Below are 72,089 nucleotides of genomic sequence, written 5' to 3'. Positions count from 1 at the left end.
TCAATAGCAGCCTTGTTATTACAATGAAGTTTCATAGCACCTTTGTGTTTAAACCCAAGATCTCTCAACAATTTTTCCAACCACAACAACTCACATACACCATGAGACATACCACGAAACTCAGCTTCTGCACTTGACCTAGCCACCACTTTTTGTTTCTTGCTTCTCCAAGTAACTAAATTACCACCCACAAACATAAAGTATCCATATGTAGATCGCCGATCAGTGATAGAACCAGCCCAATCTGCATCTGTATACCCTTCGACATTCAAATGATCATTCTTGGAGAAAACCAGGCCTCTGCCAGGAGCCATCTTCAAGTACCTCAAAATACGAGTTACTGCATCCATATGAGCTTCACTAGGTGATTGCATAAACTGACTTACCACACTAACTGCATAAGCAATGTCAGGGCGAGTGTGAGACAAATAAATTAATCTCCCCACAAGCCTCTGATACCGTTCCTTATGAGTTGGAACCTGATCTGGAAATAAGCCCAGACGATGATTCTGCTCAATCGGAGTATCAACAGGTTTGCAATCTAACATACCTGTTTCAGCTAACAAATCAAGAACATACTTCCTTTGAGATAGAAAAATATCATGCTTGGATCGTGCAACCTCGATTCCAAGAAAATACTTCAATTCACCCAATTCTTTCATCTCAAACTCAGTAGCTAGGTACTTTTGAAGGTGCTGTATCTCCTTTTGATCATCACCAGTCACTATCATGTCATCAACATAAATAATCAATGCAGTTAGCTTACCATTTTGTCGCTTTAGAAACAAAGTATGATCTGAATGACTCTGGATATACCCAAACTTCTTCATTGAACTTGTAAACCTCCCAAACCATGCTCTAGGAGATTGTTTCAAACCATACAAGGCCTTTCGTAACCTGCATACAATACCTTTTCCAGGAGATGTTCCAATACTAGGTGGGAGATCCATATACACTTCCTCCTTAAGATCACCATGAAGGAAAACATTCTTAACATCAAACTGCAACAGAGGCCAATCCTGGTTTGCTGCTAAGGACAGAAGAACACGCACAGTATTAAGTTTGGCAACAGGAGCAAAGGTCTCCTGATAGTCCACTCCATAGGTTTGAGTATAACCCTTAGCAACTAATCTGGCTTTATACCGATCAATAGAACCATCTGCTTTGTGCTTAATAGTAAACACCCATCTACATCCAACGGCTTTCTTCCCGTTTGGTAACGGAACCAAATCCCAAGTAGAATTCTTTTCCAAAGCTTCCATCTCAACTTTCATATCATTAACCCACTTAGGGTCAGACAAAGCATCTTGCAATTTTGTTGGAATTGATACACTAGATAGCTGACATATGTAAGATGCATATGGTTGGGACAAACGATGAGAAGACACATAATTGTTGATAGGATATTTGGCTTTGGCATGCATATCAGGCTCATATTGTACTTTAGGTTTTCCACGATTAGCTCGTGGAGGCAACTGATAAGCAGAAGAATCGTCAGAATTTACCTCATGTATGCCACCATCTCGTACCAAACAGTTAGAAGAATCATCACTGGACGAACCATCATCATGCAACTCGTTAGACATATCAGCAGCAGGCAACCGATCATCAGAAGGTAATTCATCAGATATATCAGCAGCAGGCAACCGATCATCATCTGTAGCCGACTGATTAGTATCACGCAAAATAATAGGTTCTGTTCCCAACTCTGTCTGTAACACATCATCCATATTATCTCTTCGAATCTGCACTTCACTCCCCCTCTCCCCCTGAAGTGGAGAGTCGGAAGAGGGCTTCACAAAATACGAAACTTCCTCATGGAAGGTGACATCCATGGTAATATAAGTTTTTTGAGTCGGAGGATGATAACAATTATAGCCTTTTTGATTGTTAGCATACCCAATAAAGACACACCGGAGAGCACATGCATCAAGTTTACTCCGCTGATGAGAGTAGACATGCACATACGCAATACACCCAAACACTTTCGGAGGAAGCTTTGAGACAGAAACAAGAGAAACATGTTGTTGTAGCACATCAAACGGTGTCTGAAAATCAAGAACCCGACTTGGAACACGGTTGATCAAATACACAGCAGCCAAAACAGCATGACCCCACAAATGATTAGGAACACATTTATCTAACATCAAGGAGCGAGCAACCTCCATTATTTGACGATTCTTCCGTTCGGACACACCATTTTGTTGGGGTGTAAACGGAGTAGTCGTCTGGTGAATAATACTATGATCACGGAAAAAACATGTCAAAGTGTGATTCACATATTCTCCTCCGTTATCAGACCTGAAGACCTTAACTTTGGTCTGAAACTGAGTAGATACCATTGTACAAAATTCTTGAAGAAGTAACGGAACATCACTCTTATTTTTCATCAAGAACACCCAAGTTACCCGAGTACAATCATCAATAAAAGTAACAAACCAACGGAATCCATTAGAAGTAACTTTTGCAGGACCCCACACATCAGAATGTATCAAATCAAATGGTAAAGTAGCTTTAGAATCACTTACAGGAAAGGAAGCACGATGACTCTTAGCCATGACACATGTTTCACACTTGAACTCTGAATCACTACAAGTGCGAAACAAAGAAGGAAATAGATGCTTCATATAACTGAATGATGGATGTCCCAATCGTCGATGCCACAACCAAATTTGATGTCTGTTATCCACTTTAGCACTTAAAACTTGATGATTATTTGAACCGGAAACAACAGTATCCTCCATAGTCAAGATGTACAAACCCCCTATCCTTTTACCATAACCAATTATCTTCTGAGTTTGAATATCTTGAAAATAACAATACGTAGGATAGAAGTGAGCAGAACAATATAAAGTATCAAGAAATTTTCCTACCGACAAAAGATTGCATTTAACATCAGGAACAAGTAAAGCACGGACCAGTGATAAGGTTGGAGTTAAAGAGATAGTGCCTTCACCCTTCACAGGGGAAAGTGCTCCATTTGCACTAGTAATATACGGATCATGAACATAATCACATAACTCATCAAACACTCTAGGATCACTCGTCACATGATCAGTGGCCCCAGTATCAATTATCCATTTATTTGTGTCCACCAAGATGCATAACAACACTATGATTATATTGAGCCATTGAACAAAATCACGAACAATAAAGGCACAAAAGATACGCAGCGGAATGAAAACAATTTACCAGAGTACTGTAGCAATCACTGTTCACGGCACTGTAGCAATACTATTCACGACACTGTAGCAATCACTGTTCACGCACTGTAGAAGACCACTGTTCACGGCACTGTAGCACGACACTTTTTTTTTTTTTTCCCACGGAGGAAATCACGAAAAATGTGGGCACAAAATTTAAAGCACACAAGTCACCAAGAGCGAACTGCTCTGATGCCATATTGAACTAAACATGGTAAATACCAATATTAAACTAAACATGGTAAATACCAAAAATATATGATAATATTTGAGAATTTCTTATATATTCATTAATCTCCAAAGTGGAGTATATATAGGAATTACAATTGGTATTACATATGTACTTCACCAATGTGGGACAATAAACTACTATTTACATTTTAACTAATGTATAACTCGCAACACGCCTAACACGTGAAACTTACTTTAATCCATAAATTGATGTATGGTTGATATGCAGGGCTAGTTGTCTTTCTTTTGTTTTCCTACTTTGACTGGATTTCGATCCGCCACAAAGCCAACCGATAAAAATGTGGGGAGTTGTTAATTGTTGTTGTCTTACGTATTGTGACACATCCCGATCCGGAAAGTTTACGTGTCCATTTGAATTGTGATGTGCTAGGTTCATGAGTGGGTCTTTTTGTTTTACAAATATTATATAAATATATTTTTCTCGATAACTACTTTTACATACCATGTTGTGACATGTCATGTTTAGCTTACAGTTAGATTTTCATACACTTTACGTTTATTATATTTATTGTGTGCATAAACCTGTGGCATGACATCTTTATATCATATTTGTTCATTATTACATGATTGCATCAGTGTCTTTTATTATACTGGTCCGGGGGTGAACGAGCCCACATGTAATTCACATTGCACCATTCACATTCACTTGTGGATCCAGAGTAGGTGCCAGCTTGTTCCCCCTTATGGTAGTGGTAGATATCCCTTAGGGTGTTGATAGACATGTATGTGAGGTGACTAACGCAGCTTCACATGCTCATTACCAAATGAAGGCACACAAGCCATGTATCTACTTTCTACATGACTTATGTGGCTTCATTTGGTAATGAGCATGAATTTTTCTGTGATAGTAATTTGAGATATTTCGTAGTAACTCCCTATATTCTTTAACTCATTTGTGATGCTGGTTCCCAACTACCTATTATTAATTATCTTATTACTTTGAGAAACTATATACTTGTTTTACAGTTATGGGTTATAGGTTTTCATAAAACTTTTTTTTATGAGCAGTGCTACACTTACTATTTATTTGTACCATCATTTATACAATTTCTCTAACGGAAGTATAACACACAAACATACGTAGGTTTCATCTCTATTAGAGAAGTGGTACAAATAATGATATAAACAGATGGTAAGAATATTATTTTTGTTATTTTATAGGTCCACTCGTCCTTTTTTTATCCTCTCTAGGACATAGAGATTGAGTTCATGGGAGTACAAGGATTCAGTGGAAGTAGCTAACTGTACTACGGTCAAAGTAGATTATCTATGTAATAATAATCATCTTTTATAGATGAGACTACTTTTTATTTTCTACGCTATGCTCTGAATTTCATATTTTGTAATAAGGGTTTCCACCCAATTACATTGTGCGTTTTGCTTTGTTTAATTTTTAATATTATATATTATTCACACTTTTATATGTCAACCATATTTTATGGCTTCGTTACTTTCTAGATGTCAGCTAACACATCACGATTCAGATGTACATATGGACATTCCGAGTCGGGATGTGTCATATTAACTTGTACAAAACGGATGAATAATTAGATGCATTTCAAAAGAATGTACTATCGTCTTTTCTTTTGTAAGGACTATACTGTATTTTACCTAATCACTGTGATTAGAAAAACATCTAGTTGTATTTAGGAGTTTCTAATTAATGCATTAGCTAGTGACAATATAACCAGGAATTTCTGCATAAAGCATTAGATGATGGTGGTTATCATCTAACATGTTGTTCTGCCAAAAAAAAAAAAATTCTGTACACTTTATGGCTTGGAACAAATATTACATTGTTTTTGGAATTTCCGTTCTCTAATATTATTTCATCCTTATAATTCTTTTTAGAGTCCCTATATATAGTCCCTTAGAATTAGGGGTGTACTATCCACACATCCCAAATTACTTCTCACACCCCTTGTTAATCTCTGTCCGTTGATCTTCTTTAATTCATCCGATCCGACGACCGGAAATTAGAAGGGTGTGTGAGAAGTAAAATGAGGTGTGTGGATATTACATCCCTAGAATTAAACCACATTTTGTGGTTACCAACTAATACTACGGTCTAGCGTTATTCTGTTTCACTTGTAAGTGAAAAGTCTTAGATTCGACTCATATGAATAATATGATGACATATTATCTTTATGTTGAGTTAGATATTTAACTAATGATTGACGCATTATGTGACTTAACTCAATCTCTTAATTCTATTGAGTAAAATATTGTTTTTTGACAAGTAATGATAGATTGGCATTTCATTAATCATTTCACGCAATACATAGGTGTCAATTGATAATACTCCGATGACCAAAAAAATGATTTGAAGGTGAATTTATTCAAATAAGACAATAATAGTAAACTCCTAAACGATTACCACGATGTACGATCACATGTCATCCATACAAAACTATCACAAGATGATAGATAGACTTATATCGGCAACTACAAAATGTCACTGTCGAATAACGAGACCACATAAAGTTATTGTAGAAGCAACCCACGTAAAATTACCGTAAGTAAACGAGACCACATAACACATTGCTCAATCCGAAAACCATATGCAGCCATCATTGCAGCGCGGCCACAACACTTGCGAGGCGAGACGAAAAAACTAAACTAAGCTAAACCAAACCAAATCAAACTACTCCGAGAACGGAACCACATGTCGGCTAATTCCGATGGAGGGTTAGGAAACACTATCAAAAGCCACCTGCAATGACACAAAACGGGTCTGCACCATCAACGATTCAAAACGACACAACAGAGTTGCAAACATTGAAACTCAGGCCGGAGATTCCAGATCTGAAATCTGCAAGCGGCAGAGTGGCAAAATCAGTCGGCCTAGGTGGTGCAACCTCCAGCTTAGCATGCCCAAGACTGTGCAACACCAATGTATGCTCGACGCAGGGGTGCTGCAACAGATGTCGGCGCATCCACAGAAAACGTCTATGATAGTATCACAACTCCGAATCAAATAGACGGAAGTGGCTCTAACCCACCAACAGTCCCAATCCAAATCCTAAATCCGAATCAAACCCAGTTCAAGAAGAGGCCTTGAGAAGTGCATGACCCAAATGGGAAAGAGACCCGAAGCCATGGGATAGCAATGCACAAAACGGTGGGAGAGGAAAAAAGGGGGATGGGGGAACGAAACGTGTTGAGATGCAGAGAGAAGGAAAAATGGGCGGTAGAGCAGAAGGGATGTGAAGGAAGTCGAAGGGAAGAAAGGAAGGAAAGAGAAGCTAGGAGAAGATAAGGATGGGCTGCCATCGACCCCAAATCATGGCAAGGAGTCGGCGACTAAGGCGATTGCAGGTTGAGAGGGGCGAGGGTTTTTTTTTTATTTTTTGAGCGAAAGGATATTGTTAATAAGTTACGGGTTTGAATCTACGCCGTCATGTAATGACACAATACCTTTTTATCACTGTGGTAAATGGCGCGAGGGTTTTATGTGAAAGGCGAGAGGGAAATGCGTAAAATATTGTTATACAAAAAAATAAAAGTAAAAACCGTGCTTTGCTGTCTGAGCGTTTGACTTGGTCATCGATAATGCATGCATAAAAATAGTAATCATAATTCATAAACACCTTTTTACATACTAAATAAGGGCTCATTTGGATGTGCTTTTAAAATATCTGAAAGTGCTTTTAGAGAAAATATTTTTGGGTTCTAAAAGCACTTGTTTTCTACAAGAAGCATCAGTTATATGTTTTTTCCATGAAACACGTGCTCCCCAAAGCGTGTCTTCCATGCGGACAACCAAACCTGAAAATGTCTCACCTCCTTAAATGTCGATGAACACATCGTCTAGCAGGATGATGTTACTGCAATTATTCGTGCGAAACTCCATAGGACAAAGGTAAAGGCCACCGATTAGAAATTACAGTAAGTGATAGCCAAGTGGCCGATCCACCCCTTCTTAACAATAAGATCCATATTGCTTGTCACGCCCAATCCTAACATACGTCCAGGATCGACACGCGACGTCACCAAATACTCGTATATCTAACATACTTTGCCTCTTGGATACGAATAAAGCATCACTCAAGGTCCAAACTGCGTAGTAATTTCCATATATTTTATGGCTGCATCTAACCTTCTCGTTAGACTGCTTACGTACCCTCGACAAGGATCAAACCATTCGTAGTTCGTCACTCATTACCCATCTACATTTACCATAATACATTCAAGCCGAAAGATATAACATTCCTCAATCAATCATTAGAACTTGACAAGTATGGAAGTACTAGATTCAAGGCTACATAACAATCCAATATGACAATCAAGGTTTCCATTCCACCCTTCAACATAATATCATAATCCAATCATGTAACATATCAAGGATCAACCAAGCACAATATTTTTCTCTAGTCACATTCATTAACTATTCTGATCGTATTAATAGCAACTATATCCAACGTCATTCCACAATCCCATCAATTAATCAATTCATGAATCAAAGATGCACGATTGTAACTTTTAACTATATTAATCAACCAATGAGATAACATACCATTTCACCAATTCAATTAGAGAACTCTGTATAATTCTCTACTTAGGTTATGAGTAATAACATGGTAATTCTAATTTGTATTCACAAGATCCATCGTGGGTAATTCCCATTCACACGAATCTAGGATTCTAAGATAACCTTATGGAAAGGAGTAAGAGCGAGGATTCTGGACTACTTAACGAAATCAAAATATCAAACGGTTTCTCATAATTTACCCAGACCTGTCGCATGTGAAATAAGTGCCTACATCATGGAAATGGTGCATCGAGCAACCAACAATCCGGATAAGCTGCGAAGCTCGTGTGAGCAACAATAATACAAAGTATGTAATAATAATGATGAAACTAACCATCAATCACATTTTATAAACTTTGAATATAAATCATTCATAAGAAATTAATGCCAAACCTTTGCAAACTTTGAAGGAGTCACATAGACATCCAACGACTTTTCTAAATCAGACTCAAAGTTCTTGAAGCCAAAATTCACGGATACACTCTAAACTAGAGCTCGGTAGACGTCGTTCGGCTGAAGCCTATGCAAGTAACCTAATAGGAAATGGCCCCCCAACACAGATTAACCAAGCAGGGTCAAGATAACTAACCAAGCAGGGTCATCGATGTACCAATGCTACATAGTGCTATCAAACCAACACACAACTTACCTCCTACCTCCACACTTATGATTTACAACATGAGCACATACACCATCTATTTCTGTATTTCCCATCTAGGTTCCAAAGCATTGTTTCAAATTATTACTACAAGCATCCATCACCTCGATCAACTCCTATTCTCAAGTACATGCAATTACTAAATGCATCACTTCTGACTCTAGTCTTAATTAGATTACTTGGAACTACTAATTCACACTATAAGATCCAAGTACTATTTTGGTTAACTTGAATTAACATGATCAAAATAAATGTAACATTTGAATGAAAACACTTAAGAGACAATAGGTGAAGATGCTACTTACAAATATAGATGTACCTGTATATAAAAGCTTTGGCAGTTGGTGCATATATATATCCAGGGATATAAGTAAGTTCCTTTGAATATGCATACATAGATATATGTATATGATAAATAAGGAAACAAATTCATTCCTTAATTAATTTATACATACATATAAGGATTCGTTCAACTTCAGACATAAGCAGAAAGGTCAGATAATGCTAAACCAATGAGAAGGAATCAATATGCTCATCAACAATGGCTATTCACTGTCATCACAAGGACAAAATATGGACCACGTTTAACTAAATGTATACTAACAACTCTAGCAAAATTGTACCAAATATGAAGAGAAACAATTTCACATTATGGGACAATATAATTGTCGATTCCCCATCATCAACATTACATTAATGCATTCACTAACTTTAAAGCAACAAAGGCAACGTGATAAATGGGTAATTTTCAAATAAGACTATACATACATAATGTTAACCATCAACATTGCATAAATTGGATGTCACACACCGGGAATTTTGACTTTTCTAAAAAATGCTCAAATTTTACATAAAGATCACAACAAGTAAAGTAAACTTTATACCTATAGCCAAGTCTAATTTGGCCGGGAAGGCTCTCAAATTGGCTCGTACCCGTCGAAAACCCTAAGGTGGGTGTTCTTCAATTCGGCTTCCTTGGTGTTCCAACGCCCCTACAACTGATTGGGTCTTGTTCTTGGGTCTAAGAGAAGTTGATTAAGGGTGGTGGTGGGTGGTGAGACTTGCCGAAACGGCGGAATCGCCGTCAAAACTCCTTGGTTAACCCGCACGGTTTTTGGACCTAAAAACCCTCAATTTTGGGTGGGAATGGAGGATGGGAGATGATAGAAGAGGTTGCAGGTGAGAGATAGTTGAACTTCGCTTGAAAAAATGGTAGAAGTGGTTGGAAACCACTCCGGGTTGGCGCGGGTAAAGGTCCACGGTTGGACCTTCTTTTCTTCATTTTCTCGTGGCTTTCTTTCTTTTCCTTTTTTTTTCAGCCACCCCCGTGGCTTTCTTTCTCTCTCTCTCTCTCTTTTTTTTCTTTTTTTCGCAACAACTTCAAACGTCCGTAACTATACCGTTATAACTCGGACTCGCAAACGGCTTTCGCCTATTCGTTTGTAGTTTCGAGACCTATTCAAAAACATTACTTGTGACCTCAAAAGGTCAACGAATTTTAAATAATTATTTTCCAAACTTCACTCTTCATAACTAGTTTAATTAAAATCTAAATCCAAATAATTTAAAATAAATTCTCGATAAATAATATAAAATCTCAATAGTACAAATATGTAGATTATAACAGTAAAATCCGGGAACGAGATTTCACATTGCTCCTTCTTCAACTGCCTATAATATAGGTAGAGGCCTTCAAGCTTAGACCTTCGTCAAATTAAATCTATACGATCATACAAAACCTTGAGTGGTTATTCAATCAACCCAACTTCTCTTTAGCAAAACCTTTAGCTATTCAGCTACAATCTCAAAGCCTTCCTTTGAAGCAAACATTGCCTATGATCCCTGAGATCTAAATTTTTTACAGCTCTGACCCTGTGGTATGATTCGGTTGAGATGTAATTCCAACCACCCTGATCACCTCTTTGATGGAATGTTTTCCGTTTGAGTCCAGTTAGATACCAGTGATATCAGCTAACTACTAATTAACATGGCCTAAATCTTGTTGGATTTTACTACTTTACATTTTCAAGTCTATTTTCTTTTTAAGTCATGTAGCTCGGCTCATCAACCTAGATTTACTTTTTTAAATGTTTGTAATCTTGACTTCATCATGAAATGATCACATTCAATTTCTTGTTTTAATTTCTATTATAATTTCGTTTAGGCTAAATAACCAAAATGGTCCCTGAGATATGCATAACAAATCACTTTGGTTCCTAAGATAGAAAATCAATAGAAATGGTCCCTGAGATTGTCCACCATCTATCATTTTGGTCATTCCATTAAAAACTCTTTGGGCAATTTTCAAATCTTTGTAACTCAATTGTTTCTTAACCAAATTCGACCCATGATATATCAAAATGAAGATAGGAAAGTGTAGAACAAGATTTTACCTATTGGAAATGTAGAACAAGTTTTTCCGGCCAAACCACGACGAATTAGCCGTCAATAAAGGTACAATTCTCTTTGTCTCATTGAGAATTATGATTTTTGTTTTTAATCACTCGATTTCGTTGAGTATTGAATAAGTTATGAACGTTTAAAGTTTACCCAGTTTCCGACGAGTTTTCTAGTTTTTACGCAGACCAGTCAACTTTGAGGCTATTTTCCGGCCATCTCCGGTAACCATTGAGCTTCCAAATAGGTATAATCTTGCTCTACACTTTCCTATCTTCATTTTGATATATTAAAGGTTGAATTTGGTTAAGAAACGATTGAATTATGAAACTTTGAAAATTGCCGAGAATGACCAAAATGATGGATTGTGGACAATCTTAGGGACCATTTCTATTAATTTTCAATATCAGGGACCAAAGTGATGTGTTATGCATATCTCAGGGACCATTTTGGCTATTTAGCCCTTCGTTTACTTTCTAGGCAAATAGTAGCAAAATCACACTAAATTGTAACTCCTTATTCACTTGTGACACAAAAAGAACTTAACCAAACCAGCGTTCCACTCGGTGCACAATCATTTGGTTAAGATGTCACATCCCGGGCTCGACTCCACCGTAGCACGATATTGTCCGCTTTGGGCCCCGACCATGTCCTCACGGTTTTGTTTCTGGGAATTCAGACAAGAACTTCCCAGTGTGTCACCCATCCTGGGAATGCTCTAGCCCATTCTCGCTTAACTTCAGAGTTCCTACGGAAACCAAAGCCAATGAACTCCCAAAAAGCCTCATGCTAGGTAGAGATGAGAATATACATATAAGGCTTACATGATTCACTCATCTGGAAGATGTGGGATGTCACATAAGAAGTCAGTTTTATGCGCAACTCTCACACTCAAACACATTCAGTCTGTTGGCAACCTTCAATAATGGCACACCTATTTTCTTTTTCTCTTGAGCTATCCCATGGCACTGAGACCAGAAGCCATACTCGGGACAAATACATGTCGAATCCAGTTTAAGCTCTGTCCAAGTTTCGACATCAAAAGAATGTTTTACTGTCTCCTCTCACCTTTCTCGATCTCTCACTTTCTATCTGTCTCTCTCTGATTCTTTAGAAGCCATCTCTCTGTTGTATCAATTCAAGAATAATTTATGAACTAAAAAAAGCTGGACGTCTCAGATATGGAGACGAGCAAACTTAATCGAAGTCTCTGAACAGCAACATGCCTTATTTCAAACTCTTAAACTCAAACTCATCTCCACATTTATGAAGTGGTAAATCAATTACAATTTGGAATATCTTCGTGATTTTCTTGAACACTTTATGAGAAAAAAGATAGAATTGAATGGAGCATAATATCCCTTCTTTTTTTTTATTGGCAACGATAGAAGGAGCATAATTAATATTCTTAAGAAAATGGAATGCACCCGTGACTAATTTTAACACAAAAAGAAATATGCCACATTGCTACATGGGGCATAGTCTATGTGACGCATTAAAAAATTTGAAAAACACAGCAGTACATTTGCACACCCTAAGTACTTTTAGGTGGGTATTTGTGCAAACTCCCATTTCATAGTAAATATTATATAACCTTATTTAGTTTAATACAAGATCCTAATCAAATCTTGCATGCCGACGGAAACTGATTCTCTTGACCCAATTCAAATCATTTCGTTTGGTAAACATGAGCAGGCAAACGTGGCTTTGCATATGCAAGCAGTGGCTTCGCGAGTAAGAGATCGTTAGTTGACTCGGTGAGTTCGATGCTTGACTCAGTGGGTGGCACGTGCCATGTAAACCCATGAAGAAGCCTAGCAAACAGCATTACGGTCATGGCAGTGCCGAGTGTACTTGCTACGCAGCCCCGCATCCCCGTGCTGAACGAAATGAACCGCAACTCCGACTCGGTGAGCACAACCCCTGACCCGTCGTCCTTGAGGTGCCGCTCCGGCTTGAACTTGCGAGGCTCGTCCCAAACTTTAGGGTTGCGGCCGAGTCCGACTCGGCTGAGAATCACGTGGCTACCCTTGGGGATGAAGTAATCTCCGACGGTTGTGTCGGCCATAGACACGTGAGGCACATTGAACGGTGCCACCGGGTGGAGGCGGAAGGCTTCTCTGGCGCAGGACTTTACGAAGTTGAGCTTTGACAAATCCGACTCTTGAACTTGTCTGTTCTTTCCGATCACAGCATCAAGTTCTTGTGTTGCTTTCTCAAAGAGTTCAGGTTGATTTATCATCTCTGCAATTGCCCATTCAGCAGCATTTGAGGGATTGTCCACTGCTGCCATTATTAGTTCCTGTATCCACACAACAAATATACATGTTAATTTCTTGATCATTAATTGGTACTTACTAAGAAAAACTGGCAGAAGATGCATATCATTTCAGTTTAGTCGTATGGAGGAAAAAGAAAAGAAATTATATTATGTGTTGAGAATGAATTTCACGTTGATGGAAGGAAAGACCTTGCATGATGAAACATGCATTTGAGATTACACATGAATTAGCAACAACACTTACAACATTAGAGTATTGGGTAATGCTAGGAGACTAAATTTGTACACAAAATATTGTAAACTAAATGATGATATGAAAGTTAATGATTGAATTATTACTTAAGTGTTGATGAACGCGCTTATCCCCTATTAGTAACATATCATTTAGTTTACAAATTTTGTCTGCTTAGCATTATCCTATAGTATTACACAACGATTTTTGTGTTTATTGTACTGTTATTGACGCGTTTGCGATTCATTTACATTCTTAGCAATATTTATCTATACATGCATTTACACCTAGAACATGCACGTAATACATATGAAAATATAATAATTGAGAGAGATAGTAAGAGAGAGACTAACATTGACTTGAGCTTTGATTTCTTCCAGAGACAGTAAGGGTTCGCCATTCTTATCTTTCAGAGAGATAAGAATGTCAAGCAAGTCGTGTGCCTCCTTGTTATTGCCAAGTTTCTGATGTTCACGAACCCTCTCTTCGATTAAGGGGTCTTGGTATTTTCTTGTATCTCTTATGGCATCCTTGATAATCTTCTCATGGCCGTCCAAGTCAAGCCCTCTCAAGCATGGAATGTAATCGGATGCAGAAAATGAATAGATGTAGTTAAGCATTGTAAATACATTTTCTAAATACTTTTGTTCCTCCAAACAAGGCCCACCATCCTCCATTTCCTCCCCAAAGTACCTCTTGTTGAGAACCATTTTCTTAATCACATTTGCACAATAATGTTGAGTGGCAAATCTCAAATTTACAATGCCACCGCCTTCATTGTTGTTGCACTGGTTGTACACATACTTGACGATGTGATCAGCCTCTTCAACCCTTTTGTCCGTGAGCCACTTGTGCCTCATTGGAGTAAGCAATTCGCTCGTTATTACCTTCCTCATTTTCTTCCATTGTTCTCCGAAGGGCACCATAACCGCAGTTTTGTACCCCTTGGTGATAAGAAAAGTGGAAATGCTAAGTGGACGCGATGCGAAGATTGCGTCTTGCTTCTTTAAGATTTCGCGGCTGAGTTGAGGGCAAGTGATGGGAATCACATTCGTGTTCCCAAGACGGATGCATGCAATTTCGGTGTTCATTTCGTCCATCATCTCGTGTATCCACCGGAATGTGGGCTTGTTAGCCAGCAATTCGGGGAGGTTGCCGACAATAGGCCATGGTTTTAGGCATTTTGGAGTGGGAGGAAGTGGATAGTCTGGCTTGAATACTTTGCTATTGTTTTTATTATGGCTTTGATGCCAAAAACGTTTGATCAGAAAACGAATGAAGGTGACTAGCAAACACAAAGAGAGAAAGCCAACGTTGGCTTCCATCACTGCACTATAGGAAAGAGTTTAGACTCTTGGTTTTTTCTTGTTTTCTGTTTTTGAGGTAGGAATGGTAGTGAATTAAAAAGTTCGCGGAGCCTATAAGTATATATAGGCATGTAGAAATGTTACTGGAAACAAAAACACGTGAAATCTAAAATATGGGTAGTACGCCTACACGTTTCGGCGGTGTTTTGTTGAGTACCAGACCGACCGGTTGTCCCTTGTGGTTTGTTTTTCTTTGACTGTTTGAAAATTCGACCGGCCACAAAACCAAACAACAAAAATATGGTGAATCTTGTCATTGTCACATTAGGGTTATCTAGTGAGCAACCAATTCAAGATTCAATGTATATATGTGAGATTCTCCTAACATTTAGGAATTTCTAATCAATGCATTAGCTAGTTATCATCTAATTTTTGGTCCAAACAAAAGAAGATAATAGTATCTAATGTGTTGTTGGTTCCTTCAACAAATATGTGAGAATTCAAGTAATTCTCTTAAATGTGAACCATCTTGTGCATTCACTTAACTCATCTGATCCATATAACTTATAAGACTTAATTTGAATTAAATTGCACTTTTTTCAATACACGTGATATTGGAAGAGAAGGGATTCGAGCTTGACACTTCAAATGCAAGTAAGAGTGCTCTTAACCAACTAAGCTATAAACTCATTGTAAATAAACTATTAAAAACAAGACATTAGTCAATGGTTGTTCAACTACAAAGTATCACTTCAAAGTTTGTGATCTCTAGACTGTTGTATGATATCAGGCCATTATGCAGTCTGAGGAGAGCCGCTTTGTAAGGATAAGATACGCTCCTGCATCAGTTTCTTTCAATAATAAAAAGAAGCTTATAAAGTGTGGGATCGATGCCAATCATACCCATCTTACAAAATAAATACATTAACAGTTCAAAAGTTAAAAAGTTAATTGAGCTTTTTTTTTTTGTTGGACACTTTGTTTCTTTCACACTCTACTTTTCATCTTGATTCTATTGCATTTTTATTTGTAACTTGTAAAGTTTTTCATAGTAATTTGAGTGAGTATGATATATATATATATATATATATATGAATTATGTAATTTGAGTTTGATATTTATAATAGGAAAAATTAGTATCCGGTCCCTAGTTTTTACTGTTCATTGACTAACACCTTATTAGTTCTCAAATTTTGATTCAAGTCCCTAGCATTAATGTGATAATGAATTTACATGTTTATTATATAATTTTTTTAATATAAAAATTAGTAATTAATTTAGGGTTTAATACTCACACCTCTATTAAACTTCTAATTAATTTTCAATTCAAACATTTCCAAAATAATAAAAAATTAAATTAAGTTTGTACCTATTAGTTTTTTTTTTTATATATAAAAAGATTCTCAATTTTTTAATCTTAAATGTACCCATTCATATAATTTTTCAATTTTTTTAATCTTAAATGTACCCATTCTCAAATATATCAATTTGTTATATGTAAAATGTACCCTTTTTTAATATAAAATCCATTCAAATATTTTAATCCATGTTTAAACTTATATGGGTACATTCTTTTTCGTTGATTTGAGAATGTATCCATGTTTTGGTACAATAACTTTTTTTGTTAATTTTGGTTAATGTACCCATACATATATGTACACACACACACAATATAATAGAGAGAATAATTTATATTTTATTATTTTTAATCCCATAATTATGGGTTTTATTTAAAATCTCATTAATATAAACAATTACAAATTTCAATTTTTAATTTTTAATTAAAAAAATATAGTAACTTACATTATTACATTAATATCAGGGACTTCAATCAAAAACTAAAAACTAACAAGGTTTCAATCAAAGGATATTGATAGCTAGGGACCGCATCCAAAGTGTCCCTTTATAATATTAGTGCTAGTGTGAGCTCAATATATTGATATCACATTCATTAATTAAATACACACTCATGGGTTTAATATATTGAACTCATGAGTCCAATACATTAGTATTATGCTTAAATTTTCTAATCCATTGTGAGAGTGTGATCCTTGTATGAGTTTACACATCATCAAATTCATTAATTATATTTGACTTTACACAAATAAAACTCATTGACTAGATTCCATATAAGCAAATTCATTAATTATATTTGACTTTGCACATTTAAAAATTTCTATGCCCAAAACACCCATACTTGAATGTTTGATGTACACAATTAGTTCCATACAGATTGTAAGGGAGAATTAATGATTTTACGAAAAAATAATAATAATAAATTTATTGCCTAATATATAATAACAACAAAACATGCCTAATATATGTAATAATACATGCTTAGTTAAGTCAACAAATTATATTTTACATATACATGTAGGTAAATTATTTCACACACATATATATAACAAGAAAAAAGCCTGGTATACGTAAAAATTCATGCAAAATAATTTACCTACAAAAAAATGTTATTTGATTCAGTGCACCTACCATTCGAATTTTAAAATGTTAGATTGCTTAAAAAAACAAAATAATTTCCCCACTATATGTAAAATACATGCAAAATAATTTCCCCACTATATGTAAAATACATGCAAAATAATTTATCTACAAATAAAGCAAACCCAATGTATGCAAAATAATGTACCTACATAAAAAATTATTATTATTTTATTCAATACTATTTTACCTTTATTTTGTACATATAATAATAAAACGTGCCCAATATATGTGATAATACTTACAAAATAAAATACCTACAAAATATATGTTATTTGCTCATCATAAATTTACATATAGGTAGATTAATTAGTATAATATGTTTGATCATATATAAAATACCTACAAAATATATGTTATTTGCTCATCATAAATTTACATATAGGTAGATTAATTAGTATAATATGTTTGATCATATATGTAGTACTCTGCATACATACATACATACATACATACATACATACATATATATATATATATATAGGTAAACTATATATATGGAGCTTATGGTAGTATTATATACATTTGAACGTATATATGTATATATATATATATGTGTGTGTGTTAGGGGTAATAATATGCAATAAATTATTTGTTCATTGTAAATATGAAACTTTAACGAAAAGCTCCTAGTACTGTTTATTTTAATGAAAAATCACATTTTTATACTAAAAAGTCAATTATAGTACTATTCACTTTACCATTGATTTTGTCTTTATCGTTAAAACTCAAAGTTTTCAAGCTCTTTTTATTAGTTTTCTTTTGTAAATAAGGTGAGTAATAATATTTATTAATTTATTTTGAATATTATGGTACAAGTTGTAAATATTTTGTATTAATAGGTCAATTACTTTCTTACATGACAATCACTTTTAAATTTGGGTTTTATTTGGATGTTTATAATTAGGTAGGTTTTTATATAAGAACTAAGAGTTGCAATAATTTATATCTAAAGAACCCTTTAATATATTGATATCACAAACACTTTTTCTGATCTACTATGAAAGGTCTTACTGTTAACTATGATCAATCTCACACAATAAAGAAGAATAAGAATGTAACAGACTTAGAGAGAGAGAGAGAGAGAGAGAAAGAGAAAGAAGAAGTTAGAGAGAAGATGAATATTTCTGAACTGTTTTCTTAACCTTCAAGTAATACAGTGTTGAGGTATTTATAGTTTTAGACTTACACAGCTAACTTCCTTAACTAACTTCTTCTCTAATCTAATTACAAGTGTCAACATCTTAAACACCAATATCTCTATCCTATCATCCCCCCGCAAACACATGATTCGATGCTCGAATCATGAGATTGGTACAATGAGTACGAAACAGAGGAGAACTCAACCCTTTAGTCAAAATATCAGCAAACTGCTCTTTAGACGACACAAACTGAACAGAAAGTTGTTTCTTGGCAACACGTTCTCGCACAAAATGAACATCAACCTCAATGTGCTTAGTGCGTTGATGTTGAACCGGATTAAAAGCCAAAGCAATGGCGGACAAATTATCACAAAATAAAACCGGAGGTGATGACAGAGGAACCTGCAGAAAGACCAACAGTTGCTGAATCCAGTCTAATTCAGCGGAAGTAAAGGACAAGGCTCGATATTCCGCCTCCGTGGATGAGCGAGAAACTGTTAATTGTTTCTTTGAGGACCAAGAGATAGGATTGTTGCCTAAAAACACAGCCATGCCAGTGGTAGAACGCCTGTCATTCGGGTCACCTGCCCAATCAGCATCACTGAATGCTTTCAATTGCAGTGGGCCGTGGGAATAACAGAGACCATGATGAATGGTACCCTTGAGATACCGCAAAATGCGTTTGACAGCAGTGAAATGAGCAATCATAGGCTGTTGCATGAATTGACATACTTGATGGACAGAAAATGCTATATCCGGCCTTGTAAATGTAAGATACTGCAGTGCACCTACTACACTCCTGTACAACGTTGGATTGTTATAAGGAGCACCATCATCTTTGAGAAGTCGATTATAGGGCAAACAAGGAGTTTCACATGACTTGGACTCAAGCATCTCAGTTTTAGTAAGAAGATCCAAAATATATTTGGATTGAGACAAACATAAGCCATGTGCAGTGCGAGAGATTTGAATGCCCAGAAAGAAATTCAGATCCCCCAGATCCTTGATATCAAAGTCCTTGGTTAAAGCACTAATAACCTGTTGCATAGCTGCAGCTGCATTCCCTGTGATAATGATATCGTCCACATAAAGCAGCAAAATGACAATACCAGATTCAACTGTCTTGACAAACAGGGAGGAGTCAGAATAAGTATGTTTAAAACCCAAAAGAGGCAAAAACTTGGTAAATCTGTCATTCCAAGCTCGAGGGGCTTGCTTAAGTCCATAAAGGGACTTGTGCAACTTGCAAACAAGATGAGAAGTAGCACCATCAACAAAACCAGGAGGTTGGGTCATATACACCTCTTCATCCAAAATGCCATGTAAAAAGGCATTCTTGACATCGAGTTGCCTAAGGGGCCAATTAAATTGAGCTGCCAAAGCCAATACTAGTCGAACCGTGGTAGGTTTAACCACAGGACTGAAGGTTTCCCCATAATCAAGACCCGGTTCTTGACTGAACCCTTTAGCAACAAGCCTAGCTTTATGCCGAGCAATAGTGCCATCAGAATGCTTCTTGATCTTGAATATCCATTTGCACCCGACCAAGTTCAAGTAATACAGTGTTGAGGTATTTATAGTTTTAGACTTACACAGCTAACTTCCTTAACTAACTTCTTCTCTAATCTAATTACAAGTGTCAACATCTTAAACACCAATATCTCTATCCTATCACTTACACCGTAATGATTTCCAATAACACATGTTTAAATAGGTTTAAGTATGCTTCTGGTATATTAGCAATATATACTAGAACTTTTTCAACTGTTTTTCGAGAAAAAAAAAATCAATTATATCCCAGAATATTATTCTTTTATAGTATAAAAAAGGGTATGATTGGTATGATAATTTGTTGCACTTTCTCTCCGGCTCCAAGTTGCAGAAGGATATGCCAAGTGGCTGTGGTTCCTGCCTTGTAAAATACTATCCAACAACAGTCAACTTTTAGAACCTGCAACGTGTTGATCGTGCATGGCCAGCATATAGAGAAATTTTTAGTTGTGACGGAAATACGGATGATACATTACTTATTTTTATGTAAGTGATAAAAAATTTTAATTTTTAAATTATTAAACTTTTCACATACATAATCCATAATTTATATAATGTTATATAATGTACCCTTGACGATCACTCTGAAAAACCTCTTCACCATATGCTTCTATACATGTTATGCATGGAACTTCGAGCAAGAAACTCGATTTCCCATATGTTTCACATCTTCCCTCATCTGCTCCCCATATGTTTGGTTTGCTTTTCGGTCGGTTCCCATATGTTTCATGGTTACGATGAGATTAAACAATGTTAACAGCTATGAAAAAAAATTGGCACCACACATTTCTCTTATGGACACAAACAAAAGTACTGCAGCCCATATGTTCCTTTGGTTTATGTGGCACGGAATTAAACTGGTAAATACATTTATTGTGCACCAAGAAACAAATGGGCAAGGATTGTCTGCCCTTCCACTACAATGTTTTCCTGTGCCTTTTTATTTATGTGATCACGGTTAAGCCACGTAAATATTTTATATTACTATTCATTTTTGTCTTATTATCTCTATAAAAAGCAATATAAAATGTTAATGTGACTTAACTGCAACTACACAAAATAGGAGGGCATGAAAGGACATCGAAAACGAAAGGACAGACAATCCTTGTCCGAAACAAATGGGAGAGTTCATTTTATTTCGGGAACCGAAAAGAGAAGAAAAGATAATCATTATCTTCAAATCATGGTACCAATTCTACTCATTCACGTTATTGTGGCTCGTGAAACATAAGGGAGAATGAAATGATGAACTGATTAATGCACGAACCATGACCAGATAATACACTAGGTTCCTTCACTCAATGACTCACCCCTTCATTAATTAACCTATTCTAATCTTTGGAATAAAACTCAAATTTTAAGTTTTAAATCTACCTCAACTTACTCCAAGCTTTGGGCCAAAATAAGTTTTAACTCAAAACTCATTTTTAGGGTAAATTTATAAATCTAACCACTAAGATCTAATATATATGACCAAATTCAACGGTTAAAATATAGATCTAATGGTTCACAACTATAATAATTATAAAAAAAAAAGCATGTGTTTCATATTCTTTCATAGTGTTCTATGAGTTTCATGATGTCAGTTTAGTGATTTTTCAATATTTGTCGAAATCTAAGTATTATACTCTACTCCGCACACACTAACAACTCCAAAATTAGTGTACAGTAGAGAAAAAAGACGAACCCGAATCATACATGTTGTCCACACAACTCATGCAACGATTAAATCCAGATTCACACAGCTTGTAGCTGCCTGATTGCAACCAAACTCCACTAGGCCATGTTGCCAATCTAAACCCTTAAGATCCACTTCAACAACACATTGTCTAGCTTAAGTCTTAAATCTTTATAGCTACAACCACAATGTGTCAGAACTGACCAAATTTACTAATGGTAGTAGAAGGGAATAAGTTAATTAAATTTTTATGTGGTAATAGATTATGTAAGTTTTACAGACTGTTAGAAACTTCAATTAATATCTGACTAGATTGGTTGTACCACAGTTTACTGATTATATGGTTGCAATAATTTCCACTGATATTCCCTCCTTTTTTTTCTTACTATCTTTAAATTTCCCAGATTTCACGAAGCGAAGAATCATATATAATACATCTTAAGATTCATGAACCAGCTGGCTTAGATACCCAGGCTAGCATTGCCATTTCTTGAAGTTAATATGGGCGCAAACAGTTGGAGCCACACCTCAAATTTAAAAGTAAAGATATAGACAGTTGAGATCAGTCCATCAACATCAGGAAGGTGACACTTGGCGGTAGATTAGTTGATAAGTGGTGTTAGGGTAGTTGAGAATCAATTAGGGTTGTTAAAGATTGTTAAGTGTCGGTTGCTTAGTGTGTAAGTAATGTAATTACTATAAATAAGGGTCCATGCATTTCATTGTAAGTGTGAAGAAATAATATCAGAAAAGTATTCCTTTCTCTCTCTAGCTCTTCAATCTCTTTCTTCTCTAAATTCTATATCGTAAATCTCTCTCTCTCTCTCTCTCTCTCTCTCTCTAAACCACCATTGTTGAACTTCAAGCTCCAATACAAGTATTTCAACATGGTATCTTCGCCGGGATCGGTTTCCTTTCTCTGATCCTGATCGTCTTTGCTTCCACGTTCGATTTTGCTGCTCGTGTGGTATGTGGTTTGCTCTCTCTATTGCTAAGAACACATATTGTATGAAGATTCGGTCAATCTTGACTTCTCCATCAGTGCATATCAAATGTTTGTTGAAATGTATGTGCTGCTTCTTCTGTGATATTTCTCGGTAAAGTTCTGTTCATTCTTTTCTTCAAGAACAAGAATTAAAGAAGGGTCTTTAATCGAAAACTTAATTTATGGAGAAATTGTACATGTTCTTCTTTCCTGCCTACAAGATTTGAGTCAATATGGTGACTGCTGCACAGCTACAAATTGTGCAATCTCCAATTACAGGTTTAATTCCTAATGTGTCTAGGTTTGTGACTGTCAAATTAGATGATACGAATTACTTAGTTTGGCATTATCAAATGCAATTGCTTCTTGAAAGCCATGGAATTCTTGGTTTTGTGGATGGTTCTCGCAAATGTCCAGCTCGTTTTATTGATGATTGCAATATTGAGGGGATAGAAACTGATGCATATCAAGTCTGGAAAATGCATGATCGTGCTGTCTTGCAACTTATCATTGCAACTCTATCTGTTACTGGTATGTCATGCATCATTGGATGTACTAATGCACATGAAATGTGGGTAAATCTTAAAGATCGTTTCTTAACTGTTACAAAAGCCAATATGTTTCAATTGAAAATTGAGCTTCAGAATATTAAAAAGGGATATGAGTCAGTATCTCAGTATTTACAACGAGTTAAGGATGCTCATGATCATTTGGCTGCTGCTGGAGTGCCTTTTAATGATGATGATATTGTCATTATTGCTCTTAAGGGATTGTCATCCAAGTATAATACTTTCATAACAGTTAATCTAGGGAGAGATAATGTCATTTCTCTGAAAGATTTTGGAGCCCAATTACTTGCAGAAGAAGCTATCCTTGAAAATTCTCAGTTGACTGGATATTTTATACCTGTTATGCTCGCTCAAGGTGATAGTTCCAAAGGCAAGGGTCTCTTGCTTGTAGAAAGTTTGTCCTATTAGCCTAATTCATCTACTCCATCTCAGTATCAAATTGGCAGTTCCTCACATTCCAATGGTACTTTTGCTAGTTATCATAATGGGGGTCATAGTTACAACTCTGGAGGATATAAGGGTTCTAATTTTCGAGGAAGAAATAAGGGCAGGAACAACTATGGCAATACAAGGTTTTCTGGCACCAATATTAATACCAGTCCTGTTATTCTTTGACCTGCAAGGCCTCATATCTCCATATGTTTTGAGCATAGTAATGATGTCCTAACATGTCAAATATGCAACAAGCGAGGACATATTGCTTCTGACTATTTTCAGCGGCACTTATCCACTACAGTGTCTTCCTCTCACATGCAATGCCAAATTTGTTGGAAATTTGGGCATTCAGCTATACAATGCTATCACATGGCCAATTTCTCATACCAAGGCAGGTCCCCTCCATCAACTATCTCTGCTATGCATGTCAATTATCAACCTTCTGCTCCCCAAGAACAGTTTTGGGTCGCTGATACTGGTGTAACCTCCCATATGACCTCGGATTTGGCTAATCTCAATTTGGCATCACCTTTTATAGGCGGTGACACTATAACCACAACTAGTGGTTCAGGTTTGCCAATTTCTTATACTGGTTCTTTGACTTTAAAAATGCCTACTTGTGTTTTAGAACTGAAAGAAATATTGCATGTGCCCGAGCTGTCCCAACACTTGTTATCAGTATATCAGTTGTGTAAAGACAATCACAGTAGGTTTATATGTGATGAGTTTTGTTTCTGGATTCAGGACAAGATCACGGGGATAATTCTACATCAAAGGCTGTGTAGAGCTGGATTGTATCCCATCCCATTTCATACACCTTCATCCACTGTTAAAGAAACATGCAAAACACCTCACTTACCTGCACAATATCATTGCCTTTTTTGTCATCAAGTAAATTTATCTCTGTGGCACAACAAATTAGGACACCCCTCTAATTTTGTCACTGCAAGAATGTTGAACCAATCTCAAGTTCCTTTCTCAGTAGATAAATCTAGGCAAGTATGTGTCCCTTGTTTAGAAGTAAAGATTACAAAACTACCATTTCATTTTCCTGCAAATAAGACTGTAAAACCCCTAGAAGTCATTCACAGTGATGTGTGGGGACCTTCTCCCACATTATCTGTTGAAGGATACAAGTTCTATGCAACTTTTGTAGATGAATGTACCAGGTTTACCTGAATCTTTCCCTTAATAAATAAAAGTGAGGTGTTTCAAACATTTGTGCATTTTCATGCTTTTTTACTTACTCAGTTTTCGGCTGCAGCTAAAATTTTTCACGATGGTGATGATGAGTATTGTAGCAATAAATTCATCTAATTTCTATTAGACAATGGTATCATACACCATAAATCTTGTCCTTATATACCTAAACAAAATGGTCTTGCTGAAAGAAAGCATAAACTCATTATTGAAACTGCCTTCACCCTTCTGCACACTTCCAAACTTCCTTCGAAATTCTGGTTTCATGCATGTGCAACCTCAGTTTACCTAATAAATAGAATGCCGTGTCATACCTTGACCATGAAATCTCCATATACTTGTTTGTTTGACACAAATTCTACCTTTTCACACTTGAAAACATTTGGGTGTAGCTGTTATCCTTTATTAAAACCATACAATACGAATAAACTTCAACAAAAAACTGTACAGTGTATAGTCTTGGGATATGCAGGTCAATATAAAGGCTATATTTGTTTTCAACCAAACATAGGGAGGTTTTATGTGTCTCGACATGTTCTCTTTGATGAACATACATTCCCCTATATCACCTTAGTCTCCAAACCTGCATTATCACAGTCTATATCACATTATAGCTCCACCCCACTTGTTCATTTAGTCACAAATATCAATACTGTGATCTCACAACCACCTCCTCAAATATTACCACCATCACAAACACTTGACACATCACCATCACAAACACCTGTCTTGTCATCAACTGCATCACTCAACCTATCAACCCCTCGAGCTCCAGAATCTATCAATGAACCCCTTTGAGCTTCAGAGTTTTTGAATAATCACACTTCAGCTCTAGAGTTGTTTAATACCATGTCACACCCTATCACTTCCTCTAGTGCTTTTGAGTCTTTGTCTTCATCTGCAGTATCTGCAACAGCTACACAGTCCAATATCCCCGTGGATCCTAATTTTCAACCAGAAAATCTCACAGTTGTACTTCCAATACCTTCAGTTGGTCTTCATCCAATGCAGACTAGAGCTAAGAGTGGGATTATTAAGAGAAGAGCTTTTACAGCTAGTGTTATTCCACCTGCAAGTTCTATTGATGAACCAACTACTTACAAAGTTGCTAGTAAGATACTAGAATGGCAAGCAGCAATGAAAGATGAGATCAATGCTCTCCATACTCAACAGACTTAGGATCTTGTTCCTCTTCCAAGTGGTAAGAATCTTGTTGGGTGTAAGTGGGTGTTTAAAGTGAAGAAGAATTCCGATGGATCTATTTCCAAATACAAGGCCTGCTTAGTTGCCAAGGGATATAGTCAAGAAAAAGGGATTGACTATAATGAAACCTTTAGTCCCGTGGTCAAACCAACCACATAAGTTAACTCTTGCCCTTACAGCTCAGTTTAAGTGGAGTTTAAGATAGTTGGATGTCAAGAATGCATTTCTGCATGGGGAATTGCATGAATAGGTATATATGGCTCAGCCTCCAAGCTTTCTTAGTCCTATTCATCATTCTCATATTGTTTGCAAGTTAAAGAAATCTTCATATGGTTTAAAACAAGCTCCACGAGCCTGGAATAAGAAGTTTACCAGTTTCTTACCAGGCTTGGGGTTCAAACAATCCCAACAGATTATTTTCTCTTTGTTAAACACATTGATCTTGGCATTATGGTGTTGTTATTATATGTTGATGATATCATATTAATTGGGAGTAGTGCAAGTGATATATCTGATGTAATCACAGCTTTAACTCAACAGTTTGATATAAAGGACTTGGGACAACTTCATTATTTCCTGGGGTTACATATTCAATATCAATCTTCTGGATTATTTGTTTCTTAATCGAAATATATCAAGGATCTATTGGCCAAAGTTGATATGCAGAATGCAAAGCCATGTGCCACTCCTTGTCTTCCATTTCATAGGTTACCCAAGAAAGAAGGAAACCTATATCATAGTCCAGAACAATATAGGAGTATAGTTGGTGCATTACAGTATTTGACGTTTACTCGACCTGATATTTCTTTTGCAGTAAATTAATGTTGTCAATTCATGCATTCACCAATGGACACCCATGTTGTTGCAGTCAAACGCATTCTTCGATATCTCAGTGGTACTATTGATTATGGGATACATTTTCAGCCTGGAAAACTGTCTTTACAAGCATATAATCATGCTGATTGGGCAGGAGATCCCAATGATCGTCGGTCTACTTCAGGTTACATTGTTTATCTAGGCTCTGGTCCTATATCATGGGCCTCCAAGAAACAACATATTGTATCTCGATCTTCCACTGAAGCAGAATATAGAGCATTAGCTATCACTGCTACAGAATTGGCATGGATTAGACAACTCTTGTGTGACTTACAGGTTCCTTTATATGCTCATCCAATGATGTATTGTGACAACATATATGCTATAGATCTATCCTCTAATCTAGTGTTTCATTCACGGGCTAAGCACATTGAAATTGATTATTATTTTGTTCGGGAAAAAGTGATTCGAGGAGATTTGGCAGTACAACATGTGTCTTCCAAGGAACAATTTGCTGACATTCTCACCAAGGTTCTGTCCATCTCGTTATTTCAACATCATTGTTCCAATCTCATGCTTGGTTCTACCAAACATGTGATTGAGGGGGGATGTAAAGATCTAGATAGTTGAGATCAGTCCATCAACAATCAGGAAGGTGACACTTGGCGGTAGATTAGTTGATAAGTGGTGTTAGGGTTGTTGAGAATCAGTTAGGGTTGTTAAAGATTGTTAAGTGTCGGTTGCTTAGTGTGTAAGTAATGTAATTACTATAAATATGGGTCCATGCATTTCATTGTAAGTGTGAAGAAATAATATCATAAAAGTATTCCTTTCTCTCTCTAGCTCTTCAATCTCTTTCTTCTCTAAATTCTGTATCGTAAATCTCTCTCTCTCTAAACAACCATTGTTGAACTTCAAACTCCAGTACAAGTATTTCAACAAAAACAGTCTAGTTTAAAACTATCATCTGCACTGTAGCTGTTGAGAGTTGTCCCATCATATAGCATTGCCAGTATTGAATTTTGCCAGTTTTTATTCAAATTTAATTCTATTATCTTTTTTCATAGCAGCTGCATACACCGTATTATTACAATGCGCCCATTTCTTCATTTATAACAATGTTATACAGTACCTTTGCACAAAGAGAAATCATTTAAAGCTCAAATTCTATTGGTATATATGCATGCATGTACTCGTATACAAGTTGAAAAAAAAAGGTTCTTTATATTGAGAGTGTATGTTTTTTAAGAGTGTCGAATCATAGGACAAGACGTTGTCACCCTACTGCACTAAGGCCTTTCACAGCAGACCAATAAATTACGTGTGATATCAACAATATAAGGATCAAATTCTTACTGTAGGTCGGAAAATATGAATGCTATGAGAGTGATTTATATTTTTTCAGTTTAATATATTGAATTAATAAGTGTGATATATACTAAATTAAATGATAAAAGAGAGAAAAAGGGTGTCCAATCATAAATTAGAGAAAAAGAAAAAGTAGACTTGTTTCATATTTAATATATATAAACCATGCACCCTTATCAAACTCATACCACTGTGACCATAGTGTAATACGAAATCAAACTCATGTGTCTGATGCTTATATATTTTTTCTTTTAAAAAATATTAACTGGTGGTTTCGCTACAACAGTCCACTCTGACATTTCACCTTCTTATATATATATATATATATATATCACTTAAATCACTGCATTGTGACCATAATACGAATTAAACTCATCATGGTACCTGGTTTTTATATATAGATCACTTAAATCACTATAGAAGGGCTAATCGGGAAAATTGACTTTAAAACAATAAACTACCCTGCATCATCCTGTTGATACACATTTTTTTTAGGAAAATGCTAGGGAGATGAAAATTTTAAACTAAATTTGCAAACCAATGTAAGACATAATGTATATGAATATGAATTATATATGAATATTATGACACAGTACCAAGTTAACCACTTACCTAAGGGCGATGACATGCTTGTTGGGATTAGAGTTCTTCTGCAGCTCTCATCTTCAGTATGCAAGGCCTCAAGAATGGGGTTTGGTTTGAGTTTCTATGACCAAATCATGTGTCATCAATAGAAAATGAGCACTTAATCAACACTTAAGTTATAATTATATCATCAACAAACACATCATTTGGTTTATAGCATTATCCCCTTTTTTTTTTATTCCCTTGCAGTTTACAAAGTATTCTATCTACTTACCTTTGTAATATGCCCATTAGTCTTTTAACTGATTTTCATTGCACTTTGAAAAATACTTTATAATATTATTTATTTTAGGTTTTTTAACCAAAATGGTCCCTGAGATTTGCATAACTTCTCATTTTGGTCCTTGAGATTTGAAATCGATAGAATTGGTCTCTGAATTTGTGTACAATGAATCATTTTGGTCATTCAGTGAAAAATCTCCATAAAGTAAGGATAAAATGACAAAAATACTCTCAATTTTGGTCAAATCATTTTGGCCGTTTATTAAATTGAGGGTAATTTTATCATTTTGATCTTTATTTAACATAATTTTTCACCCAAGGACCAAAATGATTGATAGTGGATAATCTCAGGGATCACTTCTATGGATTTCAAATCTCAGAGACTAAAGTGATGAGTTATGCAAATCTCAAAGACCATTTTGATTAAAATGTTTTTATATCACTAACATGACTAAAGGACATCTGATAAAGCAAAATGTGCCGTGACTCGTGATATAATTCTTCTCTACTTAAGAAGGGAGATGCTTCAGATCAGATTCCAAAATACATACATTGATCTCGCATTTTTAGGCATTCACTTCGTTAGAGCTAATAAGATTCATCGATTGTTCACAAATCACTTACATGTGGTGCGGCTCTTCAAACCTCTCTTTCTCTACACAATCAATGCACCGCAAAAGGCTGCCAGCATGCTGTAAGTGAATTAGCTGGGTTAATTGTATATGGTTAGTGTGTGTATGTGCGCGCGATGATACTAGTTTGTTAAGTTAACAATTAAGCCTTTACCTTATATATAGGTTGTGTCTCCTCTGTCATAGTTTAGTTTTGGAAGTAAATACACGAGAATTACACTCTTCATTTCTCTATGTTTTCTCTAGTCCATTAGCTAGGTATATGATCAAGTACTATATATATATAATTCTATTATTCTCTTAGCTTTTTCTATCTCCGAGTCATTTCATGAGATACATCCAAATCCATGTATATATATATGATGTTCATATCACGATTGAGACGCAGTGAATGATAGACTATTATGCAGAAATGTATTATTAGTAATCAAATGGTTACATGTAGAAACAGACGTTAGAAAATGTTTAGGGAAATTTTATTTGAACTCATCTAACCTCTTTCTACACTCAACTTAAATTCTAAATGTGAATTGTCTATTTTATCTTAATGCATAATTACCATTTACAAGATGAAATTAAGAATAAAACTAAAATTTTTCAATAAACTCGTACTCAATAATTAAGTTCTACCATCACACAATCTTTTTCCTACATTTATTTTGACTAAATTCCTAAGAGCTGCCATAAAACCCTACGATCACCTAATAATCAAATCCGGTTGCTTTTCGTTTCCTCTCTAGCTTCATGTTAACTCGATCAGTAAGAGCAATAATTACAAGCAATATCACCACAAGAAACAAAAGAGTCAGAAAGCTTTCAACATATTGATGTTGTTGATCAATTCATCTATTAGAAACTTGACCAAAAGACGAAGCGATTTTTGCGTGCTTACTCTTGTAATCACTCCATGTGCCATGTGCAAACAATCAAAGCACATCGAGGTAGACATAATTTTCAGTTCCTTCAAGCTGCACATATTCCACAGTAAAAAAACAAATGCATATGAAACAAGACCCAGTAACAATCAACAATTTTATTGTCTTTGGCTGCAATAAAATTCTGATTATACATCCTTTGCTCAAATCCAGAAACTACACCACCAAAATATACACAGAAAAATGAAACTTCCACAATAAATAAATAGAAACATGGGAACCTGAAGAACATTAGGGACATCGATAATTTCCGAAAAGGAAAAAAGGGTTGGGTGGTAGATGATTTCTGTGACGAGGGGGCCGAGGGCGGAGCCATCGAGTGATGAGGCTTGCTTCACGAAGTGATCAATGACCTCCTCTTGCTTTTGCTTTCTAAAAAGAGATTGAGTTTGTGAGGGTAGTTTAGATAGCAAATTTTGGGTTTAAAAAGAGATTGATTCTTTAATTAAAAATAATATGGGTGTAAAGAGTAAGTTGGGTGTAGAAAGAGGTTGTATGGGTTCAAATAAAATTTCCCAAATGTTTATTGGTGTTACTTTCTGAAGCTAAAGCAGGAAAGGATATTTTGTTTTCACATGAAGCCAGTCACTCTACAACAATATTGCTACAATATTGCTACATCAAACTTTATGCAACTGTCATAAAATTTTCTTCTGACAGTAATCTTATTGAGGTCCCTTCTTTGTCTTTTTCTTCCATTTAGCATTGACAAAATTGCTTGCGGATTATAGGTGCTTGTTTTCAGGTGTTTTGAATTGAAGTTGGCAGATTTAAGAGGTTGCAAAACAACGGTGAAAGAAGGGCTGGTTCTGAAAGTGAAGGCTTTTTTTCTTCCACCACCATCATCAGATTCTTTATTTATATCATCTAGAGTGTTAGGTTAAAGGTACTTGAAATTCAAGGATGCCTTGTATCTCAACATTGTGTTTATCAATTATTGGTAGCTAGGGTGTCAGAAACTAGAAGTTCGGGGCTAAAAGAAGTGCTTCAACATCAAACGATAATGGGATGTTTTTACTAGATCAACTTTTCGAAACACCAGATAGGTTTGGAATTCATATTATGAAGGAGAGACATAGCATGTGCTTATCAAAATAAAGGGTGGTACAAAATTGGTCTATTTCTGGCATCATATTCACAGTCAGCGCGTTTGTCCTGCTGTGTATCAAAATCACTGTCGTCTCTACATGGAAGAACTGAATCTTAGATCAAAACATTATGTATGAATGGAAAGCAATACCTAAAATACAAGAATTCATGAATAGCAAACGACAGGAGATATTACTCGCTACATCAAAAGAGTTTCCATTAATGAAAGACATCGGTAGTTTGAGGCCATAAATACCAGGGATTCATTTCTTGATATTGCTGTTAAGCATGTCATTATTCAATTACAGATAGGCTCTCTTATATCTTGCCAGTACCAAATGGCCTTGCTGCTGCTTCCCTATTGGCATGTGAAGGCCTAACAAATGTCAAGCTTCACACATCCTTGAAACCATTACTTCCAGAATATATTGTTGACTACATGGAAGGCCGTGGCAGTGTGTTTCATTGGAGGGACAAAGTATTCCAGGTATTTTAATGATTTCTTTTCTATTGAAGCTCAATCGTACGTGCTATAATAATTTGGTTATGAAGCCCATGAATTTTACTGATTGCCCTTATTTATATTCCCCACCATGTCCGCTTTCTTTCCTTCGATGCTATTTTGGTGTAGTGTATTGTGGATGAGAACGAAATACATAAGAACAATGGAAGCAACAACAACACCAATCATAATTTAGAAATTGTTCTTCATATATATCAAACTCCGAATTTCCTCCTTATAAGTGAAGAAGAAGAAGATAAAAACTGATGATGATGAAATTGAACTTGAGAATTCTCTTGAAGATGAAGACCACGCTTTGTCTCAAAGAATAGATTAAATGAGGAATATATTAACTTGACTTGACTTGGACTTGACTTGGAACCAAGTATTGAGCTTTAGTTGGTGGTTTGCAATACTTTACATGGACTCAGCCTGATCTATCCTTTGCAGTCAACCTTGTGTGTCAATTTATGCATAGTCCCAGACACTCACATTTTCAAGCAGTTAAAAGGATCTTGCGATATCTCAAGGGCTCTCTTGATTTAGGTCTCTGGTTTCCCAAATGTGCTAAAACTCTCAGTATTCATGCTTATTCTGATACTGAATGAGCAAGGTGTTCTATTGACAGGAGAAGTACTGGTGGTTTTTGCATATATTTGGGTGATTCTCTCATCAGTTGGAGTGCTAAAAAGCAACCAACAGTGACCAGATCTTCTACAGAAGCAGAGTATAGATCCTTGGCTAACACAGCTGCAGAACTCACCTGGATTTGTAAGTTGTTAGTTGATATTGGTCTCATACTTCTAGCACCTCCCCAACTATGGTGTGACAACATCTCTGCAATTTCATTAGCTAAAAATCCAGTGTTTCATGCACGAACAAAGCATGTTGCAATTGACTATCATTATATCCGTGAACAGGTCATTTCCAAAGCTCTTTCTGTGCATTTTATCTGCTCTCAGGATCAAATTGCTGATGTTTGTACTAAATCCTTGTCAAAGCCTCGATTTTTTTTTCTCAGAAGCAAACTTTCTCTTCGAGCTCCTTAGTTCAGTTTGAGGGGGCATATTAAGGATAAAAAAGTCAAAGATACATCTTAGTTTGATGTGTAATTGGTTAGATTAGTTACAACTGTCAATAGTTGGTTAGTTGTTAGAATCTAGTTTGTACAAGTGTGTACAGCAAGCATTCTGTATATATACTCTCTGTAATCTTATTATTTTTTAATAAGAAATGGAAAATTCTTTTCTTATTAGAATATAATCAAGCCAACTAGTTATAATGATTATATTGCCTTTACTATTTCTATGATCCTGTCCAAATTTCATCCAAATTTCATCTAACTTTTAGGAAGCCATGGAGAGTGAATACAAGGAGAAATGGGGAGTTTTCTCAATTGACAAGGGTATGCAAGAGAGCTGTTGGTTGCAAGGTATATACCAAGAAGAAAAGTGTTGTGGTGAAAAATATGGACGATTTAAAAGCAAAATTAGTTGCTAAAGATAACAGGAGGGCATTGAATATTTATCACTTGTGGTACTCATCAGTTTGTATTATGTTAATTTTTGTAACTCTCTTCAGCATGATGTTAAGACGTCTTTTCTACATTGTGATTTAGATGAAAAAAAGACACGTCTCTACCAGATGGATATAAATTAAATTGGAGACAGAACTTGGTTTGCAAATTGAAGAAATCTTTTTATGGCTTGAATTAACTTTGAGACAAGGGTGTTTGAGATTTGATGAGTTTATGAAATGTCACAATGAAGAATGAGTTTGAGATGAAAGATCTTGGTGAAGCAAAAGAAGATCCTTGGCATGGAGATCACTTGTGAGAGAGGAAAGGGTTTCGTGTACTTGATCATAAGCATACCTGGAAAAATTGTTGTTGAAATTTAGAGTTAATATTCAATCAAACTGGTAAGTACCTCTTTAGCTTATCGTTTTAAATTGAGTTTCTTTACTATCTCCTAAAACTAGTGAAGAAAGGTGCTGCATATGGCAAATATGTCATATTCTAATTTGGTTGGTGTTTGATGTATGCAATACTATGCTCTTGTCTCTAGATCATATATTTCTCATGAAGTCGGTTTGGTGAGTCATTATATGCATAATTCTGGTAAAAAAAACATCAATGAATATTGAGGCATCTTCATTGTAGAGATGTTTGTTTGTGTTGTTAGTGAGTTAATCCTGACATTGAAAACTTTGTTGTTGTTTATCTCCATTGAGAATATTCTAAGTTTTTTTTTTTTGAGTAAATTACATAGTAACCCCTCAGGTTTGAGGTCTATTACAACCTCATACAACATCTTTAAAACATTTTTACTTTCATACCTCACGTACTGTTTTATTTCAAAATAATACCTCCGTTACATTTTCCATCAATTGATCCGTTAAGCGCTGACGTGGTTGCCACGTTTGTGCCACATGGCTGCCAAGTGTGCGCCATGTGGCAATTTTTTTTTTTTTTTAAAACTTGAATCTTCTAAATTAAAAATTAAAAAAAATAAAAATAACTAAAACCTTATCCCCCTCTTCCTCCTCTCTTCTCCCCGCAACCCCCAAACCCAGAAACCTTATCTCCCCTCCTCCTCCTCTCATCTCTTATCCCCCATCTTCATCTTCTTACCCTGCAACCCAGAAAAAAAAAAGTCCTTCAGTTCGTCTTCCCCACCCCTCATCCTCCTGTCTTCTCCCCCATCTTCATCTTCTTCCCCCTGCAACCTAGAAAAAAAAAAGAAAAAAAAACCCCATCAATTCATCTTTCCCCCCTTCTTCCTCCCTTCTCTTCTCCCCCCATCTTCATCTTCTTCCCCCAACCCCTACCTGCAACCCAGAAAAAAAAAAAAAAACTCAGATCTCGTTTACTCCGAGTTCGTGAGGTGAAGATGGGAGGAATGGGTGTTAGATTTAAGGAGTGGGGTGTGTAGAGGAGGGAAGATGATGGGTGCGGAGGGAGAGATGTGGGTTTCTGAGTGTGGGGGGGGGGGGGTAATCGGGAATGGAGGTGGGGTGAGGGGGGGAATAGTTGGTGAGGTCAGTCACGGGAGGAAGGGGAGGGTGGGGGTCAGTCGCAGGAGGAGGAGGAGGAGGAGGAGGAGGGGGGAGGGTGGGGGGAATAATCGACAGGGAGGTTTTTTTTCTTCCTGGGTTTGGGGGGGTTGCCGGCATTTGTTTCAACTTTTGCTTTTTTTTTTAAGAAAATTCAGTTTTAAAAAAAAGTTATTTTTTTTTTGCCACATGGCACACATTTGGCAGCCACGTGACACAAATGTGGCAGCCACGTGACACAAATGTGGCAGCCACGTCAGCATTTAACAGATTAATGGATGGAAAATCTAACGGATGTATTATATTGAAATAAAATAGTACTTGAGGTATGAAAGTGAAATGTTTTAAAGTTGTTGTATGAGGTTGTAATAGACCTCAAAACCTGAGGGGCTACTGTGTAATTTACCCTTTTTTTTTTCAAATATAGAAGGTATTTCACAACACATCGGGTAGACTAATCTTTGCAGCTACGGTAATACAAAGAGGCAGCAATGTACTTCTGGCCCTTGAGTCAAACAGTATGCTAAAACATAATGGTGACCCAAAAACATGAATTCATGGAAGTTCAAGCTCGAGTTGAGAGTTCTAAACCTTTGTTCACTTTCCACTATACAAACACCTTAGAGTTATTATTCAGGTAATTTAGATAAAAGAAGGTCTACTACATAAAACATAAAGTGTGCTTATTATAGAGGTCCATTTTTTTGTCCTCTGTAGCATTGTCTACTGCATAGCCTATAAAGGAATTTATTTAGCTTTGTCTACCACATAAAATGTGTTTGTTATGGCTAGATGGACTTATAAGTTATTTTGGGGTTGATGTAAACCAAGTGGAGGTTCATTATGATAGACAAATTGCTAGTATCTTGGAGGTTCAGCATGATAGACATTGTAGTTAAAGTACAGATAATTCTTCAAAGGTAATGTTAGAGAGATTATTTTTTCAAACCATGTTTTTTTAACCACATAATGTAATTGTTGACGGTTTGGTCTTTAAAAAGAAATTAAATTATGAATTCTTATTTTATTGCCACATTATGTGATTTACGAAATGTAGTTTAAAGAGATGGTCTCCCAAGCATTTTTCTTTTTCAAAAGATTGCAACTAAGAACAACTCCGTTGATATGTTTGTTGACTAAGATTGTTGGTGCTAAGTTTAAGCATTACTTGAACTTTGTGGCTCACATTTTTCATAGGTTTGGCTTCATGTCCATTTTGACATATTGTATTTTTCCATGATAATGTTAGAGTGCAATTGACCTTGTAGTATTAACAACAACAAAAAAATGAAGCTTGTGAGATTGGTTTGGTTTCAGTTGTTCTTTTAAGAATTTAGAAATGTTTATGATGATTTATTATATATATATATATATGTATTTTAATAACGATAAGATAATTACACTATATTCATTGAAATTACAAGGAATGAGGCTCAAACATGGAGGCAGACTAGGGCTGGGCAAACGGGTACAAGACCACGGGTCGGAGCGGGTATTGTTGATTCGGGGCGGGGCGGGTAGAGGGTATCTATAGGGGCAGGATGGTTCCATAATTTTAGAATGCTGGGGCCTGAACCGACCCGTTCACAATTGCTTTACCTTTTCAATTCTCTTCCCCCACTCCCAGATTTCCCCTACTTTCTTTCTGTGTTCTCGTTCTCTTCTCCCTCCCACCCCTTGAATGCGTCGACATCACAGAAGCTCCAGATCGGAGAAGACGATGGGCTTAACTCGGCTGCTGACCACCCAATCTGGTCCGACTTGGCCGGTTATGCATCACTCTTGACTCGATCGACGACCTCATCGCCACAATCCAGGACTGGACTGCCATGGCCGACGACAAGTCTATCGGCATCGAGAATCCTGAACCATCAACACGAGAAGACAACAACAAGAGTTCAAGTTGGTCAACATGTCTGTTTATTGTGAATCTCCTTTGTGTGCACTGGTGAGCGAATAATTTGATGATTCGAACTTTTCTTTTTCGTATTCTTACTCATCTGCTAATCAATTTTGATGAGTAACTGACAATTGGGTAACAGTGGCCTGGCCCTGGGTTTATTAAACCATCGACATCACCGAAGCAACAGGTTCCCAAAAGCAGCAGCCGCAAACAATTACGTTTGGGGAACGACAATAGGATTAAGGCATTTTTCTTCAATCCCAACAAAGAACCCATCCCCAAAGAATCTAGAAGAAGTGGTGCCAATTTCTCCCAAGTCACTTCACCGGAGAAGAAGAATAAGATGTTGTGGGATTCATGATAGAAATTGGGTAATAATTCATAGATTACCCATGCATAATTTGGTTGAATGATGTTTGGAATCTATGGGTTATTGATTTATCTGATACTTTGGATCTTGGTCTATGCGTTTGTATGGTTCTCTTTTATTTGCTGAGAAACACAACCTTCAGGCTTCAGTTCGTACCTTTTTGTGCCGAGGACCCATGGACCTGGGGGTTAGGTCCGGTTCCAAAATTTGAAATCCCATTACTCGTCTCGACCCATCCCATTGTTTTCATACAGGTCCAGTCCTGTCGCTCCAAATTTGGGCCCAACTCGTGCCCAGCCGTAGGGCAGACACTAGAGCCTTTAGTCAACTCCAGTACACCCATGTCTGCAATTTTCTTATTATTTTGGAGATTGTTAAATATTTGCTTGATTTCTATTGGGCTTTCTAACTGAGTGTATCCAATAGGAAGTGGAGATTGTTAAATATTAGCTTGTTATATATCCTATCTTTTGAATTGGCTATTGCTTTTTTGGGCTTGTGAAGGGCTCAAAATGGTCAAGCTTTGCACACCCTGTATATTAGGTTAATTTTGCGTACATGGAAGCCTAAGGGCCTAGCAGAAGGTAGGTAAGTTTTTGCCCCACAAATTAACCAAAGGCTAAATGCTAAATGAAAAAAGATCTGGATTGGTGGGCTTTAACTTCATTTCATATGCTGCATCATACAAGATATGGATTCCAATTGACTTATAAGCAATCTTGGATGATGGAGTAGTTTCCTTCTCAAATTCGACCTGTTTTCTCATAGATTATCCTTTTTTTTTTCATTTATCAACAAAGCAGATGCCAGAGAGTCGGAGACTAAGGTTCTGTCACTAGATTAACAATCTATCTGCTTTTTTCAAAACACTACATGTATTCAGAGGGAACGTGAATGACTAAATCGATGAGTGTTGATGGGCAACTTCATTCAATTGCTAGGAAGATTCATTCGTTAGAAATTATGTGGATTTAGGAAGAACCTAGCTAGTTGGTTATCTCCTATACTTTTCTCAGATGTAAGCTCCTTTGAGTAATGAAATCATGCTAAAAAGAAACGAACCCAATCGTATCATTGTTTTATTTACACTAAGCCTCAAGGAGGCGTTTGGTCTACAGGAATGGACTTGAGAATACCTTTTGCAAAATAGGTTTTCATTTTTTAGATATAAAAACGGGTGAAAGATACGTTCGGTAGACTGTTTTGTGAAAATATACTTGGAAAAGGAAGAACGCGGAAAACAATATTTACCCTAAGTTTTGTAGAACATCAAATTGATGTTTTCTCTGTTTTACAAAAATAGTTTTTTTTTTAATAATAGAGAATAAAAAGATACATTATAAAACAAAGTTAGAGTCTTAATAATAAAAAAAATCTTGTATACCACTACTATCATCACCAATGCTGCCACCACCACCACAACAACATTCTCCATCGTCTCACCATCCTGCCACCACTACCACAACCACCATTTTTTGACACCACCACCTCCCACCACCGTCGCCACTACCATATCCTCAACCAACATCATTCTCACCACCATGGCCACTACCATATCCTCAACCAACATCACTCTTGCCACCATAGCCACCACCACCTTCACTGTCTCACCATCGCCGCAACTAAAATTACCATCACCATCTCAGCATGACCACCACAACTTGTACCTCCGTTGTCACCATTACTGTCATGCCTCGATCCTGACATACATCCAGGATCGATATGTGACAACATCTAGTATTCGTATATCTAGCATACCCCACCTCTGGGATATGAATAAAGCACCACTCAAGGTCCAAATGGCGTAGTAATTTTTCATATACTTTTTGGCTGCATCTAACCTCCTCATTAGACTGCCTACGTACTCTCAATAGGGATCAAGCCATTCGTAGTTCACCATTCGTCAAACTCTTATCTTTTCGTAAAATACTTCTAGCAAAAGTCATAGAGTACCACACTACACATCAACCTTACGCCAAACAACAATTACCACCTTTCCATGCACGCATGTAAGCCATTCTCACATAGATGCTTTCCAATTCATCCATCATATAAATCACTATGCTTCACATAATACCGCAATTCAGAGTATGTAACAAATCCAAGAACCAACGAAGCACAATATTATTCTCAAGTCACAATGATCAACTAATCTAATCATAATAATCTCAATCATACCCAACGTTCTTCCACAATCACGTCAATTAATCAATTCCATAAATCAAAGATGCCCAATATTAACATCTAACTACATTAATCAATCAATGAAATAACATATAATTTCCCAAATTTAATTAATGAACTCTATATAATTCCCTACTTGGATTATAAGTAAAAAACATGGTAATTCTAATTTATCTTCACAAGGTCTATTGTGGGTAATTCTCACTCACTCGAATCTAGGGTTCTAGACTAACCTTATGGAAATGAGCAAGAGCAAGGATTCCGGACCACTCAACAGAATCCAACAAAACTATGATCACTTATTTCATATGTACCAAGTACAACTAATCCTTATCACCCCTAATAGTCCCCCAACGCAGATATACCAAGCAGGACTGTATCCTAACTCTAGGTAGTGATCACCCAACGCAGATATACCAAGCATGACCATTCCTAGAATGCGTATGGTCCCCCAACACGGATATACCAAGCATAACTATATGCATAGTCTAATAACATAGGCAGTGATCACCCAACGCGGATATACCAAACATGGTCACCCCTAACAGTCCCCCGACATGGATATACCAAGCATGATCACTCTTAGAATATGTATGGTCTCCCAACGCGGATATACCAAGCATGATCACCCCTGAAATACGTATGGTCCCCCAACGTGGATATACCAAGCAAGACCATCCATGTACCCCTGCTACATGGTGCAGTAAATTCAACACACAACCTATCAATACCTCAACCCCTATGAGTTATAACGTAGTCACCTACACCATCAACTTCTCATGGCCACCAACTAATATGTCCCACAAGTATATAAGTTCTACAGAATACTTCTAATATGATTCTAAGATCGCATTGTCATAAAATAATTATACACATCATTCACATGACTAAAATAATAATTAAACCCACATATATCACAACCATCATCAGTACACAAGCCAAATCATATTTAATAAACATGGGTCTTTGTCTAAATATATAAAATCACATTTCAATAAAAATCACATTATAAACCAAGTCATATTCACGAATGATACCAATATAAGAAATCAAGGTAATAATCATATCACCTATGTTCAAGTCACTCTCTAACCAATGTAGGCCCACTAGACTTCACTTAAGTCTCCCGTAGTACTAATTTTAGTATTTAGAACGTTTCGAGACATGTTGACCAAATTCTTTCAAATTTTGGGTGGAGTTGCTTTCCTCTTAGTAAGATGACTATGAAATTGTGGGGATCAAGGCCTATGCTAAGGGAAATAAAGAAACATCAAGTATGGGAATACTTCGCATAATTAATCACTTTGACAGGCCAAAGCCTATAATCAAAAGGAGATGACATTCCTTTGTGAGGGTTCTAGACCCATGACCATTTGAAAGTAGGCTAAAGGATGAAAGTCAAGAAGTGCTTTGCCTAGAACTAAATAGTGAGGCATTAAAGCCTAAGAAGATAGATAGAATTTATCTCTTAACCGTTTCCTACTCTTTAAAGTATAAACTATGGTCGATTTAACGATAAGATTAAAATTAACCAAAATTATGGAAGAATTATGGGTTAGCTTACCTATCTTTGAGATATGAGATTTACTTAAGAAGAATGAAAAAGTAATTTGTTTACTGAAAAGAACAATCGAGATGTCATATATTGCAATGAGTAATTTTCCAGGTATGAAAAAGTTAGAGACATTCTTGTAAATACTTTAAATGTGGGGGAAGTCTACTTTCCAAGTGTTAGCAAATTGTTGAATAAGTCCTAACATATGTTTTGCAAACTTAACATTCGAAAACAACTACTTTCATATGAAATAAAATTTCATAAAATGGAGTGTGCACACCTAAGAGATAATTAATCAACCTAAGTGGTACCAATTAAAGCTAACATAACTAATAAATCAGCTAACATAACTAATAAATCAGCTGAATGGAAACCTAACTTAGTTGATTGGATATCTCATGATCTAAATTAAATAGGCCAACTAATTGGGCATAATTTAAAGAACTTAACACACTATACCTCATTCATATGATGGAATGAGTGTGTTGTTGTTGACCCTAAAAACTACCAAGCCTACGTGGCGCGCATGCCAAGTAACTAATGAGCTAACTACGTCCTTCGGTTGTGAGCGGGGCATGCCAACTCGTCAGCCGAGCTCGGTCGGTGAGTAAAATTTGTTGATGTCGCGTTGGGTGCACGGCTGACTTCTGTGTCTTGCGATTGTGGCCGAGGAATGAACAATTCTCGACCTTTGGGTTCTAGAGCCTGAAGACAAGGCTGCTATTTCTACGAAGTTCACGGGCTGTCGGCATCGGATTTGATCACGGTGCTAGTGTTCGTAAGAGTGAACTCATGCCGAATCTATACTAGGGTATAATGGCACAAATACTCAAAGCAGATATAAGTCTTGATGGTGAATATGGTTCGGCCGTCAGAATGCCAAACTCTAAATCCTATTTGCGAGTATCCAATCATAAAATAACTCGGCATTCAACATGCCGAGCCCAATAAGCTGTAACACCTCACTTCACCGAGAAGGCTAATGAGAAGACATCTGCCAATAAAGACTCGAAAGTCCTTCTCGACCGAGACTTAGATAGTTAACCAGCCGACCTCGACGCAGTGCTGTTTATGCCAACTGAAGGTGTTCCGAGATCGGCTGATTCTACGGTGACAGTGCCGTTTATGCCAACTAAAGATATCACCGGTTGCCTCTACAGTGCTGTTTATCCAAACTAAAGATGTGTTGGCGGAAAAAAAGAAAAGAAAAATCTCAAGGTTGTTGAGAGAGTTTGCGCATGGCAGATTTATTTGTTGAAGTTGGAGGGGTTTTCAATAATGCACAGCCTCATCTATTTATAGCAGCAGACCCTCCTTTAATCGAGTTAAAACCATACTGGGATTAGGACTCCTCATTCCAATCCAATTCTATCTTGGCCAATCCTACTTTCATTAGGACTCTGAACTCAACCTTTTATTAGACTGTATTCATCTCCAGGTTGTCAGCGTCCTCATCCTGCTGAGACTCCTTATTGCATTAGGATCTAATTACATGTCCATACATCTCGTGATAAAACTCGGCCGACTTTGACTAAACGGCCCATGAACTAAACAACCCACTTCCGGGCCGAGAATAATTCCCACCTCGGCCTAAACTAATATTTTGAGCCCAAACATTGCCCCCTCGGTTATGAGGTCTTCAGTCTGAAATCTCTGGCTGATTTCTGACCTTAAAGAAGTGAACCTAAACTCCAAATATTCCATATCCTAATATGCATTTATGAAGCATGATTACACGATCTTAATCCTGTCAACCATTTCACCACGCGGCGCCTTCTAACACGACTACCCCTTAATAATAACGTCTGAGGTGTGCGGCTTACTGAACCGTCGTATCATGAACCTGCCCCCAAACGAAACCATGCCACCTCGATCCGCAAACTTTTAAATACCCTCGAAATTGTGCGAACATTGAAACGTCATTTCTCCATAAAATTCGCCGCCACACGTCAACATGCGTCTTCAAACCACGAAAACCTTTGTCCCTTCACATGGATTCTCTGAATATTCACAAGGATAAGAGAATTCTCCGGCCGATTTTACCCTTTATTTGAATTTCAAAACGATTGATCTTCATTCAAGGCGCCTATAAATACCTCTGTCTTCTTCATTTGAATTTTACGCCTCCAAAATTCCTGAATTTTTTATGCTATTTTCCTTCATATCCCTAGAAAAAACTCAGCATTCTCTACTCGGAAAACTTCAAAACCTTTTCCAATGGCCTCCTTCACCTCCAAACTCTCCAAGGAATGCAACAAATGTGAGAAGATCATCGACCGATGCTCAATCAAGACTATACGCTTTGAAAGCGATATGAGCACCACCCACCAGATCCTTGGCCCACTTTTCAAGGAGGCAGTGCCAACATCCATCACCGGACTTTTCAAAGTCGAATGCCTAAAATATTTACTGCAAGGGTTTGAATGGTCGAAATGGGATTTAACAAGACCCCAAGGCTCCTGGCCCTCAACCACTACAACCTCGGCAGCCTGGGTTGCTCGAATGGAAAAGATCTTAGGCGAACAATAGAAGGCCCTAGGCATTTACGACGCCATTCATTTTTCATTTGTAGATATTGTCATGGACAATGAGCTTCTCATCACCGCCTCAAGCTTCTGGTGCTCGGCCACCAACACCATGATCCTCCCTTTCGGCCCTGTTGGTCTCACCATCTTCGACGTTACTGCTATCTTGGGGACTTCCCCTTCTGGCATCCCAATCGACATTGCCTTCTCTGGGTACCAGTCGAACCTCAACCTGAAGACGCTCTTTGACAAACGGGCCCTCAAAATGCTGAGCGGAGAAGGTCAAGCACCCTCGAAAGAAGAAGTTCAAAAACTTCACAAGAACTTTTTCAACTACAACACCGTCTACCTCTACTTTGCTGGCCGAGGAGAGGAAAACCTACGTGAAGGAGAACACGAAGCTTTCCTCTTTTATTGGTATAACAAATTTGTTTGTTGTACCAAGTCCAACAAATGTTTGGTCGAAAACATGCCGGTAGCAGAAGCCCTGGCTAGCGGTCACACCCTGGCACTTAGCCCAGCCATTCTCACCAATTTCCTACGCTGCTTGGCCGAGATGACTTTCCACAAGATCGACTCGCACCAGAACGGCCCCCTCTGGGTCTTCCAACTATGGCTGCAAGTCTACTTTGTCACCATTCGGCCAGAGATTGCTAACTTCTCGCCTACTGAAGCGCTCGGTCTCTAATTGGCCTCTCGACCATTGTCCCCTCACAAGGCCGAATAAGTGTTCAAGTATTTCTTTAACCTCGATGTTCTTTTCGACGACGAGTTCTTGATCTGCCGTCGTCGAGAATACCCTCCATCGATCAAACTCCCTTCATCAGCATGGAATGCAGACGAAGACACTGATCTCCGTCAATCCTGGGGATCGTTCGTGCTTACATGCGACCTTCCTCTCGGCTGTGACGCTCACCGAGCAAGCTGGGAGGTATACCACCCAAACTTTACTGCCCGACAGCTTGGCTATCTCCAAGGTTGCCCGATACCTCTTCTCACCTCTTGCTCTCTCCTGAGCCGAGGACGGGTCTCTGGTTCCTTGGAGAAAGAATGCAAGAACGTCAAAATGGAGTTTCAGGAATGATGCCAGAAGTTCCGCCTTCGACTGATTGTTCCAAAATCTCTTAGCACTGACACTTTCGGTGATTGGTGGGAAGAGTATACCTAAGACTTTCTGGTCGAAGAAGTCATCAACAAGATCTTTAGAGACCGACCCAACAAAGTTCCTGCTCCCCAACCTAAAGAAACGACCTAAGGTATATGGCTACCTTTTACCTTAGTTTTTTTTTCACCATTTTTTCAAATTTTATTTATTTATTGACTTGGTTTCACTTTCTTAGGTAGCCAAGCGCCGAAAAAGGTAGAAGTGGTGGCTTCAGCCGCGGCCAAGAAAAAATTGATTCATTCCTCCAAGCCAAGCAAACGACCTTGTCAAGAAACTGAAACGGCAGGTGCAGCTCATCGTCCTTCAAAACATGTCAAAAAATTAGCAAAGAAAGGGGAACGAAAAATTCATGTTGTCTCTAGCCAGACGACAGGAATGACCACTCCTGATGCTTCTCCTTCTATCCCTGTCGTACGCACCTTAATGGTCGTGCAACTAGCTCCAACTGGCTAGGTATTTGAAGCTCGACCCGACCCTCAAGTCATGGTCGAACCAGCAGCTGCCTCGCTGGTCGAGGAACCGACAGCTCCGACGCCGACCGAGCCAGCTATTTCTCCACTAGTCGAGGAAACGGTAACTCCGGAGCCGGTTGTTGCCGCTGTCTTGGAGGATGTGACCCCAGTGGCGAAGAAAACTCCCTCCAAGAATCCAAGATGATCATCAATCATCTTGGAGGAGGTATAATTATGCGGTTGGTAATTTCCTTCTTTCAATAAATTCAAAATTGCTAACAACTTTTATTCTAAAACGATGAGAGTGACGAAAGTCCGCTGGAGCGTCGCCCTCGACCAACTAATCCCATTCTCACCAATCCTCCTCATGTGGTTGAAGCGATCGACCAGATTGACCCTCTTGTAGCCGATCATGGAAAAGGTCTTGCCGTAGATCCTGAAGCAACGACGGAAATGCCGATTCATTCATAGGATCAAGACCTCGGCATCCTTCCTCAAGAAGCTACTTCTGCCTACATAAGCACCCTTATCGTTGTTCTTTCAATCAATCTTCTGCCTTAGAATTCTAAACCAGAAAAAATATTAACTGTCAGGTGGCCACGTTCTCATTTCATAAAAAAATTTACGCGCTGAAGGGCGTTATCTATATCTCCTAGCCACCTCAGTGGCCGTCAAATGTAGATAACCTTTATCGGCCGTGTGAATTGAGAAGCAGCCTAAAACACTGAGCTTGGCCATTAAGCTCTCTAGGTTCGAGCAATGAACCAGGAGACATGGCTGAAGTCTCCTCTTGGCAGGTTTAAAACAACTTCTCTGCTATATCCTTTTTTTTACTCTCTTTTGCCTAAATTTTCTTCATGTGCAGCCTTCATGGGAGGTCGAACTCGACGCTCTTCTTTCGAACACTTCAGGAGCAGTCGGTCATTCGGCGGCTACAATCGGGCCATCTGTATCGACGGTCGAGTCGAACATCCTGGTTAAACTCCAGGATCTCATGTCTCTCTCAGCTTCACGAGTCCTCGAATGCAAAGGTCTCGACTCTGTGGGGAAATGCCTGAACGATCTTGCAGCTGAGGGTCAATTGAGCACCGAAACTGTCACTCGAGCATCTTCCATCCTGGAACGAACTCGAGAATACTTCAATGTCTTTGAGCGAGCACTTCGTGCTAAAGATGACTTGAAAATCGCAACGGTTGCTCAGGAGGCCCTTCATCCAAAGATCGAAGTGTTGAAGGCAAGAAAAGAGACACTGGCTGACCTCGACCGCCAGATTGCCGAACTCCAATACCAAAGGTCAGTAATTGTCTCCGAGCTTGTAAAGGAATTTGAATCAAGTGGTAAGTCCTGCTTAACTGAATATGTGGCTTGCGTGAAACGTACCAAGCAACTGAAGATGGATAAGAGGAATCGGCAAGCTGAGATCACCATGGGCGAGGTGAAGTGGTTGGAGTTAAAGGCCGTTCTTGAATCTCTCATTCCTTCATCACCATAGCGTCATCTAGTTGTAAACTGATCGACTAACTTATGTAACCTGTGAATTTTTAATGAAATTAATTTTTATTCTTGCGTCTCCCAAGTAGTCAGATAGTATTTCTTTAAAAATTTCCCATTGATTAGTAGCTTGTGAATTGCGCCGGTTCGATCTTTGAGGTGATATGCCCATTTGTCGAGGACTTTATGGACGATGAACGGTCCTTCCCAATTTGGTGACCATTTGCCTAACCTAGGATCTTTAATTCCCATAGGCAATACCGTTTGCCAAACTAATTCTCCCTTGGTGAATGCTTTCTGTCTAACTCGTTGATTAAAGGCTCGCTCGGTAATCTTTTTCTATGCTACTAGTAAGTTATAAGCGTCAAGTCGCGCCTCCTCCAAATCCTCTAACTCTTGTCTCATGGACTGACTGTATTCGGCGCTAAACAAACTACTTTGTTCAATTATTTGCAACGAATTTATGCTTAACTCGTAGCATCACATCGTGCTCATAGGTTAACGCGTACGGGGTCGTTCCAGTTACCAATCTGAGTGAAGTCTTATACGCCCATAGAGCCTTGTTTAGCTTTAAATGCCACATGCCAGGCATTTCCTTTATTATTTTCTCAAGAATTCCGATCAAAACCTTATTGCTTGCTTCAGCCTGCCCATTTCCTTGTGGGTAATATGGCGTAGACTGTTCAAGCTGAATTTTTAAGCTTACCGTATACTCCTTGAACCTCTCAGCTGTAAAGATTATGCCATTATTAGTTATGATCGTTTCTGGCATGCCAAATCTGGTCACAATGTGTTCTTCCACAAAGTTGCAAACCTCTTTGGATGTTTATTCGACATATGATTTTGCTTCGACCCACTTAATGAAGTAATCGGTTGCCACAAGTATCCATGCATGCTTGGCAGACCTATAAGATGGTGTAATTTTGCCGATTATGTCTATAGCCCATCCTTTAAATGGTCATGGCTTAGTGACCGAGTGTAATGCCTCGGCCAAGACCCTTTGTATATGACCATAAATCTGGCACTGTACACAACCTTATGCGAACTTGATACAATCCTTCAATATACTCGGCCAAAAATAGCCGTGTCGTCGAAGCAACCACCGCATATTCCGTCCGGATTGATAAGCTCCACACATTCCTTCATGAACTTCTGTGATTGCTTGAGAAGCCTCTTGGGGGCCGAGGCATAACAATAATAGACCATCTTCACCTTTTCGGTATAGTTCGTTTTGATACACGACATGGTTCGTGGCATGAATCCTTGTCTTGCGGTCGTGTTTGCCATTTGGATTATCAAGATACCGTATAATGGACTTCCTCCAGTCATCTGGTATTGCCTTGACATCACAAACGTCTATAGGGTCTTAACGTTCCAATAACGAAGGCAAGGACATGACTCGTGTGCGTATCACATTATCGGGTCGAATGACTTGCTGATTAACCAAGGCCGGGTACGATCATTACAACACAAGTATTTCCCAGCCTAGCTTACCCCCCAAGAGTTGCGTTCCAGATGCGATTTGAGCCAATTCGTCCGCATCAGTGTTATAAATTCAGGAAATGTGTTCAAATGTAATACAGTTGAAGGACTCGGCCAAATAGCTGGCAACCATGTGGTAGGGTGCCAGAGTGCAACTCATGCATTAAAAAAAACCATTAAGTTAGTTAATTACAAGTTCAGAATAGCCGAAGATGAGGGCACGGGTCACCCGTAAGTCATGAAGGACGCCAAGGTCGATTACAAGGGCTTCGTATTCGGCCTGATTATTGGTACAATCAAAATCAAGCTTTAAAGAAAAATACCAACGATCGTGGGTTGGGGATTGAATAACTATCCCAACACCGACTGAAGCGAAAGTACTAGAACCATCAAAGTACATTATCCAGTAATTATCACGTTTTTCCACCATGCCTATTTCGACGTTGTTCTCTCCGAAGCCATATGGGGAAGGGTATTGGGCGAGGAAATCAACCAGGGCTTGGCCTTTGACAGCCTTATGAGGCACATATTGCAAGCTAAATTCGGATAACGCCATTGTTCACTTCCCAATTCGGCCTTTCACTATTGGCCGAGTGAGCATGTAGTGAATGACGTTAGTCTAGGCGATAACTTGTGTGACCGACGGGAGCATGTCATGCTTAATTTTTGATGCAGCAAAAAATAATGCAAGGCAAAGTTTCTTGACGGCGGAATAATTGATCTTTGGTGGATTTAGATGCCGACTAAGGTAAAAAATGGCATGTTCGCACCCAACATCATTGTCTTGAGCAAGGAGGAAACCAATAGACTTTTCGGCCGCGGAGATGTATAACTTAAGGGGTTTGCCTCGACAAGGTGGCATAAGAACGATTGGGGTCGTGAGAGAAACCTTGATTTGTGTAAAAGTCGCTTGATGTTCACTCCGCCACTCGAGATGGTCAGAATCCTTGAGCTTTAAAAGTGTAGAAAAGGCTCGCATTTTCCCTGCCGAATTAGCAATGAATCAGCGAAGGAAATTAGTCTTGCCGACCAACGATTGTAGTTATTTTTTTGTCGTAGGGGGTGGGGCATCGATGATTGCATATGCTTTATTCTCGTCGACCTCAATCCCACGGTGATGCATGAGGAATCCTAAAAAATTACCGGCTGACACACCGAAGGTACATTTGGCAGGATTCATTTTGAGGTTGTGCTGCCGCATGCGTAGGAAAGCTTGTCGGAGATCATCCATATATATTTACCGGCGTTTTTGATTTGATGACAAGATCGTCAATGTAAACTTCGACGATGGTTCCAATTAAATCATGAAATATGGCATTCATTGCTCGTTAGTACGTGGCTCCAGCGTTCTTGAGGTCGAATGGCATGACAACTCATTCGTATGTGCCGAGTGCCCCCAGGCAACGAAAAGTGGTCTTGTGAACATCGGCTTCAGCGATGAAAATCTGGTTGTAATCGGCATGTCCATCCATAAAAGATAATATTGCATGATTTACCACGGTGTCGATTAACAAAACGGCATGGGATACTCATCTTTCGGAGTTGCCAGATTTAGATTGCGAAAATCGATACAAATACGTAACGCACCACTTTTCTTTAAAACAGGGACGATATTGGTCAACTATTCAACGTATCGAGCTGTTCGAATGAACCCGGCTTTCAGGAGTCGAACAAGTTCATCCTTGATGCCGAGTTGTACTTCGGTTGAGAATCGTCGAGGTGGTTGATGGAATGGTTTACACCCAGATTTAATGCGTAACTCATGTTCAACGTGCATTCGATCCAAACCAGGCATCTCATGATAGCTCCAAGCAAAACAATCTTTAGACTCCAGAAGTAAGGCACAAAGTTCGGCTTTCATAGGTTGGGGTAGCAAGGCACTAATGAATAAAGGCCGTTGGTCATCGGCCATCCCAACATTAATTTCCTGCAAAGGATCTTTGACTTGGGGCCGACTATCTTCCAGCTCGGCTGGAGCAGCTCGAACATTATCGAACGACAGAGACGGACTATTTTCTTCTTCGACAAGAAACTCCACTAAGTTTACACCTAAATTGGGATGCTTTGATATGGCGTACCAATGGGCCAGCAGTCGTTCCATGGTTGATGAAACCGCGACTCAACGCCTTTCGTGTTCAGATTCAGACATCATTGTTGGTCATCAGATTGGCCAACCCAAGTCTCACCAAATCCTGGTGCACAGTCTCGGCACCTACCTCAATGGTCTTTTATACTGATATCCGAGTCGGCCGTCCTTCCTCATTAAAGCCTTGGAGAGTGATGTATCCGACGTGATCATCATAGTATCGAGCCTGAATCATATTCGCCGCAAACGGTTGATTATCGACCGGGTGAACTAAAACTGATTCACCGTCTCAGAAGACAATGACTTGGTATAACGACGAAGGAATACATCCTGTTTGATGGATCTAATCACGGCCGAGTAGTGCATTATACTCATTTTTGGAATTGATTATAAAAAATACGGTCATGTGGTTACGACCGACACGTTCACCTCGAGGGGAATCACAACCTTTGTCTAAGACTTGTCTCTGACAAAGCTACTCATGGTTGCCCTGGACGGGATGAGTTCGTCGTTGGAACGTCGTAGTGCTTACATGATGGATACGGGCATGATGTTGACTGTTGCGTCGCAATCGACGAACACTTTGGAAACCGGGTATCCTTCAATATAAACCGTAACATACAACGGCTTCAGATGCTGAAGGGCATTGGTAGATGAGTGGGGAAACAACTCAGCAAGGGCGGCTTTAAGTTGATCTTGTTTGCCCTCTGGTTCGTCCTCCTCGACGGCGACAAAGTCCACTTGCGTTGCTTCCTCAGCTTCCACATCACCATCCAAGAAATTTGGTTGAAAACTCTATTAAGTGTCCCGGAGCTCTTGGCCGGAAGTTTGGGCAATTTTCAAAGCTTCGTAACTTAATCGTTTCTTAACCAAATTCGACCCATAATATATCAAAATGAAGATAGGAAAGTATAGAATAAGATTATTCCTATTTGGAAGCCCAATGGTTGCAGAAGATGGTCGGAAAATAGCATCAAAGTTGACTGGTCCGAGGGAAAACTGGAAAACTCGTCGGAAACTGGGTAAACTTTAAACGTTCATAACTTCTTCAATGCTCAACGAAATTAAGTCATTCAAAAATGAAAATCATACTTCTTGATGATACGAAGATAATAGTACCTTTTTGACGGCTAACTCGCTATGGTTTGGCCGAAAAACAGCTCGAAAAATGGCTGTCTTAGCCACTTTCGAGCCATTTTTCGGCCAAACCACGGCGAGTTAGCCATCCAAAAAGGTATCATTCTCTTCGTCTCGTCGAGAAGTATGATTTTTGTTTTTGAATCACTTGATGTTGTTGAGTATTGAAGAAGTTATGAACGTTTAAAGTTTACCCAGTTTCCGACGAGTTTTCCAGTTTTCCCTCGGACCAGTCAACTTTAAGGCTATTTTCTGACCATCTCGGGTAACCATTGGGCTTCCAAATCAGTATAATCTTATTCTACACTTTCCTATCTTCATTTTGATATATTATGGGTCGAATTTGGTTAAGAAACGATTGAGTTACGAAGTTTTGAAAATTGCCCAAACTTCCGGCCAAGAGCTCCGGGACACTTAACGGAGTTTTTAACGGAATGACCAAAGTGATGTATGGTGGACAATTTCAGGGACCACTTCTATTGATTTGAAATCTCAGGGACCAAAATGAGGAGTTATGCAAATCTCAGATACCATTTTAGCTAAAAAACCTAAATTCAATAGACATTAACTAACACAAAAATAAGCTAGAATTTTCTCTAAAAATTTTGTGCGTTGACTAAGTCTAAATCAAAAAGGTCAATTTGTTGTTAGCTCATTTTTGGTTGAATGTGGAGAAATTATAGAGTGATACCGTATCACCACGTCAACGGTGATACTTCTACCCAAAATCTGTCATATATACAACTTATTTACAGTTGGATTAAATATCTATTTAATTCTTAAAACATAAAAAATTTAAAAGAGGAAAATGAAAAAAAATTCAGCAACCATGGCTGCCGGCGTTGGCGCCATATTTTAGAATCGGGAGACTGTTCTCGAGTCCCGATCGGACGGCAAAAAATCAAACCTTCAGATGCAAAAGTAGAGGAACCAAAATCAAACCTTCATATGCAAAAGTACAGAAACCAAAATCAAACATCGTGTTTTTGAATCAAACAACAACCTCTGAAGGAAATCAATAGACGACATGGGTTTCCGTCCGGGTGCAGCCTCGGCGGGTCTAGCAAAGGTCTCGTCCATGGCGAACAAGTGTGCGAGGGTCAATGCATCAGAGAAGTAATGTTATTCATACCATGTTTTTGTACCACATTTTCATACCACTTTAGGTGACATTTGATGTGGATAACCACATCATTTGAATTAATCAGATTTTTTAAATTTAATTTATTATTTAATAAACAAATAATTAAGAAAAACTAGTTAATTAAATTATGATTGTGGTATACGAGGAGTCTTTCTCCTTCCTTTCCTTAGGTTTTGTAAAATTTTCAAATGATGTGGTTGTCCACATCAGATGCCACCTAAGGTGGTAGAGAAATGTGGTAGAGAAAGAAGAAAGAGAGTGTAGGGTAGGAGGAAGAATGCGAGTTTGCCGCAGTTTTGGTTTCCTTTAATTTCATTTTTATGTTAATTTTAAGTTTTAAGTCTAGTTGTATAATAATTGAACACATGTTAAATTTTAAATGGAAGTATCATATACTGATGTGATAGTACTGTACAACATAATAATTTCTCCTGAATGTATTTGGGCCATGAAGAAAAATAAGGCTTACTCTTAGGCAAATCTATTTTTATTTACATAATCGCACGATTCTGGCCCACTAACTTCTAAGCACAATCTAGGATCTTATCTTAGCACTCAGACGACCAGCTCATTTCACCTCAACCTGTTAAAAGGCTCAGACATGGTGCTCCGCGAAGCACGTCTACCATGCGGACAACTAAACCTGAAAATATCTCACCTCCTTAAATGTCAATGAACACATTGTCTGACAGGTTGATGTTACTGCAATAATTCGTGCGAAACTCCATAGGACAAAGCTGAAGGCCACCAATCACAAATTGCAGTAAGTGATAGCCAAATGGCCGATCTACCCTTGCTCAACGATAAGATCCATATTGCTCCTTCTCAACTGTCTATAATAGAGGCAGAGGCCTTCAAGCTTAGACCTTCATTAAATTAAATCTATAAGATCATACAAGACCTTGAGTGGTTATTCAATCAACCTAACTTCTCTCCAGCGCAAACTCAATTGCTCTTCAGCAAAACCTTTAGCTATTTAGCTACAATCTCAAAGCCTTTCTTTGAAGCAAATAATGCCTATAATCCCTAAGATCGAATTTTTTTTACAGCTTTGACCCCGTGGTATGATTCGGTTGAGATGCAATTCCAACCACCCCGATCACTATTTGGTGGAATGTTTTCCATTTGAGTCTAGTTAGATACCAGTGATATCAGCTGTCTATTAATTAACATGGCCTAAATCTTTCTGGAGCTTACTACTTTACATTTTCAAGTCTATTTGCTTTTTAAGTCATGTAGCTCGGCTCATCAGCCTAAATTTACTTTTGTAAACGTTAGTAATCTTGACTTCATCATGAAATTATTACATTCAATTTCTCGTTTTAATTTCTATTATAATTTCATTTACTTTCTAGGAAAATACACGCAAAATCACGTTGAAGTGTAACTCTTTGTTCACTCGCGGCATGAAAAAAAAAAAAAATTAACCTAACCAAACTAACGTTCCTCTTGGTGCACAATTATTTGGTTAAGAAGTTAGTTTTCTTCGCAACTCTCATACACACTCAAACACAATCAGTCTGTTGGCAAACCTTCAATAATGGCACACCTACTTTCTTTTTCTCTCGAGCCATCCCGTGGCACTGAGACCAGAAGCCATGCTCGCGACAAATGCATGTCAAATCCAGTTTAGGCTCTCTCCGAGTTTCGACACCAAAATAATGTTTTACTGTCTCATCTCACCTTTCTCGTTCTCTCACTTTCTATCCGTCTCTCTCTGATTCTTAGAAGCCATCTCTCTGTTGCATCAATTCAAGAATAATTTATGAGCTAAAAAAGCTGGACTTTAACAAGGTCTCAGATATATAGGTTGGAGACGAGCAAGCTTAATCGAAGTCTCTGAACGGCAACAGGCCTTTCAAACTCTTAAACTCATACTCATCTCCACATTTATGAAATGGTAACTTAATTACAATTTGGAACATCTTCGGTGATTTTCTTGAACACTTTATGAGGAAAAAAAGATAGAACTGAAAGGAGCATAATATCCTTTTTTTTATGGCAACGATAGGAGGAGCATAATATTCTTAAGAAAATGGAATGCACACGTGACTAATAATTTTAACACAAAAAAAGTATATGCCACATTGCTACATGGAGCATAGTCTATGTGACACATTAAAAGAACTGAAATACTCAGCGATAAATTTGCACACCCCTATAAGTACTTTAGGTGGATATTTGTGCAAACACCCATTACATAGTAAATATTATATAACATTATTTAGTTTAATACAAGATGGTATAAGATTTGTACCACTTATTTAAGCCTAATCAAATCTTGCATGCATGCCTAGGGAAACTGATTCTCTTGACCCAATTCAAATCATTTCGTTTGGTAAACATGAGCTGGCAAACGTGGCTTTGCATATGCAAGCAGTGGCTTCGCGAGTGAGAGATCGTTTGTTGACTCGGTGAGTTCGATGCTTGACTCAGTGGGTGGCACGTGCCATGTAAACCCATGAAGAAGCCTAGCAAACAGCATTACGGTCATGGCAGTGCCGAGTGTACTCGCTACGCAGCCCCGCATCCCCGTGCTGAACGAAATGAACCGCAATTCCGACTCGGTGAGCACCACCCCGGACCCGTCGTCCTTTAGGTGCCGCTCCGGCTTGAACTTGAGAGGCTCGTCCCAAACTTTAGGGTTGCGGCCCAGTCCGACTCGGCTGAGAATCACGTGGCTACCCTTGGGGATGAAGTAATCTCCGACGGTTGTGTCGGCCATAGACACGTGAGGTACATTGAACGGTGCCACCGGGTGGAGGCGGAAGGCTTCTCTGGCGCATGCCTTTACGAAGTTGAGCTGCGACAAATCCGACTCTTGAACTTGTCTGTTCTTTCCGACCACAGCATCAAGTTCTTGTGTTGCTTTCTCAAAGAGTTCAGGTTGATTTATCATCTCTGCAATTGCCCATTCAGCAGCATTTGAGGGATTGTCCACTGCTGCTATTGTTAGTTCCTGTATCCACACAACAAGTATACATGTTAATTTCTTGATCATTAATTGGTACTGACAAAGAAAAATGGCAGAAGATGCATATTGATCATTTCAGTTTAGTCGTATGGAGGAAAAAGAAAAGAGCTTAAATGATGTGTTGAGAATGAATTTCACGTTAATGGAAGGAAATACCTTGCATGGTGAAGTAGTTTTTGATGCATAGATTACACGAGAATTAGTAACAACACTTAAGAGTATTATAGTATTTCTATGGAGACTAAATTTGCATATAAAATATTGTAAACTAAATGACATGAAAATTGTTGATTAAATTATTATTTTAGCGTTGATAAACGTGTTCATTCATATTGGTGACACATCATTTAGTTTGCAATTTTTTTCTACAAATTTAGTCTTCCTAGCATTATCATATCGTATTACACAACTATTTTTGTGTTTATTGTACTGTTATTGACGCATTTGCGATTCATTTACATTCTTAGCAATATTTATCTATACATGCATTTACACCTAATAGTTATAAGAACATGCACGTAATACATATGAAAATATAATAATTGAGAGAGATAGTAAGAGAGAGACTTACACTGAATTGAGCTTTGATTTCTTCCAGAGACAGTAAGGGTTCGCCATTCTTATCTTTCAGAGAGATAAGAATGTCAAGCAAGTCGTGTGCCTCCTTGTTATTGCCAAGTTTCTGATGTTCACAAACCCTCTCTTCGATTAAGGGGTCTTGGTATTTTGTTGTATCTCTTATGGCATCCTTGATAATCTTCTCATGGCCATCCAAGTCAAGCCCTCTCAAGCATGGAATGTAATCGGATACAGAAAATGAATAGATGTAGTTAAGTATTGTAAATACATTTTCTAAATACTTTTGTTCCTCCAAACCAGGCCCACCATCCTCCATTTCCTCCCCAAAGTACCTCTTGTTGAGAACCATTTTCTTAATCACATTTGCACAATAATGTTGAGTGGCAAGTCTCAAATTTACAATGCCACCACCTTCATTGTTGTTGCACTGGTTGTACACATACTTGACGATGTGATCGGCCTCTTCAACCCTTTTGTCCGTGAGCCACTTGTGCCTCATTGGAGTAAGCAATTCGCTTGTTATTACCTTCCTCATTTTCTTCCATTGTTCTCCGAAGGGCACCAGAGCCGCAGTTTTGTATCCCTTGGTGACAAGAAAAGTGGAAATGATACGCGGACGCGACGCGAAGATTGCGTCCTGCTTCTTTAAGATTTCGCGGCTGAGTTGAGGGCAAGTGATGGGAATCACATTCGTGTTCCCAAGACGGATGCATGCAATTTCAGTGTTCATTTCGTCCATCATCTTGTGTATCCACCGGAATGTGGGCTTGTTAGCCAGCAATTCAGGGAGGTTGCCGACAATAGGCCATGGTTTTAGGCATTTTGGAGTGGGAGGAAGTGGATAGTTTGGCTTGAATACTTTGCTATCGTTTTTATTGTCGCTTTGATGCCAAAAACGTTTGATCAGAAAACGAATAATGAAGGTGACTAGCAAGCACAATGAGAGAAAGCCAACGTTGGGTTCCATCACTGCACTAGGAAAGGGTTTTGACTCTTGTTTTTTTCTTGTTTTCTTTTTGAGGTAGGATTTGATGGTAGTGATTTAAAAAGTTCGCGGTGCCTGTAAATATATATAGGCATGGAGAAACTGTTAATGCAAACAAAAACACGTGAAATCTAAAATAGTGTTGTTGAGTACCAGACCTACCGGTTGTCCCTGGTGGTTTGTTATTCTTTGAGTGTTTGAAAATGCGACCGGCCACAAAACCAAACAACAAAAATATGGTGAATTTTGTCATTGTCACATTAGGGTTATCTAGCGAGCAACCAATTCAAGATTCAATGTATATATGTGACATTCTCCTAACATTTAGGAATTTCTAATCAACTGTTTGAAAATGCGACCGGCCACAACACCAAACAACACAAATATGGTGAATTTTGTCATTGTCACATTAGGGTTATCTAGTGAGAAACCAATTCAAGATTCAATGTAGGGGTTTTTGAACATTAGTCCTTGCAAAAGATTAAAATTTAAAAAAAACCTGGTGCTAGATTAAATATTCAATTTAATCCCTTGAGTGTACTTTTATCAAAATTTACATTCAATTTTTGTTATTTAATGTGTATTTTTATTTAATCTTTCCATATTAAATTTTAATTTTATTAATATGCACATATTTAGTTTTTTTAATTAGAAATGAACATAAATGAGAAAATATTAAAAGAAATTTGTGATACAAAAATATATAAATACATAATTAAGTATACATAAATGACCGCGCTAAATATATAAAATTGACTTTTTTGTACCGAAATATTTGTACCTACATGATTGTACCGAAATATATTATAATGAACCTAAATGTATGCACCGAAATGTATTATATTGAATTAATGTACCTAAATGTCAATACCAAAATGTATGTACCAAAATGTACATACCTAAATGTCAATACCGAAATATATGTACATAAATATCAATACCAAAATGTATGTAACTAAATTTATTTACCAAAATATAATATATTGAATTAATGTACCTAAAAGTCAATACTCAAATGTGTGTACCAAAAAGTATGTAACGAAATGCATTATATTGAATCAATGTAACTATATGTTTGTACTGATGGATATACCGAAATATTCAAATGTATTAATGTACCTAAATGAAGAACATATAAAATTGTTATCGGAATATATATTATAAAAAAATTAGTTGCCTAAATGTAGACATTAAAATATATTATGATGAATGAAATAAAAATTAAATTTAAATGTAATTAATACATAAAAATAAAAATAAAAAAGATAAATAAAACATCAAAATATAACTAATAAATGATATGATTAAATGTACTAGGGACTAAAATTGGATTTTAATCTTACACAGGGTTATAATCTAAAACTCATCTTTTTTAAAGATTAAAATGAAGTTTTCTATTCAATGTATATATGTGACATTCTCCTAACATTTAGGAATTTCTAATCAATGCATTAGCTAGTTATCATCTAATTTTTGGTCCAAACAAAAGAAGATATTAATATCTAATGTGTTTTTGGTTATTTCAACAAATATTACCCGTGAGAATTCAAGTAATTCTCTTAAATGTGAACCATCTTGTGCATTCACTTAACTCATATGATCCATATAACTTATAAGACTTATGAATTAAATTGCACTTTTTTCAGTACACGTGATATTGGAAGAGAAGCGATTCGAACTTGAGACTTCAAGTGCAAGTAAGAATGCTCTTAACCAACTAAACTATAAACTCCTTGTAAATAAACTAATAAAAACAAGACGTTAGTCATTAGTTTTTCAACCACAAAGTATCACTTCAAAGCTTGTGATCTCTAGACTGTTGTATGATATCAGGCCATTATGCAGTCTGAGGAAGTGCCGCTTTGTAAGGATAAGATACACTCCTGCATTGGTTTCTTTCAATAATAAAAAGAAGCTTATAAAGTGTGGGATCGATGCCAATCATACCCATCTTACAAAATAAATACATTAACAGTTTAAAAGTTAATTGAGCTATTTTTTGTTGTTGGACACTTCTGTTTCTTTCACACTCTACTTTTCGTCTTGATTCTATTGCTATTTTATTTGTAACTTGTAAAGTTTTTCACAGTATGAGTATGATATATATATATATATATATATATATATATATTAGGTAATTTGAGTTTGATATTTATAATATTAGTGCTAGTGTGAGCTCAATGTAAACTATTGTATAATATTGCTAAAGATAGCTTTACAGAGAAAGAGAGAAGAAGAAAGGAGAATCAAGAGTTTAGACAGAGAAGAGAATTTTAGAAATGTATAATCTTTCTTGTTAGTTACAAAATGATCGTTACAAAGCTTATATAGTTTGCATTTGTAGCTTACACTCTAAGCTACACTATAACAAACTTTAACTAACTTTGTAATCTCTTGACACATGTCTAATTCACAGCCATAGGATCTTCATACTCCTAACATCCCCCCTCAAGCTCAGGAGCAGAGAAATGCAGCCTGAGATTGGCACAATGAGTCCGAAAAAGAGGGGCAGAGAGACCTTTGGTAAGGATATCTGCAAACTGCTCAGTTGAAGACACAAAGTGCACCTGTAGTTGTTGTGTTGCTACCCTTTCACGAACAAAATGAACATCAACCTCAATATGTTTTGTTCGTTGATGTTGAATTGGATTGCAAGTCAAAGCTATCGCAGACAAATTGTCACAAAAGAGGAGGGGTTGCTCAGTAATTGGAATCTGTAGAAAATGCAGCAGAGACTTGAGCCAATCCAGTTCAGCAGCTGTAGTAGATAGTGCCTGATATTCAGCCTCCGTTGATGACCGAGAGACTGTGGTTTGTTTCTTAGACATCCAGGAAATAGGATTAGAACCCAAGAACACCACCATGCCCGTAGTTGACCGTCGATCATTACGGTCTCCAGCCCAATCTGCATCACTATATGCAGTTATATCAAGAGATCCTCGGACATAGTGAATACCACAGCCTCGAGTAGCCTTTAGATACCTGAGGATCCGTTTCACAGCCAAAAAATGAGATTCCATCGGTCTTTGCATAAATTGACAGACCTGATGCACAGCAAAAGCAATGTCCGGTCTAGTAAACGTCAAGTATTGTAGGGCACCAACCAAGCTCCTATACAAGGAAGGATTATTGTACGGCTTACCATCATCGATGAGCAGTCTATTGTTTGGCAAACATGGAGTAGCACAGGGTTTAGAGAGAAGCATGTTCGACTTAGTTAAAAGGTCAGTTACATACTTGTCTTGGGAAAGAAACATGTCATCCATATTCTGCACAATTTGAATCCCCAGAAAATAGTGAAGGGGTCCTAAATCTTTGATTTCAAACTCCTTAGCAAGAGATTGAATAACTTCAGTGATAGCTTGCATAGCACTCCCTGTTATGATTATGTCATCCACATATAAAAGCAGGATCACCATAGAATGATCAACAGTTTTCACAAACAAGGATGAATCGGCATATGTAGACTTGAACTCTAAAGATGGTAGAAAAGTCGTGAACCTCTCATTCCAGGCCCGTGGTGCCTGTTTTAAACCGTAGAGTGATTTATGTAACCTGCACACATAATCTTCATGCTTTGGATCAACAAACCCAGGTGGCTGTGTCATATAGACTTCTTCTTACAATATGCCATGGAGGAAGGCATTCTTCACATCCAATTGTCTCAAAGTCCAGCCAAAATGTGCAGATAAAGCCAAGACTAATCTCACTGTTGTTGGTTTAACAACAGGACTAAAAGTCTCACCATAATCAATGCCCTCTTCTTGACTAAAGCCTTTTGCCACCAGCCGTGCCTTATATCTCCCAATTGAACCATCAACATTCGTTTTGATCTTATACACCTACTTACACCCAACTAAGTTCTTGTGTTGAGGCAATGGAACCAATGACCATGTACCTTGATTATGGAGAGCAACAATCTCATCTTTCATAGCATCATACCAAACTGGAGATTTGAGTGCAGATTTATATGTTGCAGGTTCCACTTGAGTCAAATCCACACCTCCATTTTCATGAACAACAGCAAGGAAAGCGATTTTCTTCACAATCCCACTCTTTGACCGTGTCTGTATTGGATGTAAATTAACTGGAGGAATAAAGAGAACCACTTGTAGTTGATCAGGTTGGAATTCAGGTACCACAGGGAGTGTAGAGGATAAGGGCTGTGTTGTTGATGAAACAATGAATTGACCATCCAATGAACCGTCTGGACTAGAGCTTGAAACTGTACTTGAGACTGTAGAAGAATCTGCTGAAGAGTGATGTAGACCAGTATTTGGCATAACACTAGATATAGAAGCTGAATCTAATGGTATAGAACCTGATGATGAACTCGAAGTTGAGGGGGAAGATGACTGTGGAACCACAAGAACATTATTTTGATCTGGAACAGGATGTGGGATTGATATATGTGATGGTAGTGGTGAAAAAGAACTAAGGTGAGATGTAGACACCAGAGAATGATAAGGGAACTCTGTCTCATCAAATAAAACATGTCGAGACACATACATTTTGTTTTTCGAAGCATCATAACAAAGAAAACCTTTATACTTTGATGCATACCCCAAAAACACACATTTGGTTGTTCTGGGATCTAATTTGGTACTAGTGTATGGCCTCAACCAAGGGTAACAGGAACACCCAAACACTTTCAGATGTTGGATTGTAGGGATAGAGTTGTACAACAGCTGAAATGGAGACTTATTTCCTAATGCAGGAGATGGCATCCTATTAATCAAATATACGGAAGTTTGACAAGCAAAGGACCAGAACAAAGATGGTAAAGAGGCATATTGTAATAAAGTGATGGATGTTTCAATGATATGTCTGTGTTTTCTTTCGGCCATCCCATTCTGTTCAGGTGTGTGAGGGCAAGACAATTGATGCTTTATGCCTTTATCGGATAGAAACTTGTGAAATGCTTTGCCAATATATTCACCACCACCATCACTGTGAAGGATCTTAATGGAAGTTTGAAACTGGTTGAAGATAAAATTGTAAAAAGAAACAAATGTACCGAAAACATCACTTTTATTGCATATGGGAAAAATCCAGCAAAATTTTGTACAATGATCAATGAATGTGACATAATATTTGAATCCGTCTAGAGAAACACAAGGGGCAGGACCCTATACATCACTGTGAACAATGTCAAAGGGGTGTACAGATTTGTCTCTTGAAGAAGAAAAAGGTAGTTTACTAAATTTGCCCTCTAAACATGGTTGACACACAGAAGGATCTTGATCAGCAACACAAGACACTTGAGAGGAATTTAAAATTTGAGAAACAATGGTATTAGAGGGATGACCTAGACGTTTATGCCAAATACTGACTGTAACTTGTTTGCCCAGAAAAGCTGCAATTGTCCCTTTGTTGATAACCGAATGAGACCTTGATGAGATAATAGGATACAACCCATTATGACACAGCCATTTGTAGAATATCCTCCTTGTGGTTTTGTCCTGAATCCAAAATGAGAAAGCATCGAAAATCATCCAACAGTTATTATCCAAACAGATCTTATGCACAGATAACAAATTTTGAGACAGTTTTGGCACATAAAGAATAGAATTAAGCCTAATAGGCTGCATTGGAGTTCGAAGAAGACTAGAACCAATATGGGAGATAGCTAAACCTGCACCATTAGCTGTTTGAATGATCATTTGAAGGATATGGAGTGGACAATGAAAGATTTCCCATTTCAGAGGTCATATGATGATTTGCACCAGAATCAGTGAGCCAAACTTGCTGCTAAGATGATGCTGATGGAGATGAGAAAGAAGAGTAAGAACCATTGGTTGTGGCAGCATGCATAGCACTTATTGAGGAGGTTCCATTCTTCTGAAAATAGGTTTCAACATTATGATATGGATTCCCACATACTTGGCAACCAGATGCACCACTCATATTTCGAAATTGGCAGGTGTCAGCAAGATGATTATGCTTACCACAAATTTGACAACCTTGAGAAACATTGGTATTCCTAAACCGACATGAAGATGCCAAATGATTATGTTTCCCACAAATTTGACAAATTTGAACCTGAAAACCATAGTTCTGGGGTCTTGGTGGTGAAGTACCAAGAATACCAGGTGCCTGACTTGCATTAAGGTTCTTGCTAGGACCATATTTCGGATTGAAGTTGGTTCCAAACCTATTTCTGCCTTTATTCTGATTAAATGACTTATATGGATTGGAATTAGAACTAACATAATTTCCTCCAGAACCGGAAAAAGATTGAGTCTTGGATGGGAATCCATTGGTTTGTGCCATTAGTGCAGATAACACCGGCCCTGAATGATTAGAATCAACCAAAACTTCTTCAGCAAGCAACTGAGACCGAAGATCTTTCAATGATATCACAGTTCCACGACCCCTAATCACGGATCTTATAGTGTTGAACTCAGCCGGCAGACCATTTAGTGTGAGAATCACTATATCATCATCATCAAAAAAGACACCAGCAGCAGACAACAAATCTCGAACTTCTTTAATTTTCTGCAGATACACAGTGATAGAATCACTACCTTTCTTAATGGTCTGCAGCTCTGATTTGAGCTGAAACATACTTGTTCTTGTGACTGTGGAAAATTGTTCTCGAAGACGACTCCACAATTCTTTGGAGCTAGTACTTCCAATGGCACATGAAATCGCAGCCGAAGACAATGTTGAAGTGATCAATTGCATTAACGTTTTATAATGCATTTTCCACACCTTGTAGTCATCAAATTGAACCCTCGTAGCCAAATCACCAGAAGAATCAGGACAAAACTGAGCAGGACAAGGTACCGAACCATCAACAAAGCCAATTAAACTATGGCCTTCAAGAAGCAACTCCATCTGAAAATGCCAAGCCAAATGATTGGTTTCATCCAATTTCACATTTACCGAGCTTGAGACTGAGGGAATCAAAGACGCAATCGGAGATTGTAGAATCTGTAACTGAGCAGAGGTCACCATTGTTGTCAATTATGTAGAAATCTTGACAGAGAACTAACCACAAACACTTGGTGGGCACACTTTTGAGAAAACAAAATCAGACGAATGAGTATAGATGAAATACCCCAATTTATCAGAAAACAATCACAAATCCACAGAGAGAAGTTCAGATAGAAGAGTACAGAGAAATTAGAGAAGCGGAAGCACAAAAAACCAAGATCGAAAGACCACCAAGCTGAGATGCTTGTTTAGGCGAATGATACCATGTAAACTATTGTATAATATTGCTAAAGATAGCTTTACAGAGAAAGAGAGAAGAAGAAAGGAGAATCAAGAGTTTAGACAGAGAAGAGAATTTTAGAAATGTATTATCTTTCTTGTTAGTTACAAAATGATCGTTACAAAGCTTATATAGTTTGCATTTGTAGCTTACACTCTAAGCTACACTATAACAAACTTTAACTAACTTTGTAATCTCTTGACACATGTCTAATTCACAGCCATAGGATCTTCATACTCCTAACAGATATCACATTCATTAGTTAAATACACACTCATGAGTTTAATATATTGAACTCATGAGTCCAATACATTAGTATTATACTCAAATTTTCTAATCTATTGTGAGAGTGTTATCCTTGTATGTGTTTAATAATGGGAACTTTAACGAAAAGCTCCCGGAACTGTTCACTTTAACGAAAAACCACATTTTTATACTAAAAAGTCAATTATGGTAATATTCACTTTACCCTTTATTTTGTCCTTATTGTTAAAACTCAAAGTTTTCAAGCTCTTTTCATTATTTTTCCTTTTAATTATATTGATATCACAAAGACTTTTTCTAATCTAATATGAAAGGTCTTACACCGTAATGATTTCCAATAACACATGTTTAAATAGGTTTATGGATGCTTCTGGTATATTAGCAATGGAGTTGGATTCTCTTCCCTATTTTTTTCCCTCTCCTCCTATTTGAATGATTACGGTTAAGCCACGTCAACATTTTATATTATTTTTTTATAGAAAGAGAAAAACAAAATAAAGAATATAAGATGAGAGGATGAAAGGGATAGAAAGAGAAGAAGAGAGGATCCTAGTCCATTAGCAATATATACTCAGGACTCTTTTTCAACTATTTTTCGAGAAAAAAAAATCAATTATATCCCATAATATTATTCTTTTATAGTAGAAAAAAGGGTATGATTGGTATGATAATTTGTTGCACTTTCTCTCCGGCTTCAAGTTGCAGAAGGATCTGCCAATGAGTTATTCATACTATATTTTTGTATCACATTTTCATATCGTTTTAGGTAGTATTTGATGTGGACAGACACATTATTTGAATTAATCAGATTTTTAAATTTAGTTCATTATTTAATAAACTAATAATTAAGAAAAACTAGTTAATTAAATGATGATTGTGGTATACGAGGAGTCTTTATTCTTTATTTCCTTGGGTTTTGCAAATTTTTCAAATGATGTGCTTGTCCACATCAAATATCATCTAAGACGGTATAAAAATATGATATAAAAACATAATACGAATATCATTACTCTATGCCTAGTGGCTGCGGTTCCTGCCGTGTATAATACTATCCAACAGAGTCAACTTTTAGAACCTGTACGATAAATTTCGTTCACAGCTATGAAATAAACAGGCACCACACATTTATCTTATGGATACAAAAAAAAATACTGCAGCCCATATGTTCCTTTTGTTTATGTGGCACGGAATTAAACTGGTAAATACATTTATCGTGCACCAAGAAACAAATGGGAGAGTTTATTTTATTTCGGGAACCGAAAAGAGAAGAAAAGATGATAATCACTTTCTTCAAATCATGGGGCCAATTCTACTCATTCACATTATTCTACTAGTTATTTTATTTCGGGAACATAAAAGAGAAGAAAAGATGATAATCATTTTCTTCAAATCATGGTACCAATTCTACTCATTCCCATGGTACCAATTCTACTCATTCACATTATTGTGGCTAGTGAAACATATGGGAGAATGAAATGCTGAACTAATTAATGTACGAACCATGACCAGATGGTTCATTCACTCAATGACTCACCCCTTCATTAATTAACTTAGACCTATTCTAATCTTTAGAATAAAACTCAAATTTTAGGGTTTAAATTTACCTTAACTTGTTCCAAGCCTTGGGCCAAAATGAATTTTAACTCAAAACTCATTTTTAGGACAAATTTAGGATAGAATTCACCCAAAGTTAGTGTTGATCCACCATATATGTGTATTTTTTTTTAGTTTTATATTTAGAAATTTATGAATCCAACGGCTAAGATCTAATATATATGACCAAATCCAACGGTAAAAATATAGATCTAACGGTCTAAATTTAAATTCAACAACTAAAATAATTAAAAAAAATCTTCGTATGTTTCATATTCTTTCATAGTGTTCCATGAGTTTTATGGTGTCGGTTTAGTGATTTTTCAATATTTGTCGAAATCTAAGTATTATCCTATACTCCGCACACACTAACTCCAAAATTAGAGTACACTAGAGAAAAAAAGACGAACCTGAATCATACAAGCTGTCCACACAACTCATGCAACGATTAAATCCAGATTCACATAGCTCGTAGTTGCCTTATTGCAACCAAACTCCACTAGGCCATGTTGCCAAACAATCTAACCCCTTAAGATCCAGTGCAACAACACATTGTCTAGCTTAAGTCTTAAATCTTTATAGCTACAACCACAATGTGTCATAACTGACCAAATTTACTGATGGTAGTAGAAGGGAATAAGTTAAGTAAATTTTTATGTGGTTATAGAATATCCGACTAGATTGTTAGAAACTTCAACTAATATCCGACTAGATTGGTTGTACCACAGTTTACTGATTATATGGTTGCAATAATTTCCACTGATATTCCCTCCTTTTTTTTCTTACTATCTTTAAATTTCCCAGATTTCACGAAGCGAAGAATCATATATAATACAGCTTAAGAGTCATGAACCGGCTGGCTTAGATTACCCAGGCTAGCATTGCCATTTCTTGAAGTTAATATGGGAGGAAACAGTTGGAGCCACACCTCAAAGTTAAAACAGTCTAGTTTAAAACTATCATCTGCACTGTAGCTGTTGAGAGTTGTCCCATCATATAGCATTGCCATTATTGAATTTTGCCAGTTTTTATTCAAATTTAATTCTATTATCTTTTTTCATAGCAGCTGCATACACCGTATTATTACAATGTGCCCATTTCTTCATTTATAACAATGTTATACAGTACCTTTGCACAAAAAGAATCATGCAAAGCTCAAATTCTATTGGTATATGCATGCATGTACTCGTATACATGTTGAAAAAAAGGTTCTTTATATTGAGATTTTATGTTTTTTAAGAATAAGTTGTCGAATCATTGGACAAGACGTTGTCACCCTACTGCACTAAAGCCTTTCATAGCAGACCGATAAATGGTCTTTGAGATTTGCATAACTCTTCACTTTAGTCCTTAAGATTCGAAATTGATGAGTATATTTTATATTATTTATTTAACCCTATTCTTAGTATATTTTGGTTAATATTTTGAAAGAATTTTGATACTTTGAATTGTATTTTCAAAATAGGACTTTCGACTTCCTTTGGAGCAAAACATGGTCAAATGGACGAACTTTAGAGTAATTCCAGTTGGAGGACGTTCGTGAGTCACTTGGCTTTATCGTATCAAAATATCAGATTTTTCCACCAAGCGATTATTTTCTGAAAATAAAATAAAGGAGTGATGCGCAGTGCTGGAATAGTGACGTTTTGGGCTTGAAGTGCGTTTTTGGAGCCCAAGATGACCTCAAATGGGTTCGTGTTCAAAACGTCCTAATCTTCAAAAAAAGCTATTATGGGCCAGATTTGGAGGAGATTTGAGGCTAAAACGTGGCTGAACAGTTTCTGTGCAGTTTATCCTAATTTAATTAGGACTTTATGTTTTAGTATATTTTATTATTATTCTTAGTTTCCTAATTGGAATAAAGGACCTGGTTTTAGGGTTTGTGAGATGGCATAGCAACATATATTGCTTTGCCGTCCACATTTTTACATATGCTTATTATTATTCAACTTCAGAAACAAAGTACTTTGCTAGGGTTCTTGGAGACTTTATAATTCAAGGTGTTTTCATTCCTTTTATTCTTAATAATATTTTCTATGATTTTAATTATGAATATGTGTAACTAATTCCTTTTGCTAGGACGAAGTCTTGAGCCTTAGCATGAATATGCGATTTTTATTTAATTGCTTATGATTGATTGCATGCATACTTTGAATTATTGATCACCGTGATTAAAACTATCTAATTGTCTTAATGCCTGATCACCGTTAGGATATTTAGAAAAATAATTTGATGCAATTTTGGTGGAAGGTTCCTAGAAATTGACGTTGGCTTCTTGTGATTAATAATTGTAATTTCACTTAAGATAAACATCACGTCTTAAGGGTTGCATGGTTTTCCAAAGGGTCTACATAAAGTATAATGAGTCTCTCATGTTCAGATTTGATCCGAACGTCCGGACGGGTTGCATGTTAGATATACGTTCCATGTTGGAGGTTCCAAGTAGAATATAAATTAGGAAAACCTAACCTTCAAAGTGGCAAGTGTAGATCATAAGTAATTGGTAAAAATACATAGGATTGCTAGGTGATGATGGAACCCTAGTGCTTTTATAAATTGGTATTTAAAACTCTTTTCTTTTATCATATTTTTTTTAATTAAAATTCGTTTTTAATATTACTCAAGACTAAAATCTCTTTTCTCAACTTTTAATTTTTAAGTATTCAATTAGGAATTATTTTTGCATAAATTATCCAAATAGTCCTTGAGGAGAACGACCTTGCATGAGCATCTATACTACAACATCATTGTATTCTTGCAAGTATTTCATGTGATTTTGACCTTATTTGCATAGACGTTAAAAATCCTATCAAGAAATTGGCGCTGCAGCCGGGAATTATTTTAGATAATTTTTGTTTAGACTTTTCCTAATTTCTTATTTTCCGTTAAAAATAATATATATATATATATATTTTTAATTCAATTTATTTTTCCATTTTTGTTTTGACTGCAGAATTTGCACAGTACATGGTCCATACCAGATCAGGAACTGCCCAGATTGCAGAGTTTGATCCATAACCAGAACGCACACTGCACATACAGCGACAAGAAATTAAATTGGTGTGGGACCGTTCACTGCAGGACACTTTTCTGCATAATTTGTTTGCTGATTTATTGGACAGTAAGGTTAAAATGGCGTTAGCAATACCTGCAACAGGCAGACCACTCAGAGAGTCGTTGGCTGCCCGTGCAAACGATGTTCCTAATTGTATTGTCTATCCAACTCAGGAAGAGGGAGATGTATTTGAGATCAAGCACCACATGCTTGAAATTTTACCAACGTTTCAGCTGAGGCTATTAATGTCACATTCCGGCCTGGGGCAAATCACTTCCCAGGCCCGCTCCACCACTGTAGCACGATATTGTCCTCTTTGGGCCCCAACCACGCCCTCATGGTTTTGTTTATGGGAACTCACGAGCAATTTCCTAGTGGGTCACCCATCTTGGGAGTGCTCTGGCCTCCTTCTCACTCAACTTCAGAGTTCCTGCGGAACCTGAAACCAGTGAGCTCCCAAAATGCCTAGTGCTAGGTAGAGATGGGAATATACATTTAAGGATCACTTCCCTGGGCGATGTGGAATGTTATAATCCATCCCCCTTAGGGGCCCGACGTCCTCGTCGGCACACTTCCGGCCAGGGATTTGCTCTGATACCAAATTTGTCACATCCCGGCCCGGGGCGGATCACTTCCCGGGCCCGCTCCACCACCGTAGCACGATATTGTCCGCTTTAGGCCCCGACCACGCCCTCACAGTTTTGTTTCTAGGAACTCACGAGAAAATTCCCAGTGGGTCATCCATTTTGGGAGTGCTCTGGCCTCCTTCTCGCTCAACTTCGGAGTTCCTACGAAACCCGAAGCCAATGAGCTCCCAAAATGCCTTTTGCTAGATGGGATGTGGGATGTCATAATTAAGTTACATCTTTTTCCTTTTACTTTGAAGGATAAGGCAGAAACTTGGTTATTCACTCTACCGGCTAATAGCATTACTACTTGGCAACAATTACACACAAAATTCCTGAAGAAATATTATCCAGCATCCAAGACATTGAATTACAAGCGGGAGATTATGACATTCACACAAAAGCCGAACGAAGAGTTTCATGAGGCCTAGGAGAGATATACAGAGATGTACATAAAGTGTCCACATGCAAATATTGATTCAGATACACAGATGAATATTTTCTTTGATGGGCTTAATCCTACATCAAAAAGCCATGTTAATGCATCAGCTGGGGGTTCATTGTCAAATAAATTTACAAGAGAAGCATTTGAATTGTTTGATATGATGGCTACAGAATCACAACAATGGTCAACAGAACATTCACGGAAAATGGGTGTTTTTGAGTTATCAGCATGTTCTCCCAACATGTCTGCACAAATGGAAAAAAATGGAGAAGAAAATTGATGCAAAGTTTGATATTATTCTACAACAAATTGCAAATTCTAAACAACAACAACCACCTACACCAACAGTTTGCAGTATTTGCAGCATGGCTACACATGACATAATGGGCTGCCCACATAAAGAATCCTACCCAGAGCTAGTTGAGCAACATGTTAATATGATGAACAGTTATCAAAGGTCTAGGAATGATGCATTTGCAACTCATTACAATCCAGGATGGAGGGATCATCCTAATTTCAAATGGGGTGACAATCAGAATCATTCAAAACCATTCCAGCAAATACAAAAACCTTTTGTGTCACCCAAACCATCCTTGGATGATCAAATGGCTAAACTGGCAGCAATAACACATACATTCATGGACGGCAGCAATCAAAGATTTCAGAATATTGAAGCATCAATTAAAAGTTTGGGGCAATAATTTGGACAACTGGCTACCCAAATTTCAGATAGAGAAAAGGGAAGGTTTCCTAGTCAAACAGTGCCTAATCCAAGAGGAACAGAAGATTGTTGTGCAATACGGACTTTAAGGTATGGTAAAAGTTATGACAACCGTGAAAATTGCAATGAACAGAATCTGCCAACAGTGCAAATTTCTGCAGAATCTGCGATACTAGTAGCAGAATCTGCAAATTCTGTAGCACAACAGAATATGCCCAGTGCAGAAACTGTCCCAAAATAGGTTTCTGAGCGTGTTTATGACCCTCCACTGCCCTATCCTGAATGCTTAACTCCGATGGCTAAGAATCAGCAATTAAAGGACTTTATATAGACCTTGGCTAAAGTTAAAATTAATTTACCATTGTTGGAAGCCATTAAAAAGATTCCTTCATATGCCAAGTTTTTGAAAGATGTTTGCACCAAGAGGAAAAAGCTAGTGGAAACAGAGAAAATTGTGCTAACAGAACAGTGTAGTGCAGTTTTGTTACACAAATTGCTTCCAAAGAAGAAAGATCCAGGGAGTTTTACTATTGAAAATTCTGATTTTCAAAATGCTTTAATTGATTTAGGTGCTAATGTAAACTTAATGCCTTATTCTGTTTTTAAACGTTTAGGTGAAGGCAAGCTGAAGCCAACCTCCAGCATTATTCAATTGGCTGATCGTTCAATTACCTATCCTAGAGGAGTCATTGAAGATGTTATTGTTAAGGTTGACAATTTATATTTAGCAGCTGATTTTATGGTGTTGGAC

General features: G+C 37.4%; 3 protein-coding genes and 2 long non-coding RNA genes across 9 annotated transcripts; 1 reads left to right on the top strand and 4 right to left on the bottom strand.

Annotated features, from left to right (window-relative positions):
- Window positions 1–12,382: 12,382 nt before the first annotated feature.
- On the bottom strand, window positions 12,383–57,459 carry LOC126589598 (phenylalanine N-monooxygenase CYP79D16-like). 4 transcript variants are annotated; one of them, XM_050254951.1, is made up of 3 exons: window positions 56,423–57,459; window positions 55,477–55,836; window positions 12,383–12,983 (listed from the first exon to the last, which is right to left on the bottom strand). In XM_050254951.1, exons 1-3 carry the CDS (start codon window positions 57,395–57,397, stop codon window positions 12,711–12,713), a joined length of 1,608 nt encoding a protein of 535 aa, XP_050110908.1. In that variant the 5' UTR covers window positions 57,398–57,459; the 3' UTR covers window positions 12,383–12,710. The 4 variants fall into 4 exon arrangements, with proteins under 4 accessions (XP_050110908.1, XP_050110906.1, XP_050110909.1 ...); XM_050254949.1 differs by lacking the exon at window positions 55,477–55,836 and adding an exon at window positions 13,908–14,326 and having other exon boundaries at window positions 12,383–13,343; window positions 56,842–57,459; XM_050254952.1 differs by lacking the exons at window positions 55,477–55,836; window positions 56,423–57,459 and adding an exon at window positions 13,908–14,956 and having other exon boundaries at window positions 12,383–13,343.
- On the bottom strand, window positions 25,115–31,071 carry LOC126589603 (uncharacterized). Of its 2 annotated transcripts, XR_007611875.1 has the most exons (5): window positions 30,960–31,071; window positions 30,696–30,771; window positions 29,796–29,863; window positions 28,917–29,010; window positions 25,115–25,205 (listed from the first exon to the last, which is right to left on the bottom strand). XR_007611875.1 is itself a non-coding variant. In XM_050254956.1 (4 exons), exons 1-4 carry the CDS (start codon window positions 31,052–31,054, stop codon window positions 28,944–28,946), a joined length of 306 nt encoding a protein of 101 aa, XP_050110913.1. In that variant the 5' UTR covers window positions 31,055–31,071; the 3' UTR covers window positions 28,102–28,943. The 2 variants fall into 2 exon arrangements, 1 of the variants encoding a protein (XP_050110913.1); XM_050254956.1 differs by lacking the exon at window positions 25,115–25,205 and having other exon boundaries at window positions 28,102–29,010.
- LOC126589605 (uncharacterized) lies at window positions 36,773–37,558 on the bottom strand. Its single transcript, XR_007611877.1, has 2 exons — window positions 37,413–37,558; window positions 36,773–37,317 (listed from the first exon to the last, which is right to left on the bottom strand). It is a non-coding gene; the product is annotated as an uncharacterized LOC126589605 (long non-coding RNA).
- Window positions 37,183–37,804, top strand: LOC126589604 (uncharacterized). The gene is made up of 2 exons (XR_007611876.1): window positions 37,183–37,331; window positions 37,426–37,804. It is a non-coding gene; the product is annotated as an uncharacterized LOC126589604 (long non-coding RNA).
- A 2,391-nt stretch (window positions 57,460–59,850) lies between the features above and the next one.
- Window positions 59,851–61,023, bottom strand: LOC126589325 (uncharacterized mitochondrial protein AtMg00810-like). Its single transcript, XM_050254591.1, has one exon. The coding sequence runs from the start codon at window positions 61,021–61,023 to the stop codon at window positions 59,851–59,853; it is 1,173 nt and encodes a 390-aa protein (XP_050110548.1).
- Between the last annotated feature and the right edge of the window lie 11,066 nt (window positions 61,024–72,089).

This window comes from Malus sylvestris, chromosome 11, assembly GCF_916048215.2.
Source record: "Malus sylvestris chromosome 11, drMalSylv7.2, whole genome shotgun sequence".
In the NCBI taxonomy this organism is placed as follows: domain Eukaryota; kingdom Viridiplantae; phylum Streptophyta; class Magnoliopsida; order Rosales; family Rosaceae; genus Malus; species Malus sylvestris.
The sequence above is the reverse complement of the archived record's forward strand: the minus strand, read 5'-3'. Positions and strand labels throughout refer to the sequence as shown.

Coding starts and splice junctions, on each gene's coding strand:
- LOC126589325 (XM_050254591.1), bottom strand. CDS start 61,023: ATGACACAGCCACCTGGGTTTGTTGATCCAAAGCATGAAGATTATGTG.
- LOC126589603 (XM_050254956.1), bottom strand. CDS start 31,054: ATGGCTCCGCCCTCGGCCCCCTCGTCACAGAAATCATCTACCACCCAA. Junction 30,772..30,959: donor ATGTCCCTAATGTTCTTCAG/GTTCCCATGTTT, acceptor GAATATGTGCAG/CTTGAAGGAACTGAAAATTA. Junction 29,864..30,695: donor CACATGGAGTGATTACAAGA/GTAAGCACGCAA, acceptor ATTCACTTACAG/CATGCTGGCAGCCTTTTGCG.
- LOC126589598 (XM_050254951.1), bottom strand. CDS start 57,397: ATGGAACCCAACGTTGGCTTTCTCTCATTGTGCTTGCTAGTCACCTTC. Junction 55,837..56,422: donor AAATCAAAGCTCAATTCAGT/GTAAGTCTCTCT, acceptor GTGTGGATACAG/GAACTAACAATAGCAGCAGT. Junction 12,984..55,476: donor AGTTCAAGCCGGAGCGGCAC/CTAAAGGACGAC, acceptor CCGGAGCGGCAC/CTCAAGGACGACGGGTCAGG.